At 28.3% G+C, this 72,089-nt stretch overlaps 1 protein-coding gene across 2 annotated transcripts; it reads right to left on the bottom strand.

Annotated features, from left to right (window-relative positions):
- Nucleotides 1-21,660: 21,660 nt before the first annotated feature.
- On the bottom strand, nt 21,661-67,520 carry LOC129963393 (uncharacterized). 2 transcript variants are annotated; one of them, XM_056077734.1, is made up of 3 exons: nt 67,317-67,520; nt 28,364-29,307; nt 21,661-26,129 (listed from the first exon to the last, which is right to left on the bottom strand). In XM_056077734.1, the coding sequence occupies exons 2-3, from the start codon at nt 29,165-29,167 to the stop codon at nt 25,995-25,997; spliced, it is 939 nt and encodes a 312-aa protein (XP_055933709.1). In that variant the 5' UTR covers nt 29,168-29,307; nt 67,317-67,520; the 3' UTR covers nt 21,661-25,994. The 2 variants fall into 2 exon arrangements, with proteins under 2 accessions (XP_055933709.1, XP_055933710.1); XM_056077735.1 differs by lacking the exon at nt 67,317-67,520 and adding an exon at nt 58,809-58,903.
- Between the last annotated feature and the right edge of the window lie 4,569 nt (nt 67,521-72,089).

The raw sequence follows: 72,089 nt of genomic DNA, 5'->3' as shown, positions 1-72,089 counted from the left end.
CAAAGATTCAAACTCAAAAATTATCAAGCATAAAAATTCTTATTAATCATCATTTAACTTTTGGGAAGGGCAAATGAAATTTAGTCCGCGACAATCTGATATTTTCCTGGACAATAAATGAATGGAAATGGAATATTAGTAAAAGCTCCCTGAATGATATTTTTAAAATCTAAAGAAAAATCTACATATTGCACAAATGTAATAAAAATATTTCATTCAAATATTCATATTACTTCGAATATTTAAAATATTTTGAGTTTTAGTAAAATGTTCCAGTCGCATATTGTCATTTTTGTATGCTATTCATCCAAATATTTCGAATAATTAGGTAAAAAAAAATCTTGTATTTTAGATAAAAATCGAATGGTAAAATTTTATATAGGAAAAAAAAGTATATTTTCGCGATAATACTTAACTTGTTACAAAAGTCCATTTAATAACTACGCATAGTAACCAAAACCATTGCTCAAAATTATGATCATTTTCTAAGAGAGGCGCGCTTAAATTATTTTCACCAGTTTCTAATCAATCCCTTGATGCGAAATATCCATTGCGAAACAAAAATTCAAGTTTTTATTGCATGGCAATTCGACCAGGTTTTCTGAAGAATTATGAAAAAATGCATAAATCTGAAATTCTTAGCATAATTTTGAACATTCTGTGTGCGATGTTTTAGGCTATGTATAAAAGTAAGCAACATAGAATATTGCTACTGATTCTTTTGCATCTAACTGGCTGATTGGAATTTTTGTCACTTGTGAAATAGATCTGTCATTAAAAGCCTTATAAACATGCAAGGAATATCTTAACTACATTTGGCATAATATGCGATGTTTTCGAACCAATTGAAAGTAGCAAAACTAAAATTTGGGTCTCTTACCAATCTAGGATTCAGTTTAACAATTTAAAATTAGGCCAATTAGTCGTCTTGAATAAAACTAATACTTCAAATCCTTAATATTTAATCTGAATATCTTATTCAGAAAAATTAATAATTTTTTGAATAATACACTAATCAGTAATTTACACTTCCAATAACTTTCAGAAATAAAAGGCTTGTTTTTTCTGAGAATAAATATTTCTAGAAAAAGATTCATTATTTCCTAACCAAGATGCAATTAATATTAAAGAATTTTCGCATAATAGTTGTTTTCGTGCTAATGGCAAATAAAATTATAAATACGAATATTTAAATTTATCATAATTTTAATTACAAATTATTTTTAAAAAGATATGTACATATTTCAAACTATGCAACATTATCTACAATACATTCAGAGGAGAGATTAATGATATTATACAAGTAAAAATGGAATATTCATTATATATGTACAGTAGCACAATAGATAGAAATTAGCAAGAAAATAAAAAGGAGTAGGAACGAAGTTTTTAAAATAATTTTATATCTATCATAGTTCTTAATTATTAATGGAAATCTAGGAAATATTTCAAATATTGATATAAATTTTATATTAAACTATTATAAGACATGAACGCAAAGAACACAGGTAATTATAAAATATTAACAAAATATTTTTTAATAATTCTAATATTTATCTATGCTTTATAATTGCAGCCACAAATATGTATTCAAATACTTGAAATATTATTAAGTTCAGTAAATGTATGTTTTCAATAAATTATTTCAGTATTTAAAAATAGGTACATCAAAAACTCAGTCCAAGTAAGAATGCGATTATTAACGGAATTCAAGTAAATAATTAACTTCAGGTATGGTTTACAATCCGCATATCAAAAAGTTATAATAGAAAATAGAGAATAAATTTCTTTTTCCCGAGAATTAATGAATTATTACAATCTAATGCAAAATGATTATTTAACATAGACTTTTATAAGCATCTAATTTTATTCGAAATATAAATGCAATTAAAATATTTTTGCAGGTAAAATTTCATTTCATTGTAAAAAAAATTAAAGAATTCTGATGGGATTTTGTATGATGGTAGTATACCTTTAAGATATTCATTAAGTAAAATTCTAAAGCGCAATATCCAGCCACTTTGAGAAATTAACCCTCAACATACTGGCAATTTGAAGTCCGAATGGTGCAATCGGGAGAGCATCCGTTCCGTGTTTGTGAGACTAGGTTTCTATCCTGGACTGTTTTTTTTTTTTTTTTCATTACCTTCCATAAATATTTCACAATTTGCAAAAAAAAATATGCTTTTATTTTTTAATGCATATAAAATGCTCATAATCTTAAATCTTGGATCTTAATTTTTAATAAGAAAAAAAATTCTATGTTTTTTAATAGAAAAATTATTTAAATTGAATTAATAACCTACTGATATTTCACTTTAATATAGTACTAATTTCATTATTAATTATTTTAATTTAATATATATATTTATTTAATTTTTTGCAAATATAAACTATTCCTAATTCTTGAGTTATAATTTAATTTTTAAAAGAAAAATAAAGATAAATTTAAATGCATTTTTGTAAAATGTTCAAAATTATTTAAATTACCAATTTATCAATAATTTAAATCAATATGTCATTTACTTCTGTACATAAATATTAATGTTTTTCTCTCAATACTCAAATTATAGTTTAATTCTTAAAAGGAAAATAATTATAAATATAAACGCAATTTTGTGTGAAATAAAATTACTCATTTTTACTAGAAATTTGCTATTTTCAATAACATAAAACAATTAAAATGGTATTTATCGCAGAATCGTTAGCAACAAAATATATTTTAACATTCTACACAATTGATAATTAATGATTGTTCACAAGAGCAAAATTAAACAGATCTATAGGAAAATAGGTTTCGTTTACATTAAAAAAAATGTCTTTCGTCAGAAAGTTAAGCAATATACTATGTTACTAAAAATTTTGAACCATCCGCCTTTGCATTTAAAAACTTAACACCTGCTTTCCGTTCTTTTTGATTTTAATATTGGGGAGACGTTTAATACGCTATTTAATTAATTATCAGCTGCTCTAATTTTCATAATGAATATAGTTTCGTTGAATTAGTACAAATAAGTTAACTTTATTAAAATAAAAAAAATTTAAAACTTCTCATATTTTTATACTATAATAATTATTTAAATTATTTATCATCTTTATAATTATATTTATATTTTAACGTTCAAAAATATAATTATAATTAAAATTCCAGTGCCATATGAATGAACATAATTTTGCATTAAAAAATTAGTAACATATTAAATTGAAAATCAATGATACCAATTAAGGATTTTTTCCAACGTCAAACAACATTTTTCCAACTTCATCAATGCAAAAGCGCATTGATGAAGTATTTTAAAATATACTGCCTACATAAATTCCAACTTGATTTTAGTGATAATCGACCCCAGCTAGATAGAAATACTTGGCATTTTGATTAGATCAAGTATCTAATGGCATTTTGATTAGATCAAGTATCTAATGGCATTTAGATTAGATCAAGAATTTAATAAGATACGGTCAAATATCCTTGAAGCATGACTTACTTAATAATCTAAAGTCTAAACCATTCAGAAATATGACATTGTATAATTTTGCATATTGAATTATAGACAGAATTCTGTTTTAAAACACAGAAATATTTTAATTCCTCTCTCTTTAAAAATTAATCTTCAATCCAAAGAAAAAAAAAATGAAAAAAGAAACATTCACTTCGGGTCTTAAACTTTTATCTATCAATTCAATGGTTTGTCAGATTGGAATAAATACCTTTTATAATAGGCCTTATTATCAAAATTCTGAGATAAAAATAACAATAATTTCCAATTATATCACAACTTGAGGAAATCATTTGGGATCAAGTAAAGATAGTTTTCTCTAAAAAGTTATGGGACCTCTAATATGGTCAAGGGAGCAATAAGTTCCACGAACCATAGATTGTATAATAATGGTCAAAGAAGTAGCATCATACAGAATGTATAGTAATACATAATACATAGTAGTCATCATACAGAATGCATAGTAATCAAAGGTGCAATACAATATAGTTTTAACTGCTATAACTCATTTTTGGTTTGAATGGAAAAATTAGAATCCACATAAAATAAAATTAGTTTAATTTTCATATACTCACACTAATAAAATTTCTTAATATTAAAAAAAAATTATAAAACAACATTAACTATCCAATAATTACTCTTCAATGATGAAATCAGTAAATACATTTATACAGTTCAAATAGTATTTTTTCTAAAAGAAGCTTAACTAAGCTATCGGTAGATTGTAATAAATATACAAACTTCCAAATTTTTTTCATCGCACACAGTGAAATGGTTCAAGATGCTGTCAAAGGAACAACACTCAAATCTCAACTTTTCTAATAATGATGCAAAATAATAATCTAAATCGGGGTTAAATATGTTTACTGACTAGATCTTTTCAGCAAGGTGCGGTTATTACAAGATGAAAATTCAAGTGATAATTACTTTGGACAGTTCATAATGTATTGAATTCAATATATAACGATATAAAGTATTAATAAAATTATATACATATATATAAATTAGTGGCTTCCTTATTTGTGAAATCTTAAATGCATTTCCTTCTTTCAACAAGTTTTTAATATAAGCTTCATTTTATTTTTATTTCTAAAAAATTAATTAATTTTTGAAAAAAAAATCTATAAAACTTCAAATATATTTAATTTTGCCATCTCATCTTTAAAATTTGTCAGAAATCTTGATTTCACGACAGAATGATTTTAAGCATGAATGTCTTAAGTCGAAGTCAAACAACAGTTCTTACAACATAATTCAAAAGTTTTATATAGAGTATGTACTTACATTTAGCCTGGCTGGTAGGGCGTTCGATTCGCTTCCCTTGGGTTGTGAGTTTCAAAGACCGCCCGAAGATTAATCCATGCACATGGCGGCTGCTTCACGTACATATGTGATCGTAGCCACAAAGTCCTCCGAGACATTACCATTGGGGGTACTAGATCAGAGGAATCGTTATCTGATTCTGTTCTAAATTACGATCCGTGAATGAAATGTATGAATGAAGTCCGCCCCGGGAAAGGAGCTATGACGTATGAGTAACTAAAATGTAATCCTGGCCCAAGATGACACTCTAGAAACAAGAGACGATAAACTTCGGCTTAAAATCGGGCTAAGCTATGACGATACCACTAGCAACACCAACACTTATGTAATCCAAAAGAAATTCTTCTTATACTATAGCAAATGATAACAGGAATGAAACAAAACAAATCAGTTCACTACTATTCCGTAACGTTATTTCAATGCTTTGAAATATCAGAATAAAATTTAGAATCGGATACAAATTAACGCAACGCTAACAACAGTATAAAATCTGCAGACGACAAATTTCAAATGCGAGAACCTTCTGTAGTCTCGTCATCTTTTGCAATGGCAGATGGGTTTTTTTCCCCTAGCCATTTTCAAATCCTTTGAGTGTGAAAACAAACCTTGCGAAATGGTAAACGATGTCAAGCGGGAATTTTCCCGTCAGAATTTGTATACTTCATGTAGAAAGTCAGCTGCCTTTTTGTTTTGGAAATGGGCACGGCAAGATACTGAAGACGAAACATTCTGTAGTCCCTCATTAGTCCACAGTCCAGAGTTAATATCTCTGCGTTTTGTTTATTCAGAGTTTCGAACGCTTATGTTATTTGAAGGTTGATTCTTTATGACTACACATCTCATTACTTTTTGAAAATCAAATGAAGACAGGGTAAACTTTTAAAAAAATATTATGAGCTGAGGAGAAAGAAGTTGCTATCGAAGATCATCTCCAAGGGCAATGTATTTTTTGCACACGCGTTTACATTCGAAATCAGAGTTTTCCAAATTTTCATCCAAACTTAAGAACCGTAAAAAAATGTAAATTTCATCAATTCATTTATTTCTTAATGCCATTAAAATGATACGGATGCATTGCTAAAAAGGACAGTCTGTTTTCAATAATAGTATGACTAGAAACTATTTTTAAACTTAAGAATTTATTTAATGCACTTTAATTACACAAATGAAACCAATTAAAATAATTATTGTCAAAGGGATAACATTCAATCATTCACATTTTTAGAATCAATTGTCTAACTTAGAAGTTTTCTACATCTCATAAGATCATGTACTGCAATAATAAAAAGTACAAATGTGTTTAAATTCAAAGTAAATATAATTCATTTGGCAACAAAAATACATACATATATTTAAGTTTTATTCATTTAATCCTAGTAGAAAGTTGGGCCATTTGTCTTTAAAATTATATTCGAATCTAGGCATATCAAAAGCCGAGTATCATGCAGTGAATTGATTTGAAACATCAATACGGTTTCAACATTTGAAGCAAACCATAAATTTAAAATTTATTCGACCATAAAATCTGAAAAATGCATTAAAGACTGCTACATGCTAGTAGCACATGAAAGAAGAAATTTTCTACTACTACATGAAAGAAGAAATATTCTACTACTACATGAAAGAAGAAATATTCTAGGTATACAGAAGAATATTTCACAGAAGTACAAACTTGTACTATTTGAACAAGTTTTTTCATGTGAAAATAGTTCAAGAAATATTCAAATAAATTAAAAAATAAGTTCTCATTAAAAATTTTATTGCAAAATTGGAAGAAAAAAACTATTAAACAAATCATTCATACATATTAAACTTTTACACGACCATATTTATGAAATTTTTAAAGATTTTCTGATGAAATTAAGAAAAAAATATACTCACACTTGATGAATTCTATAAGCTTCAAAATTTTATTAATTTTAATGATTATTTTGCATATTAGCGAGAAGCAATCAAATGCTTTACTTATCCATATATTTTCCAACATAAATTTCTTAGAAAATCAATTTATTTTTTGTCAAATTTTGGTAAAGTAGAACACTGAATAACGATTTTCAGAATTTTCAAGATCACTTTTTCATACTAGAAACAGAAATGATGAAGAGAACATTTTAAAGCAACCATGATTTTGGCACATTTTTATTATTCAAAAACATTGAAACAAGCCAAAAATAAATTTTGTGCGGACGATACGAACCAAATGTTGTTTTGCTTCAAATAACTATTGTTTTTTTTTAGATCTGTTTTCTGCAAAAATACAAGTCAGTGCTTATTATAAGCAAAGAACTTCAAATAGTTATAAGTATTACACACTGGCATCTATACAGTGCAAAATGATATGAAAATATCTTCAGGCTATTTTTTATCTGTTACTTAGATGATACGAAAATAAGGGGAAAAGAACCTCAAGGAAAAAGATCATGAGAGATACACATTAGCTAGTATTCTATCTGAAGACTGCGTGCCGTAAAAGTCATGAAGTTCAGAATGCAATGACTGATGCAATCAAATTAGGCGAAGTTTATCTAAAGCATTAGCATGGTATGAAGTTTTAGTTAGAAGTTGACATTTTTAAAATATTTTTTACACTATCTAACGTAATTAAAAACGTATTATATTTACATAACCTGAAATAGAAATTATTCATTTATTGTTATTTGAATAAAAAATCATTTACTATTAAAAAAAAAAAGAATTTTTACTTCGAATTCAATTGAATATCTTGAATGAAATATGTATTGTTTATCACGGAATGATCAAGGAAAAAAAATCGTTATCAATAGGAAATCACAAGTCGAAAGGAATACACAATTCAAAGGTATCGTCTGAATCTCCCAGTTTTCAAAGCCGAGACATTACCACCAAGCCACCTTGGTTCACCAGTGCTACCAGAATACAAGGTTTTTATACCAAAACTCATAGTTATTCTTTCACTCCTTAAGTGTTTATGCCACAAATGGAAAGCTTCCTTAACTTCTTTGTGCTTACCTTTCAGCATGATGTTTCTTACTTTTATTCTACTTTCAGTAGCATGTGCAACAAACCTTTCATTTTTTGCTCGATTTTTTTTTCCAGTCCTCCATTGTACTTTTCCTAACACCTAATGACCACAGCGGCCTGATGGTTAAGTCTCAGCTTCGGAAATCGAAAAGATTAGACATAAAATTATTTTTTGAATTTTCAATATCTTTAACTTATTACACAAAAAAAAAAAATCACAAAAAAAAGAGGAAGAAATACCACACTATAAATTATTCTCAAATAAATAAAATATTTGAAAAAAAATTACTTGAAATCTAAATGTAAAACGTCTCTTTTTTTTATCTGAGAAATACTCTTACTAACTATATCATCTTTTCCTAAAAGTTTCATTTTAATCAGTGAATAAATAGATACCATTGATTTTTTAATTTATATCATCAATGTCAAATGCTGCATAGGGTATTATTAAGTGGTTCTGAGCATGGCTGTTTCCTGTTATGATGCTCCTTCCTTATACAGATAGCAAATGAATATTGAGTTTTCTATAAAGCAATTTCAGAAATCTACTAAACATCGGAGCACATACAAATTATTTCAATTGTTTAATCGTTCTTTTAAATGCAGTCGATATCGAATTAACAAAGAAGGATTTCGGTTCTAAATAAGAACATTCCTGATATACTTGATATATAGACTTTTACAGAGTTCGGTAAGCAAACGCTTCTGATCATTGATTTGTTAAATTAGGATTCCCTTGTGAGATTATACTTGAGATTGATTCTGTGACATAATCAAATAAGGGACTTGCACCTGATTCACACTGCACACAGGCAATCTCTCAAAATCCTTTCAAGATCAAGGATCATAATTCGAGATCAAAGATCAAACTTAAAATCATTTGATTCTGGATTCTAAAACTCACAAAAATCATAACTGAATCAATATCTCTTTAATTAATAATTAATATTAATTAATTAATTTACTGTAAACTGTTGTAGAAATTAAATATTTTATTCATGATTTCAAATCTTGCTAAATATTTAAACATCGGCATGAACGTTTAGCAAGAAGATAAATTTATCTAATCATTAAAATCATTTTACAAAATAAAAATTCGAGAAAGGACAAGCAACTTTTCTATTATATTCACTGTCATGTTTGTATCTATTAATCTAATGTTTGTATCTAAGGTCTGGTGCACGTGAAATCCGCCGGTGCCAAACGTCCTCCCACGAATGTGATTTGGAAGATTGGAGAGTGAGATACCAGCTCAGATGTCGTCCTCGTTATCTGACCGTGGTTTAAAATTATGAGGCTCTTTCCAAGATAGTCCTAGTATTACTTTAAAGCGGGACGTTTATATAACCAAACCAAGAAAATAAGTGAGAATGGTCTTTCTCTAACGGTAGTTAATACTACCTACACAACTGAAATTTCAGGCATGATGTCGATAATGTGCTCTTTTAAAAGTTAAAAAATAGAAAATATTGGAATTGAATATTGTTAATTACTCTTCGCGTCAAAACTGATTAAGGCTGTAGTGGAATATTTTTTTTTTAGTTTTATATCCTTCACTCTCTTGATAAAGGTAACCACAAAAATTAAATTTTTTACCATTACTGGAATAAGCCCATTTTTCTTAAACTCTTATATTTGAAGAGAGACAAAATATTTCAGCTCATTTCAGATTAAGTTCAAATGTAATTTAAATTAAGTTTAAAATGTAATTTCAAGAAAAATATATGGAAAACAGATTTCTTGGGGAAAAAAAAAAACTTTAATAAAAAAATTTATTTTCAGGCACTTAAGTCCGAAACTTTTTGAAAACAGTTTCCAAAATTCTTAAAATAAATTTAGATTACACAACATAACAGTTTCAATCATATAAAATTTATAATACTTTTTATTAGTTTGAAGTAATTTAAAAATAATATTTGAAAAATGTATAATTTTTCATTTAGTGAATCAAAATTTAACACTCTTTTCAATGAAAAATACTTTCTTTTTCAATAAAAAAATGAATTACTATAAAGTATCTTTTGTAGAATATTTAGATACGCTTTTTGCATATTATTTGTTTCATATCCAAGAATCCTAAATCTATTTAACAGGTGCATCAAATTAGCCTTTAACAAATGCAGTATTGCTCGCCGGTATTTAATTGTATCTTTAAAATACTATGATGACGATTCAAAGTTTAAAAATATGAATCTCATCCGAAAGAAAATCGTTGATTAAGTCAATAAAAATGAATTTCATAAAAATGTTTTACTAATCCTATATGTAATTTCAAATCTATTGCATAAATGTTAAAATTTCATTGGTTTTGAATTTTATTTAATACTAGCCACCTTTGGCGACCAGCCGGTTCGCCAATCTTAAAGTTCGTTAAAATTTTAAAAATTAAATATTTTATGCAATTCCTACTTTAATAGTTTCTTCATCAAAATATTTTAAAACTTCAAATTTTGATAGTCATAAAATTCACACATAATATTATAAAAGCCTTCAGTTATAACGTAATATGTATCTCTCTAATTTTCTGTTAGCACCCGTAGAATTTATGCTTTAAATTAAAGTGGAAAGAATTAATCTTCAATTAATATAATAATATTTTTTACTGAAACAAAGCATTTTTTTTATAATCTGATTACTGAAAATAGAGTCACACAGCGTTTAAACTTTATGGGCACTAAAGAATATCTTTTTTAATTTATGTAATATCTCAAGAGTTTGTCAACAAAATTTTCTTAGATTCATTATGAGCAGATCGATTCATTAACAATGTTTAAATTTAAATGCATCAAACACTAAGAAAATAAAACGAATCGTTTAAAATAAACGGTTGAAAACAGGTTTTAAAAAAACTACTTGAAAAACGATGTACTTAAAACTATAAGCATATACAAAAAATATATAACTAACATAAGTACAATTTACTTACAAAAGCATGCAACTAACCCAAAAATAATTTAAATCATCCATTGATAACGGTTGTCATGGCAACAATCAGAACAGAATGCGCATGCGTGAATTTTCTTCGCCAGTTACGTAACGCAAATACGTGATTTTTTCTACGCCAGTTAGGGTAACGCTATGCGGATTAGAAATTTTTAATTTCCTTTATTCTGTTTTATTTTAATTCAAAAGTCAGAGTACTTCAGAATGAATTCAAGTACTTCAGAATGAATCTGAAAGATCGATTCATTAACAATGTTTAATTTTAAATTCATCAAACATTAAGAAAATAAACAGAATCGATTGAAATAATCCGCCGAAAAATTTTAACCCTAGCCTTATTACTGTTGGGAGAAAAAAACCCAAACAAACTGAAGCCTTTCTCATTTGGCGGTGGGAAAAATGGAAGATATTTTTGGCGGAAAAGTTGGCGGTGGGGAAAATGAAAGATTTTTTTGGCGGGAAAGTTAGTTTTTAATTAATAATTAAAATTCTAATTAAAAATTCGAAAAAAGGAACACCAGGTGCACATTTCCAACCTCCAAGGTATACATGTACCAAATTTGGTAGCTGTAGGTCAAACGGTCTGGCCTGTAGAGCGCCAACACACACACACACACACACACACACACACACACACACACACACACACACACACACACACACACACACATTGAGCTTTATTATAAGTATAGAATACGTGACTTAAAAGAATTTTTTTCTACTGAAGCCGTTGATTTCGGAATAAAGTAATAAAAATAATCACAAGTAGGAGAGAATTAGTAAAAGGAAATTTTCCTTTGATAATTAATATCTCTTCATTGTTATTCTAAAATTGACATAACTAGTCTGCAATTTTGCATATAAATATATGATGCATAACAGAAAATATGTGATTTAGAAAATAATTAGCAATCCGATGTCCTTAAAAATTTGTTTAATATTTAAAACTAGATAGACTTAACTATTTCATGTTTTCAAAAAAATCATATAATAAGATTATTCTGTAAGCAACGTTTTCACTGCTAATCTTTCATATTCCAACACTTTTTGTCAACAATTAAAAAAAAAAAGAAGAAAAACCTCACAATCTTATATAATTCAAATTATTTTTTAATTTTAAAACGTTTTAAAATTTCCTTAACAAAAGCTACATTTTGGATTTATTTAAACATTAAAATATTAAAAATATAATATGAGAGTTATAAAATCCTTTCAATGTACTATATCTTGATGAGAAAAATTTCTATGTACTTAAATCTTCCCCCAATTTAAAAATTATAAATTAGTTAAGATAATTATCTAAAAGCAATTAAAATCTAAATCATCATGGCGAGGGAAAACACACATAATATTTAACACCAAATTAAAGCAAAAATAAATAAATAAAATCAGTAGCAAAAAAATAGTCTACTCTAGAGAATCTCTTTGATGAAATTTCAATTCAGCACAAAGCTGACATCAAGTTCTTACTAAAAATGATTCAAAAACACAGTCGATAATAATGACATAAATTATATGCTATGATTCGAATTAGATACAGCAAAGCTGTTTCAACTCAAGTGATTACTTTCCGACGCCCTTATTGCAACTCTAGCGATGCCCCCTCCCCCCGCTCATTTTCAGATCGTTTGCATTTCGAAAACAGACATCTGGAATAATCTAAAATAACAAATGAGAATCTCCCAAAATTCATAAGCTAAAGCAATGTAAACATTTTTTATTCATCTCGCAGATGTTTTTTTTTTTTTTTAATAGAACTGTAGATTTTCTTTCGTGAGGCCAATACAATAGTGGAAATACTTAAATTTTTAAACTAAAGCCACAACATTTCAAAGAAAGTTGCATAATAATGATTATAAATAATGAATACTTTGGTTCAAAAATTCAATTTTTTCTATCACCTTTTAATAAATTATAATATATTGCAGCAAAATAAAAAAGCAGATGTTTAAAGCAATCGAAGGCTGAAGTTTAAAATCACGAGTCGATTTCTCAGCAACAATTCCAATGACTTTCCTAAACCATACATTATTTCCAGTTTTATTTTCTTCTTTGTTGTTCATGACATATTGTTGTTTTTGTACATTTCTTCAAAGAGTTTTTTGTGTCCATGTCTTCGGAAGAATTTTAAAAGAAACTTATGTTTTGAAAATTCATTTAATTTTGGCAATTCGCCTCACTCAAATTAATCTTTTTTTCTAAAATTCAAATTTTATTTTTTTTTAATTTGAGAAATTATTTTAGGTAATAATAATATTTTAGGTAATAATATTTCAACCAAATTTTTAAGAATTGTTTTTGAACTTAAAAGGCAACTTTTCCGCACTAATGCCAAATTAAAATCTAAAAAAAAAAAAAAAAAAAAAAAAAAAATCATTTTTTTTTCTACCCTATTGTACAGCATTGTGCGATATTGTATTATAATTTTCAATATTATGCAATATTATACAAAATATGTGTGCTACTAGGAGAAATGTTAAATTTAATTTACTTTTAAAAGAAATGCTCTTTCATAAACATTTACGTTTAATGAATCCTTTTGATATTTGTATAAACCTTTCAGAACCAAATTTCATTAAAGAAATATTAATGCAAAACTCAAATTTTTAAATTTTTTTTGAAAAAATTAAGATATTAAGAAATATTAAATAAGATGCTATTGGTTTTAAAGTTGTTAATTATAAGATCCTAAATAATTATTATATTTGAGATTATCTAATTATTATACTTACTGATTATGAAAACTTTAAATGTTTCTAAATTGTTTGTTATTAATTATTGACAACGCTTTCACAACGGGAACTTCATATGGATCTAGTAAAATCCAGACAATAAAAGTTTTTGTCTGTAGCCACCAGATGGCAGGTAGATGACTCAAAAAAAAGAGTAAAGTGATGCTAAAGAGTTGTTTAAGTCCAACAACGTGCGCAGGCTTGGTCTAGTGGTTACTTCGTAATGGTCTCGAACACCTCAACCACGGACGCTGTCTTGTGTTTTTGTCCTTCTGGTACATTTACGTTCTGAAATCGAAAGATTTCACTTTCACTTGTTTGTTTTTTTTAATTCAATAATCAAGAAAGCATTTTTCTTTTCAATCAGTTCTACTTTGTTATCGAGGGGGTAAGTACGCCGATACCTAGGTTGCGAGTTCGTATTTCATCACTTATTTGTCGCAAGCAAAATGCTAGGCTATTTTATTCGGGAATTTTTCGTATTTTATTTATGGAAATAACTTCTGATGGATGGGCGAAAATGAATGTGTCAGCGTTTTATGGATTAAATTGTTCTTGCTTAGCACTGATAAATATTTCTGAAATATATTCGTGTTCATTTCTTTCAGTCACGATTTCTCAAATGTTTTTCTTAGAAACTTTGCCAAACATGAAATTTCTTCATAAATTGAAACAAATTCTAATAAAATTTTATGCTGCAATGCTGAAACTTGTCTTTTACAGGGAATCAGTTTGATTTAAATTAGAAATTATTTCACAATCTGAAATGTGAGTTGCATCTTATTTAAAAAAATGATCACCAGATGGCAGAATATGACATCGCCTTCACAGTTGGGGAACGATTTTGAAATTTTTTTTAGCGTCTCCTTAGAGTCACAGGCATAGTCTAGTAATTTTTTATCGTAAATTTTTGCTAAATGTTTTCGGTATGCCTTGATTATGAATGCTGTCATGCGTTTGCGTAGAAATGACAGGTCACGTAAGGACATTAAATTTATCAGAATGATTATTTGAGGTGGGTTTAAAGTATGCAAATTTCAATTTTTCAAAATTAAAGATAAAGATAGACTCGAGAGATATTGTTCTGAGAATCGTCAGATTGATTGTTCAATTCAACGATGTTCTTTGATAAATAATTTTTTAAAAAAGTGAGTTGTTAAAAAGTTAAAGTTTCGTAAATTAAAAAATGTCTTTTGTGGTAATTCCTGAAATTAAGTGTTAGTGATTTTATAAACTATTTTTTTTGTACCCCTGTGTTTATAAATAAATTTCATGTGAAACAAACAAATGAGTTGTTGAATTTTAAATCTGAAAGAAAAAGTAACTCATAAATGGATATTCAGTTTAAATACTAAATATACTATGAAGTGTCTGTATAATTTCGAACAAAAAATTCTCACATATCTTATCTCTTTCAATTTTACTTTTTATATTAAAAATAACCCAGTTTTTCATTATTATTCTTTTGTCAGTTTTTTTATAAAGATATGTATTCTATGATATGTGTAGACAAATAGTAGATTATTTGAAGCAGAGATGAAACGCCCTAAATAATTTTTAAAAATCTTTAATGAATTTATAACAGAAAATATTATTTGCATGTACATTTCATCCCTGTCTTTCTGTGAAGAAGATAACTCAAATTTGAATTTCTAGGTCTAATAATAGTAGATTAATAATGTTTACAGCTTGTTTCATCTAATTTATCCTCGTCAACATTGGCGAATTAAAAATATTCATAATTCCGGTATGTTTTCAAGTTTATTCTTTATCAACAGATGGCGCTACCAACAAACACTATACAATTGCAATTGGAGTGAAAATTAATTAAGTGCGTACTCCGTTTTTGAAAACAGTCCTGTTTTTTCAACTTCAAATTAGTAACCTAGGTCATTTTTTTTAAATAAAATACTACTGGTAGCTGTAGAAAAATAATAAAATAAAATATCCTACTAAGTAATTACATTCACGAAGTTGAAATATCTATGCATTTCCAGTCTTGAGATATTTTACCCCATCTCGAACATTTCTTTCAAAATATTATTTTTATTTTAAATAAATTAGAATTTTAAAACGATTTTAAAGAAAGCTTTTTTAGCAACCTTTTAATAAGTTTAGTGAGAGTCTGCTGCTTTCATACTACGAGATTCACAATTTTCTTGGAAATTTTAAAGATATATCAGATGTACCATAACTAATAAATTTTGTTTTGTTTTTTCACTTTTTCTAATACGAAATATAGAAAATTCGAACGGCAAATTTTGACGACTCTCCAAGTTTTAAATCTTTTTGAATTTAAAAAAAAAAACATTCTACATATTCTGCATTATGTTTTTGTTCTGTCAATGAACAACTCATTGTGAATAGATACCTAAGAAGAAAAAACGCTTTGAACTAGACGGGTGAAATTTGGTATATGAATTGTTGAAGAAATTTCTACATTTTTCGTAAATTTTGTTCGAAATATATTGTGATTACTTGTTTACGGCCTTCATGTCATACTAGGCCAGACCTCATTGTTGGATGTTTGGAGTGTTCCGACTATTTTTGTCCATCTGTACTGTCTGTCTGTAAACTAAGCTTGATAACTACAAAACACAAAGAACAAGATAGATAAAACAGATTATGTACACAGATTCAGAATCTAAAATACAGATTTTTATCGACTTTTTACCGAATCCATCAAACGGTTGACCGTCTGCTCCGCCTGCACTTTCGCATGCATGTAAACGCAATAACTCATAAATAGAACGATTAAATTGATGAATTTCAGTATGTGATCTTATGACAACAACTGTAGTTCCTTGTCAAATTTTTGTTGCAATAAATTAGAAAAAAAGCATCCAAAATGCTTAGCTCCACGATAGATGCAATAAAAATATTTCGCCCCAAAGATCTATATTTCATAATTAATATTCGCCATTACCATACAAGATATTCCCGCGCTAACCTAAGATCCACAATTTTATGCGGGGAGAGAGGAATCAGATCTTTATTGGAGAATATGCGTGAAAGTTTCGGAAAGACCAATCACACTGGTTTTTGTTGTCGTAGAAACTTATAAACAGAATCATTATACGTAATTGCTATCTCCGTAGATGGATAAAAAAATAAATCAAAGTAAATGTTTAAAAAACAGTTTTCTTTAGAATTATTTAGCTTTGCATCTTTCTCCTGCAATTAATCTGCAAATTAATTTTTTTATATTACTGTAACTTCGTCCCCACTTTTTTGTCAGAGTACTGTCAATTACTGTTCACTTACTTTTTCCGAGTTTTATTTATTGAACGCCTACTATGAATGTTTTTCGATTATGGCAATCGATTATGCCACATATCGATTACCATTATAACTATGATCGTTTAATGTTTTGCATAATAAAACTCTATATTCTAAACGAAAGTTGATATATTTGATATGCTATTGTCATAAAATGCATACAAAGGCAGGATACATCATCTGACAGTCATGCAACCAAGCATGCTATTAACTTCAATTTCTCTGGCAGCCGATTTTGGTATCACTTTTATGCTTGTATTTTCGGTAATATAAATTTACCTCACTTCCAACCTACTCTCAAGGTCAGGGGAACCCTATTTCGAATCCTCCACACGAGTGTTCAGGCATGGGCAATCACTTTATAAGGTTTCCACCTGAAGAATAGCGACAGACACCCGGAAACACGCTCCGTAAGCCTTGTGAGAAAACATGCATCCGTTCTTTCAATCCCCCTTCCCCCTCTTTTTAACACGCAGATTTTGCCCTAAGTCAGAGAAATAAACTCATCCTATGGGAAACAATGATACAGAAATCGAAAGAGACACCGCGCTCTCCCCATCAATGAACTTTTGTTTTCGCACCGTCACCTCTGTGCACGAGAACATCAAAAATACAATGACTCGCAAAAGAGGATTAAAAATAAAATGGAAGAAATAAAATCCTCTCCCCTCTCCTCACTTTCTTTTCCAGGTTATTTTTGCCATAAATCATTCGAAATAGTTGGCATGACAACAGAAAAAAATAGTGTTCTCATGAAATGTCGAATATTAACGATATTGAAAGTACTGGGAGATATAACATTCATTCTTTTTCTCATGTGACTCACCAAAATCGAATTACAAAAAAAAGAAAAAAAAGAAAGAAAGTTTGTATTTTGTTTTGTTTTACAACTGCAGTAGTTCTATATTCTGAAACTTATCTGCTTTTTATAAATAAATTGATTTAATAAACGTTTATTTAATAAAAGATGTTACAAACTGGGAAAAATATCGTCTGCACAATGAAGGTACAAACGCTGTTGAAATCAAAAAAGGAGTGGATTAAAATTTGATTCATTTGACAGTTTTTTTTTTTTTTTTTTTTTTTCCTTTTCCAAAATCGTTGTCTAAAAAAAAAAAAAAAAAATACAAATTTTTAAATGTGTTGTAGAATTACATACAAAATTCGATAATTTACATTTTTATGAATTATATGTTTTGAATTTTCCCCAAAAATATAATAAAAGAAATTAAAAAAAGTATGAATATTTTTGTTTCTATTGAAGCATATTAATAAAGTTCCATTTCTGTTATTTTATTAAGTTTTATCACAAAAGAAAAGAGGAAAGGCGATTTGAATTCCCCTAACAGAAAGAAATTTCTGTTACTAATGTTTTTTGATTTATTTAATGAATTATTTTATTTTGCATTTTAAAAAATATCATTCGTCCGATTTTTTCAGATATAAATAAATTTCTTTTGCGCATAATAAGAGATCCCGAAAAGCAGAAGTAACATAATCTACTTTATAAAAAGAGGAATGTTTTTAAAATCTAGATTACTTAATTAATTAAATAATTATTTATTTGTATTAAGTCTTCGTTATATTTCTGTTACTAGAAAGTTTTATTACTGTTAAGAAATATATAAAAGTTAATAATGTCTCGTAAAATAAAAATGTTTAACAGATGTTTTGAAGTATTTCTTTAATGTATTACCAAATTAGTGAGAGGAAAATAAATTGCAATTTATTTGCATATTGTTTATTAATAACAAAAACTATGGGTGGAGGACTATTTTTCTTCATACATATATACTTCATGCATAAATACATATTGTTATTTATTATTAATTGCTATTACATTTTTTTCAGAACACTTAAAAAATATATGAATAAAAAAAAGAATAGTATTATTATATAGAAAATAAATGGAATATTAATTTATTTAATAATAATTATGAGTATATGTTTCTACTTAATTCATATAAATTTTGCTTAACTAAATTGAAATACATAATTTGTACAATTTTTTATAAGAGAAAAATAATTCCTTTTAATTTTATTAATAAAATCCCATTCTTACTTTTAGAAGAATTTATGTTTTTTGTAATGTTTAGATTCGCTTATTTACATATGAATTAGATAAAATTAAATTCAGACAATTTACTGTTCGAGCAATTTAAAGAACAAAATGCAGGAAGTAACTAAATTCAAATTCTGTAATTATAATCATGAACATATGCCTTCAAACATTTTTAAAATTTCAACTGCAATTCATGCATATAAAATTTATTTATGTGTATTCTTTCAGAAATTTGCAAATAATACTTCTTGTAATGATTGATAAAGAAATGAATGAAAATTGAAAAATTTCATTTACTGGATTAAAATGTATTATACAGAAGTCGTCGCCCTTCGAAAAAATAAAAATTATTTTCGATGGACTTAGAAAGACAGGAATTGAACAGAAAAGGCGGGAAAAGTTTTCGCTCGATTATAATACTTTCACGCGTTTCTTCCACGGTTAAATCGACGTCAGTCTCTAACCCCGGTCATTATTAACTGTATCGTACTCTGCGCCCCCCCCCCTCTCCAGTGCATCTGTCCTCACATCTGTTAGGGGTGAAAGCAACAAGCGGAAATGAGGCTCGCATTTCCGACATTTGGACAAGAAGCCTCCCCTAGAGTCTAAGTACTAAAAAAAAAGTTATTCATTTTACCAGAAGTTAAAGCTCCTTTTATGAACGATTAACTCTCACCTTTTTAATATTTAAAACGTTTTTATACAAGATTGATACACCTGGGATTAAATTACTCTCCTATATATTATTTTTACGGTAACTATTACTTTTGTATAAAATATAATATACAACATCCTTTAGCCGTCTGAATCGTTTTATATTTACAATGAGAATATTAATTAAACCAAACGATTGTTAAAAACCGCTAAAAATTAATTTTTAATTCCGTTTAAAACTAATTTTTTTCAATAAGTTATTAATATTTCTAATATAATACTTAAAATTTTGCTCAAAAATAATGAAATATCAGAAAGGATTTATCGAATGTTAATACAATATAATAAATAGTTCAATTTTCTTAAAAAAAAAACAAAAAAAAAAAACAGTGAAAATGAACCATATCACTAGTTGTTCCTCATATAATAGTTAATCGCTTACTTTAAGTTTTTTTTTTTTTTTTTTTTTTCTAGAATTCTGTCGGTGTATTCTGACACGTATTATTTTCAAACCAAGCTGTGTTGCCAAAAAAATATTTTTTAAATAATAGCATCAAAAAAGGCAGAATAGTTCAAAATATCATTATTGCCACGCATTATCAATAAATTTCGTAATTAACAATCGTCTGCATATTATATATTAAATTTGAAAATAATTTTATTATATAATAAAAATTGAAGAAAAATTTATACATAAGTTATATGGCTATAACAAAAAAAGGTAAAATTTTAAATTTAAGGAAATAAAAAAAATAATGCTGGTGAAATTATTTCATCCAAGCAGAAACCGGAAAATTGTTTATTTTCTGCTTAATTAAATATATTAATTAACCTTTATTCTTTGGAAAGTTGAACGCATTCTTTTTTTCTGTTTGAAATAAGAATGCTACGTTTGGTTTGATTCTGTCCCATTGTTAGAAGATATAGAACAAACATAGCAACATCTACTTTTATTTATATCAAAATTACGTTGAAATTTTCAATTTCCCTAGAAAAGCTGATGAATTGAATTATATGTTATTTTCGTTTTACTCGGCAAAATGATGCATACTTGAAGCATTAAGCACTTTTTAAATTTATTCTGAGCAATTTAGAATTTATTACTTTTATTTGAATTTAGAAAAAAAAACCAAATATAATTTTTTATCAATTTCAATTCAATTAAATTGAAAATTAATATTTATCTGTTACACACCAGTTTATGTTTAATTTAAAAGAAAATTCAGTATAATCATAATAATTTGTAATTTATATCAATTTTAATTTATTTAAACTGAAAATTTATTCTTAAATATTTATCCTTTATACTCTACAGTCTATTTATCCTTTATACTCTACAGTCATGTACATTGCTAATCTTTTCAAAATATTAACCAATATTTTTTAAAAAAAATTGTAACCGTATCAGAAATTTTGAAAAATTATAAATGCAGTGTAAAATGTAAATTACACAATATGCCATGACGAAAGAAAACAAACAAGTCAATTAAAAATTTTAGTCTCCTACTTGATAAATAAATAAATTTGTGGAAAATACCAAAATTACTGAATTATAAAATATTAATTTTAATATTAACAATTTATCAATTACTTATTTTTTACAACGTTTAATTTATTATTAGAATATTTGTTAACAGAAAACGCCTACTTCAGCCATAATAAATAAATAAAAACAAATAAATTTTTACAAAGTTTAAAAAAAATGATTAACATAAATCATTAACTTTTTAAAAATGGGTTGAACATTAAATTTTTCATTAGATTTATTGTTTATTAAAAAGTTTATATAATTATATTTTTAATAAATAAAATTTTATTAAAAGATAGGCTTCAATATGCTCTGCCAAGGACCGCAAAAATTCTTAATCCGCAAATGGTTATGACATGTCTACTAAATCATAAAGTGAAAATTTTAGTCACAGTTTAAAGAAATGGGCAACGATTTGAACTAATGGAGTACTGCCGATAATCTTAAGACGACATAATTATGACTTAATAAACAGTAAACTTTGATATTTTTGAATGTGACGATCCACTTTATAATACAAAAAAATAGGCCATTTATTTTTCTGTTACTTTTTATATTATTTTATTTGCGATCAAAGTTATCAACAACAGTTTTGATTTGGTAGTTTATTGTGTTTGTGAAAACAATGAAAGAAGAGAAAAATTCAATACTGTACAAGTTTATTTATTATCAAGTATATTTACATCATATAGGATAGCTTCAAAAAATAAACAATATAAAGATTCAATCCCAAGAAGCTTAATTTAGCATTTTGCATAACAGCTATTCGTAATTCTAATATAGCACACATTCCCTCTAAGGAGGATTTTATATAAATATCACATTCCTCTTTATAGCTATTTCTATTTCATCAATATCATATTAGTATAGAACAGTATACATCATTTGGAGGCGTAATACTTAAGTTCAGGTAGTAGTGTATTTCCCATAGATAAATTAAATTATTTCTTAAAAATTGGAGAAAGAATTCAGAAATACGATGAATGTATACAACTGCAAATACAAAAAAGATTTTGATGCAGTTTCATTTTTTTTTTTCTTAACTATGAAGCACACTGGGCTTCTGTAAACAAAACTACACCATATATAACTTGTTTTTGTCAATTGTCTTAGAAACTACACTACATTCTCCTTTAATTATAAGAAAAGTTTCTCAAAAGTAGGTATGCTCAACATGAATGCTGAGAACAAAATGAAAACAATACTTAGGATAAAATTGTACATAATCCGATTCGATATTGTCTGACACAAGAAAGGTTTTATACTGGCAGCTCTCAAAAATATCATCCCATACAGACAGAGAAAAATTCAGAAATATTCAACTATCACTAGTACATTAAGTAAGTATAAGGAAATTTTTTTAAAGAAATTATTGTAACTAAAAGAGTATGTTCCTGTTCTAAAAATTTGGCAGCTAGTATTTATATTTCTTCAATCAATCAAAAGACTTGAAAATGGAACATTTTAATATAGAAAGCGATTAAAGGGGAAGGGTAATGTTGTTTTATTCAAGCTTCAAAATGAAAACAACACTTAGGATAAAATTGTACATAATCCAATTCGATATTGTCTGACACATGAAAGGTTTTATACTGGCAGCTCTCAAAAATATCATCCCATACAGACAGAGAAAAATTCAGAAATATTCAACTATCACTAGTACATTAAGTAAGTATAAGGAAATTTTTTTAAAGAAATTATTGTAACTAAAAGAGTATGTTCCTGTTCTAAAAATTTGGCAGCTAGTATTTATATTTCTTCAATCAATCAAAAGACTTGAAAATGGAACATTTTAATATAGAAAGCGATTAAAGGGGAGGGGTAATGTTGTTTTATTCAAGCTTCAAAATGAAAACAACACTTAGGATAAAATTGTACATAATCCGATTCTATATTGTCTGACACAAGAAAGGTTTTATACTGGCAGCTCTCAAAAATATCATCCCATACAGACAGAGAAAAATTCAGAAATATTTAACTATCACTAGTACATTAAGTAAGTATAAGGAAATTTTTTTAAAGAAATTATTGTAACTAAAAGAGTATGTTCCTGTTCTAATAATCTGGCAGCTAGTATTTATATTTCTTCAATCAATCAAAAGACTTGCAAATGGAACATTTTAATATAGAAAGCGATTAAAGGGGAGGGGTAATGTTGTTTAATTCAAGCAACTGCCATCATTCAAGGTAACATTTTTTCATAAAATATAAATCAACATGCATGATCAATATTTTGATTTATCAGGTAACACCATCTGTTGCTACTTCCAATATTTATCGTATCATTATTCAGATCGAAATTAAAAAAACTCAGTTAACTAGAGTATGTTGTTCTGTAACACAAGGATCAGACCCCCCCCCCCGACCAGGAACGTGTTCTGAAAGATGTGTTTGTCCAGAATATAAAAACAAAATCGTGATTTATTTTAAACTTTCTTTCAGGTAACTGGTTTTTATAAGCATTTATCATTTTTATTTAGGTTACGGAAGTCACGGCAAAAAAAGCAATCTGAAACAGCGAGGTCGATTTCCCCCCCCCCTTTCGAAATTCTAGCAATCAATACTGATTCGTATCACTTTTGTTTATGCTGGAAACTGATCTACAATCAATAAAGTGATTTATTTATACACATTATTCACTGTTTTTAAGAGATTGTTCAATATCATTAGTTTCATATCATTTAGAGAAACTAAAGAAAAAATTTTATTTTAAGAGAATGATCCATTACATTACAAGAAATAATTCTGGAAGACATACATCAATCAAATTATCGACAAGAAAATATTTTTTTCTTCAAGTTAGATCAGCACAAACTATCTGTTCATTATACCTTTCTAAACTATCAAAACATGAAATTTCATTTCATATAATTAAAACATTTTTAGTTAAAAAAATATAATTCAAAGAAAGCAGAGCATTGAATTGGATATGTAGTTCTTGTCTCCATCTTTGAAATAATTACATAAAATTATGCAAATGATGTTGTTTCATATAGAAATTTACAGAAAAGTTTTTTGTTTTTTTGTTTATACTGAAGATGATAAAGATTACTAACAATTTACTTACTTATTCAGAGTTATATAAAAAAAGAAAACGAAAAGCTGTTCTAATTTTTTTTTTCTGTTTAATTTTATTTGACAATTACAATATTTTTTTAATTCTGCCAGTTTGAAAATCAAACTCGCTACTGACAATTAAGCACAGGCACGTAATAAATTATCTTAAGCTATTTAATCAGAAAATAGAAGAAAATAATAATCCAATTCATGAAATAGAGAGATCTATCGTGGATAAATTCTATAATTTCGAAACACGTAAGAATCGACATAATAATCAAAATTCATACATCTCAACCTTTAGATGTTTTAGTCAACATTTTTCAATCATTATGAAATCACTGCAAGTTGAATTGTCAACATTTTTACTGCTTTGAAAGACAAAGAGAAAAAAATTGTAAAGACCCCCCCCCCCAAAAAAAAACTGACTTACATTATACATTTATGAAATTAAGCAGAATTTCACAAAATGAACATTTTTACAGCAGAATCAGCTTAAAGTATAAATCGTTTGGAATATTTTGCAACAACAGATCTAAATAGATTTCTACTGCAAAATGATTTACAAGTATAAATCGTTTGGAATTTTTTGCAACTACAGATCTAAATAGATTTCTACTGCAAAATGATTTAAAAATATAAATCGCTTGGAATTTTTTGCAAAAGAATTCTAAATAGATTTCTACTGCAAAATGATTTTAAAATATAAATCGCTTGGAATTTTTTGCAAAAGAATTCTAAATAGATTTCTACTGCAGAATCATTTAAAAGTATAAATCGTTTGGCTATTTTTTGCAACACAATACTAAATAGATAGCAATAATCATAAATATTTAGCTACCAATCAGAGATGAGGAAAGGGGGGGGGGAAGGGGATTGCCACAAAGCAGGATCATACACAATGAGGGTGTCAGCAAAATTTGAAACAAAAATGATACACTGTTTTGCATATAGAGTATTTAGTTCAAAAGCTACAAGTACAACAGGAAAGTGCTAATTAACCCTTAGAGGAAAATGTCGTTAGAATGATCAGTATTTAAAAACTTCCTCTTCCTTTCTTCCTTTAAATATCAACAGAAGTAACAAATGTGAATTATGAGTTTTAGCACCAGATGTTGCGATACATGAGTGGATCGACTATGAAGGAATTGTCCTACTTTTATGCTACTAAGACGATTTTTTTAAAATGTTCTTTTGTTCTGAAATATTCATCATGATGGTATTTTGCTTTTTATCACCGTAAGCAAATGTTTCACATTATTTCATTCATTTTGTAGAGCATAAACTTGTGAATTTCAGAACGTCCATTCAGCATGAAATCCCAGAATACAGTATTCTTCAGGACTTACACATAGACATAATTTCTAATTCGTGATTAATGCTTATTTCACTTTTAAATAATGTGATATCATTTTTTTCAGTCAAATGAATACAACTGCCAGAATAAAGTAAAGCGTGAATACATGAAGTTGATTATACTGTTGTTTAATAAGTAATAAATGTTCAAAATTTTTTTTAATGGATGATCTTCAACAGCTCATGCATTTTCAGATGATTTTGTTCAAACACTCAGAATACTATAATTAAATCGGAGACATTTCATGATTTAAGAAATGATAAAGATGAGATTCACAACAATATGACTTTCCCACTACATTAAATCTACTTTTTTTAAGAGTGGAAAGTATTCAGCTACACTAACAAGATAATTTATGACTTATTTCAATGGAATTTTAGTAAATGGACAAATAGTAAAAGAAAATCCATTCTACTGGCACAAGATGACACAATAATCTTTATGCAGCCATCTTCTTTTTTTTTTTAGTGGAATTTGTATATCCACTGACTGATGCGAGTCTACGGGATTTCTTTCTTCTGTCCATGCAAAATAAATGTCTCTTGAATACAACATTGCACGTTTAAGAGCTGACTCTCTCACCAGATGGCACTAAAGTTGCCATAGAGAATAGTTTTTTCTTGTCATCTAATGCAACGCTAGTTACATGTTCGAAGCAACATGGAGTCGAAATTTCACTTTTTCTCGGCTGCTTCACCTGCAATACAAGGATAAAAAATAAGCTTAATATTATATGCATAAACATAATTTTTAAATGATATTCCATAATAATAAAAATATGAGGAATATACGTGAAAATTAAGACAACAATTTCAAGCATAGAATATACTAGCATGAAAAAAATCTCTAAAGATGCATTCATGGCTTGTATGATAAAAAAAATAACATTGCTTAGTTTTACAGAAAAACATAAAATATTAACAGCACACATGTAGCAGATCACTATAAAATAAATGCAACAGAACAAGGCGCTCAAAGAGATCTCAACCTTTTTCTCTTCATTTGATTTCTTCTGCCGATTATTCGTTTGAGTTCAATTCAACTAGCTTACCACTAACAAACTGATTTCAGTTCTATTTATCGGTCTTTCATAGTAGAAGGGAATTGTACGTTCTAGAAGGTTATTATATCTTCGCTCCTAATCGATAATATCTTTAAAATTCCAGCAGTTCCAGGAATTTTCCGATTTTGTCGCCAAAGGCGCTAAACACGTCAACAATCACCAAATGGTTACCAATGCCGTGGATTAGTGAAGGAATATAAAATTTAGAGGAAAAATTATTCCTGTCAGCTTGGTAATACACTTAAGAATACTTTTTAAGCAATCAAAATGCGAACGGTGAGGTAATTATGATAAACATTTCTACTGTTCTTTACTTATAAAACAAATCATACAAAAATTTACCAGATCAAATTTCAAATTGGGAAAAATGCAGTATAAATTAATGAAAATCAACGAAATAGTGGTTATACTCATTGACATTATAAAACTCATTTACATTAAAATTTATGAAAACATTTTGAATGAAAATCGCTCAACTTATTTGAATATTGTTGCAAATATTACAACTTCCATCATAGCAAGAGAACTTGTAATTACTATTATACTAGTATTGTCGAAAGCGATGATAAACACGCTGCCAGAAATCAAACATTTCTACAAATCTCAGTGTTTTAAAACGAGACACAGCAACAGCTTAAGATAGTTTACAGATAATAATTTAATGCACTTGAAGCATTAACTGCTGCTTCTATTAAATAAATCCATTCATTACAAAAAAAAAAAAAATTACTGATGTTAAACACGCGAACTAGCTTGATGAAAATTCTTTTTATCGCTTTTATACTATTTTACAGCACTATTCTATTAAAAAAAAAAAAAGAAGTAATTTAGATCGAAATTTCATAAAAATAATTATAAAAATACCATGGGAAATTGTAAACCTCACTATGAAAGTAAGACTTTTAAAGAATCCTTTTACTAAGTGAAGAAGGAATTTCTCAAAATAGCTATAATTTTAAACGAACTCCAGGTACCTGCAAACGTCAATTTTCTATTTAAAGTGCAACTAATTTCGAAAAATATCAGAGGATAATTGTTAGAATCCCCATCTTCTCCAGAACGAGTTTTTGTAAACCGAACTACAGTCGTTTTCCATAAAGAGTTTTTATAGTCTTTCGTAAAAGACGTTTAAAGTTCGATATATATATATATATATATATATATATATATATATATATATATATATATATATATATATATATATATATATATATATATATATATATATATATATATATATATATATATATATATATATATATATATATATATATAACGGCACTTCAAAAAGTTCTTAAGTTCATTGACACTGCTTCAATATTATATTACTAAACGAGAATCACTTAGAGCATTTGTTCAAAGGAAAAAAAAAATTGTTTTCTTTTTGGCTGTTTATTTAACAAGTTTCTTTTTAAATTTAATAATAAAACTTTCCAATTTTAAAACTTGCAACAATCGAAGTTTCCAGACAGGAAGTAAAAATCGCAACCTCACTAAAGTACAGGGGTATTAAACTTCTTATTTATTGAAAGCAGCAAATAATGTATTTATAGAAAAAAGTAAAACATTTTTATCTATAAATTTATCTTTGGTAGAATTATTCGTAGACCATTCTGCTTTTTTATTTTAAAATTTTTTATTTTAAAATTTATTTTTTAGAAGAAAACGATAAGTTTACACAAGAACGGTATACTATTTTTTATTCAATAGAAAGAAAAAAATTAAACGAACAAATTGATTTAAATTATAATAAATCAGATGGTTATTTTATATTCTTTCATTCTTCACAACTGTATCAGTACCGTTATATTTCAAAACCATTCAAATATAAAAACATAATATTCAAACACAACACAAATAAATTTTACCTTTTCTTTCTTTTTCAGAGGTTTCAAACCTTTCTTCTTTTGCTTTGGTACAGAAAGACAGATGTTAAGTGGATCTGACGTCAATTGTTCGATTTCTTTCAGGAATTTCTCAGCTGCCTCCGCGGAATCGAAGCTCAGTCCAGCCATTTTTCTGTGATCACTAGATAAGTACATAGTGTGGAAGGTACTACTTTCCTCCGCTTTATAGTTCGAAAGATTGTCTATAACATCCTTCCACAAAACAAAACCAGATCCCTTCTCAGCCAGCACAATCTGGAGCATTCTTTTGTTCCTGGCGCGTGTCTCACCTTTGTCCAGAAGAATCACTGGAATGCCAGTTCGTGCTAATTCCCATTCGTTCTTCTTCTCGTTGCCATCCGGCGTAGAGAAATATAAATTAGCCAAACAACGGCACACAGAAACGTATGTCTTATGGCTTCTGAAGAACACTTCCACCTGCAGTATGTCCTGCTCGGTAAGTTCGCCATTTTCGAAAACGCTATTGTTCTCGTCGTAATCTCCGTTGAGGTCATCAGATGGCCCATTACTGTCATCGAAAGAAACTTTCGCGATAGAATCTCCGGAATCCGATGAAATCTGCAGATTATCCATCTGAGTGTTGAGACACCGCAGAGAATCGTATTTTTCCATGATCACCTTAACGGCGTGTTTCTCATTGTTCGAGTTCTTCCTCACTATCTCTGGATCGCAATATATCTGCTCGGGTTTCTCTTGGCAAGTTTTCACATTGCCGTTCTGGAAAGATTGGTATATGGTGTTGGTTTTGGATTGGTAGAGTTCCATTGCCACAAGTGATGAAATATTTTAATCAAGGCTCACACGGAAAGATGCTCAGTTAAAGAAATGTCGATTTTCATTTATTCTATGAAAGAAGCGTTGATTCTAGATGAGGTTTTCCAGATTTCTTTCAAATACATCATTATCTGTAAATAAAAAAAAATGAGTTATTTTTATGATAAATCGATAATCGGGATATAAAATATCACTTTTAAGCAATTGTTTTGGTTTCATCAAATAAAAAAATTATGGAAGCATTATTTACATATTAGCATACAATTATATCTAAAGGTATATCTGTACCATGTATAAATATTGATCTGATTAAAAATATTTACTTTTTTACTTTCTCGCAGACGTAGTACAGAGAGAGAATAATTCGTTTCAGACCTCCATAGTTCGAAAAACATACGTTTGGAAAATGTCCGTCTGTCTGTCTGTGACACAGATAACTCAAAAACGCTTTGAGCTATACTGTTGAAACTTGGTAAACGGTCTTTATACCAAATTTGTTGATTTCTGTCAAATTTTGAGCAAAATCTGTTCAAAGGAAGCCTGTCTCTTCGGCAGTTCGGATACAAGTTAATACGGTAACTACAAAACGGAGAGAGCTAGATGGATAAAATTTGGTACACAGATCTAATATCTATAGTGCAGGCACTATAGTGCTATCAAATTCAACTGCGGGCTGACTGACTGCCGATTTGCACTTTCAGAAATAAGTAAACACCATAATTCAAAAACACATTGACTTAAATCCTTCAAATTTGGTATGGGAATTTATGACTATAAGTGCAGTTTTGAATCAAATTTTTGCTTCAATCGATTGAGAAAACAGAGTCTAAAACACAAATTTGATTTTTGGATACTATTAATGCATACCAAGGTTTAATCGCCAAAAATATCGCCAAGGAACATAGGAAAAATGCTAAATTTAAGCCAAAACTTAATATTTCGCAACTATTATACGCCAATGCAATGTAAGGCGCTCTCTAGCATGAAAAGTACGCGAGAAAGTATTGCAAAGACCACTCCTGCTGGCTAATCTTTATTTCTATGCAGGCAATATTTAATTTGCGATTTTGAAAAAGAAAGTTTTATAACTTGTTAATAAAAAAAAGCTACCGATTTTAACTAAAATAATTAAGAAATTTCCTTTTAATTCTCTAAAAACACTTTTCTAAACAAATGAACCACATGAATATCACAGCATCATATTGTCAATCGTTTCAACTTAGTAATACTATTCTGACTCTCGTCCGAAAATGATAATATTTCCATTATAATGATAATCTAGGTAAATGTATTTTTTATGCTTGAAATCATCATCATACAGTTTCTAATTTTTCCAATAAAAAAACACATGCAAAAAATTTCGTACTACAAATTTTGTTGTGTCCCTCTTTCCGGAAAAAGTAATATTTTCGTTACAACATCGGAAGAAAGTACGTTTTTTCAATCTGCGGCCATCGCCATAGAGATTTGAGGAACAAACAATCTATAAATGAGGTCAAATATGTTTTTCAATACATGTCACATTAATGAGGTTGAAATGTCATAATAAAAATAGAAATTTATGAAATATCCTGAAACAATTTATGCCCCTACATTTTGTTATTTGCTGCTTACATCCTATTAAATTCAAGTCTTAATAAACTGTTATTAAATTCATACCTTAATCATCGGATATTAGAATATTAATGATATTAGAATACTAGATAAGATTATAAAATATTTATTTTTATTTTCTCCTATATACCTTGATTAATATGTTTTATTTGTGAATATTCCCTACCATACTCCCTGGATAGAAAATCCGAAGACTGAGCTGAGAGGAAAAACAAGCAAAAGAAATTCTATTCAAAATAAAATTTCTTTAAAATTTTGTATTCTTCAAAAAAGTTTTTTAATGCAAAGCAAGATGTAAAAAATTGCATTTTTATTTTATTTTTAGTCTGGAAATATAATACAAGCAAATAATCAAAATTAACAATCAATAATAATAATAATAATAATTAATGCAAAATTAAGAATTAATCAATAATAATACAAATGAAAAAGAAAGGATTTTTCTATAAAAATATTTTAAGCTATTTCAACCAAATTAAGAACTTTTCAATTTTAAGTCGGGAAGATTAAATTTCTGGCCCATAGTAGAAAGGTTGAAAGGGCTACAGAGGATGCCGAGATATTTCTAAAATCTCTGAAACTGTTGCCATTTTACATTTCCTGAAATCTACATAGTTTTGTTATTTCTAAGAGTGTAGTAATGGAGGAAATTTCTAAAAGCAGCCAGTAAATAATAAAAAACGCCATTTTTTAAAGATATTAAATCAATAGTCTTGTAAATAAAAAATATATATTACTTATTAAATCATTATTATATGTGCAGACTTTTTATTGTAAATAAAACGCATACAAAGGTATTTTTGTATTGATTTGTGATTCTTCTTTCTTTCTTTTCTTTATTTATTTTGCCATTTTTCGATAATTTACAAAATTTCTGTACTCCCGGTGGCAGCCTCATCCAATTCTAAGAATAATCGGGGGTTTACTGTATACCCAATTCTATCTATCAAGAACTAAGTTTCTAATCATCTACAGTTATTTGAGAAGAAATAAACTCAAGGAACACTTATAAATTAATTATATCAAAAGACTGCTCCTTTTTATTTAAAACAAATTGAAAGACTTGGAAAGCACGTTTTAATCAAGCTGCAAAGAAGACGATAGCAAATCACGCATAAAAATTTATCACTTTCATAAGTGCTCCAGAAAACGATGAACCCGACTTGTTCGAAGACACCTAAAGTCATCCACCTTTCAAAAAAATATATACATCATAAATAGATCTACTAGGAAAAAAAAAAATTTCGTTTTCATTTCCTCATCTCTTACACAAATCCAACCATCCCTTCATTAATCACCCCCTTTTGTGTAACTTTCAAAACTCAGCCACAAGTTAATCTCCATGCTTACAAAAACAAAATATCCCATCTATCTTCTTCAAGCTCTTCCATTTGAAAGAAGATGAGCAAGCACCGAATGGAATTAGGCTCTTGACGAGTGCGAAAAAAAAGCAAGCGAAATCCGGTTTTTCTGTGGATATCCACAATTCAATGACTGTGAAATCTGAATTTCGCAATCCATGTATCCACCCTGAAATTTAAATACAGGATATTCCAGTCTGCAGCCATGACCATTGTTACCCTTCTGAGGATAAATTTCTTTCAGCCATATGGCAACCACGCCTTCCCATGGAGTGCGGGTGGAAGAGGTTGATTTTCAATTTATAAGCATTTTATCAGACGCCATTTTTGTTTTTATGAAGTCCTTTGCACTTTGGGAACCTTGGTGGAGGGTGGGAGTTTGTCTACCGGCTCTTACCACAGTACTCAGAAATCTTTCTCGAAGGTTAACTGATTTTGAAATGGAAGACGATTTCGGTTAATGATCAGGCCTTCTGTACAGGCCTTGTAAAATAAAAATGCTAAAGCTCATTAGACGTTATGATCAGGGTTTTGACACAAAAATGAGTAACGCCAGAATTACAAACAGCATTTAGTTATTTTTAATCCATGTGGGTTATAAATTAGTAGAAAACATTTCGAATGACATTTTGACAGCAGTTAGCTTCATTCCCACTTCTATCCAGGTGGTGAAAGTGTCATGCCTTTTATTGCTTTGAAATATGCAGATCATAGTTCAAAGATTTCTTCAAATATCAAGTTTATGGGTAAGATCCCAAGTGTATCTGGTATCAAGTGTCTAGCAAAATTAAACTGGTGAACCAGCTTCGTTATCGTGACAGCTAGACAGCGGTGGGTATCAAAATCATTACAAATAAAAATCGTCAAAAAAGGATGCCACATTTTGCAGATGGCTTCATGAAATTTGATAAAGCAAGGGTCCTATATTACGGAAGAAGGGAAAATAACATTTTCAAGTAGGGACGAATTTCTGACTAGCCAGAGGCTTAGGATCACTGCAACAAGCATTGTTGTTAACCTAGTTACTAAACAAGTAAATCTGTAAAAAATTAAGAGATTAATTGGATTATAAAAGCTTAGGATTTCAATCCGTGTTTAGGTAGAATTATTAAACTCATTATTAAAAATTTTATTCAGTTGTTACTTAAAATATTACTAAGTTCTTATTTCTTATGTATTAGAATATTCATATAATATAAATTATACCATTCCCAGTATAATTATATTATGTATTTATATATACATTATAATTTAACTGGTATACATATATTTATAGTAACATTTTTATATAATACATTTTACTGATTATGTTATATTCCACTTAGTAAATCTTGTAGATTAATTATTTTTAATGCTCTATTTGAAGCTTGTTATTTCCTTATAATCTATCATAACAATTAAATGATTTTATTTGTAAGTAAATAATTAGTTAATTATTACAGTTGATTTTTTTAAAGAATTTTATATTTTTTGCCATTATTACTATAACATATGTATAAAAAATGCATAAAAATATTTATATTTTCACAATTATTAAAATAAAATATTAAACTAAAATTATTAACATGCAGAATAAGTTAAAAAACCGTATTGAAATGTGACTTATTTTGGCTAAATATATATTAAAAAATAAGATCTCATACTCTGATTCTATCCACCTAAGTTTGCAAAATGCTAAAATCCGCCGCTGCTTTTTCGTGAAATACATGTTTTCAAGTTGCCAAAGTTACATTCGTATCCTTCACTATTTCATTTATAATGTATGAATAGTGAAAAAAGGGGGAAAAAAGAAAGGTCATAAAAGTCAAAAGTCATAGTCATCAAATAGAAGGAAAAGTCAAGATCAGATAATGAATAATTTAGCATACATTTCATTTTCACAATAGTTTCCCCGGTAGGATTTCCGATTAGTCAGCTGCATGGGTCACTGGACTGGAGGAAAGGTAACGGAAGCACGTCAGTTAAAAAATGTTATAAACCAAGTTTTTAAGCAAATAAATTTGAAAAAAATACATCTGTTTTATTATAAATTATTAGGATACAATATGTGTGAAATACTGAGTTGTTAAAAGTATTGTTTTAAGTGTAAGTAATTATTTTTATAATATATTGGATTATTAATTATTTATTGTCTGTTTATATAATATTCGACTAGACAAATAATAATTTCCAAGATAATAATTTATTATGTTATATTTTTTTTTGATATGGCATAAAAAAAGATGAGATAATAATTTAGTCTAAAAATCAGATAAGAATTTTTAATAATAATTTTGATAAATAATAATTAAATAATAAGATAATAATTGACAATTTTTAATGCCATAGATAGATAATAATGTTAGATAATAATTGATAATTTTTAATACCATAAATAGATAATGTTAGAAATTATTTTTTAATAGATAGATAATAATTTTTGTTAGATAATTTTTAATGCCATATATTTTCTGACTACATATTCTTTATAATCTTGGGTTATAATAATATGTTTATATTTTTAAGTAAGGTTATCATTAATAAATAATTATGATTAATTTTTCAGGGATTTTATTATTTTAGTTATTTTTCTCGAAAACATTTATTTCTAAAAATAAATCTAAAAAAATTTATAAATTAATATCTTTCACAAAACTATTAAAATAAAAATAATAATAATTAAGATAACTAAGTTTAAAAATGAATTAAAATATGAAGCTAAATTGATTATTTATTAAAAGAGAGGCCTTCGTCACTGATCCATCTGAAAACTAATCTTTGATTTCTTATAACCCAAAATATTATCAATTTGATATTATAATTAATTATTATATGGATCATTATTGAAATCATCGAAAAAATATAAGTATAAAAGTAAATAAAATGTTTAAAAAGCAGCACTTTTTGATGAAGGGAGAAAATGCCGGGAAAAGACATTCATCTTTCCTGCATTCCACATTTGTAAAAACAGTTCCAACAATCATATCATTTTTCTTTAAGTCCGATTAAATTTTAACGCAGTTCAAGTTTAAAGTACTGAAAGTCATTACCCCACAACGATCTGATCCTTTAATAAGAAGGCCTGAACTTGGTCTGATTATGTTTTTCTTTATTATGGAATTTTTATCAAATACAAATCTTGTCAAACGTAGATGACACTATAGAGTATATCTTTCACAATGCCAGAATTGTTTATACATTCGTCATGGGAAAACACTGGATAAATGCACAAACCAGAACGAAAACACATAACACACCAAGTTCACATCCATATCATAAAGTAATGAATTGTTTTTGATTTTCCACATCTGACAAATATTCACAAAGTCAGTAATCTTATCATTTATAGAGAAAGCATTGTACATTAGATTAATGTTTATGATTTAGAAGAACACGACGTCTCAAATCTTAACAAAATAGTTCATAAATCTTAACAAAAGTTAGAAAATGCGCAATAAAATAACTTTAAATGAAGTTTTTGCCTACATAAAATATTTCTGAACTAATTTAATTTGAATTTAGCTTGAAATTTAAAAAGCATTCGAAGTTAGCATGAAAAATCATAAAAATTTAATATATATTACATAAGGTTAGAATCTTTTTTTTTATACATTTTATTAATTTTAAAAAGCTAAGAATCCAAATATATTGAAGTCTGCGTTAACGTCCTTAGCAATAACAATACTCTTGAGCTAATTTTTTTTAAAAAAAAAAAAAGAACAAATGATTTATAGTTAATTATTTTTAAAATCCACTTAAATATTTTTTGAATTCTAATTATCAGAGAAATTTTTGGAGCTGAAAAAGTAAATAAAAGATAAATTTTAAAATACGACATATTTATGACTATTATTTTTAGATGATGTTAAGAAAACTATTATTATAGTTGTTTATAATAAAAAAATTAGGAAATAAAAAAAAATTATACAGTGCCCATTTTACACTCTGCGCAGTGATTCTATCAGCACCAAATAATTAATTTTAAATATTCTCATAATTGTTAATTTAATTTAGAACATTTCTTATTCGGAGAAAGGAAGTTCCTTAGAAAAAATATTAAACTATAGAATTAATATTCCTTAATTTCAATAAAACAATTAAGTTCAAATTCATAAATTCTTCTTACAGTTCTTACATATATTAATTTTGGAATGCAATGATTAATTAATTTTTTTTATTATTCTTTAATGTATTTATTTATGTTTATTTATTTATTTCAATATCGTTTTCAAAGCTAAAAAATAAATTGATTGCACATTTCCATTTTTCAAACCAAGCGTATAAAGTATTAATTCTTAAAACAGTTTCTTTAATCATCGACATATAAATAAATGCTTGTAGATTGAGTTTAAATGTATACCTTCGTTAAGGATGTAAATTTAACTAAACCAAACTAACATGTATATTATGTACAGATTTACATTGTTTGTACCAAAAAATAAAACGAAAAATAGAGTGTGAGATTGATTTTAATTACTAAAACGAAAACAACGAAACAATTAATTTCAGAATATTTCACAGTAACAGTGCCAAATCATGCGAAACACTGCATTTAATCATGCAAATATCAGTTGTATTCATTGTCTGGAAGTAGAAGTATTTATTCGCTTGAAATAAGAGTGTCAATAATCCAAAAGTGCAATTGAACAGACGAGTAGTGTTCACAACCGAAAAAGCCAGTAAACAGTTGTCCTTCACCCACTTGTTAACCATTCCCACTTCAACAATCGATTCTTCGGAAAAATTTACACACAAAGGCAATTTCCTACTCCCGATCAAGTTCTAAGACTGTCTAAATTCTGTTCCAAGAATAAGAAACAAAGTGATTCGAACGTTCTTTCTTGTAACTGGTCTAACCGTTATTTAGTTTTTTTTTTCTTCCCTCATCCGAGTTGAAATTGTCACCTTCAATAGGAAATAATGATAGTTTTTTTCGTGTAATGACACGCTTTTATGCTTCGTTCAGGTTAAATTCAATAATATTTAGAAAAACGAGAAGTTGATTTATGGCATACACGGATGAATGATTAATTCTTAAAAGGAACAATACAACAAGTTGGTGAATTTCACCTTACTGCACAATAATGCAGAGAAAAATAAAATAAAAATAGTTTTATTATTAAACTCTAGAATAAAAATTATTTTTTCAACAGTTCCATGTTTTTTGCAGGTTAATATAAGAAATGCCACCCACTGTGGCCTCTATATAATGATAATAATTATAAAGAATAAAGGTATAATTACTAAAGCGAAAGATAGCAAATAAAAACCGTCTTTTTAAGTTGTGTTTTTTAATTATAATATCAATCACAAGTAGGAAAATTTGTTTTTACTCAATAAAATTTTTCTTTAAATAATATGATTCTTCACTTAGTGACATCCCACTGAATTTTCACTACACACTGAACACACATTATGCAACATTACACTGAATTCTTACTATCCGGACAAGGCAATACCATATTAAATTTTCACTGCACACTGAACATACATACACACACACCAAGCAAAAACACACTAAGTCTTCATTACACACACTAGGCAACACTAAACTGAATTTACACCAACAACACAATGAATTTTCTAAATCAAAAACGAACATTTCTGATTTTATTTTCAAATCTGATATGAATATGACACGAATATTCGAATAAGATGCGAAAAATTCAGAAACAAAGCAAAAATGCTGCGAAAAATTGAGTATTTGAATTTTAAGATTTTTCTTTTGCATCTTTAGATTTGAAAGCATTTCTTTCTGGAAAACCTGAAATACAGCCTTTAAAACAGTGAGTTATAAAATCATAAACATATTTCAATGAATTTTCGATGCAGAAATTAATTATCCACGTTTTTAGGAAATGGTTTAAGGCACTATTTCAAGCTCATGTGATACACATCAATTGCGCCATACTGATTAAATTTTCAAATCTGTGCATCCTGTAAGTGAAAATATATCCGTCACCATACCCAAAGTAAAAAAAAAAAAAAAAAAAAAAAAAAACAGCAAAGATGGATGATAAATGCTATGCATAGCTACTTTGTCATAGAAATGATCCTAATTACACACTTTTTAGAAATTTGCTGAAACCTCTAACTGATACATTTATAGAAAAATAAATGACAATACCAGTTGGGATTCCACTTTTTTAATATGAACAATTTAATCATAATTGGATACAAGAGCACTATAGAGATTTTATTTCATTGTGAAACTAATCGAAGCATTCACATTTCTTGCATACGAAATATACAAAAAGCAATTATTTAAAACGTCAAAAAAGACGAAATTAAGATTTTGACTATTTTCAAGTTTCCAAACTGCCAGATCAAGAAGGGGGAGGGAAAAAAAAATTCTGTTAATACGTCTGGCAGTTTCCCATTCAATGAATGAGGTGACTCAAATAATAAAAAAAAAACTTTGAGCTAGATGAATGAAATTTGATACGTGATAAAAAGAATTCAGGCGTCATCTCTACTTCACCGTTGCCGAGAAAATGATCCTACATGGAGCATCAGCTTGGGCCTATCCTCTCTCATCCCGACAACAAAGAATCCTAATCTCAATACAGAGAAAATTTCTCCTGAGTATTTCTGGAGCATTCCGAACAACATCCACGGCAGCACTGCAAGTTATAGAAGGAATTCTTCCACTTCACATCAAAGCGCAAGCAGAAGCAACCTATGTAAGAGTAAGTCGTCTTCAATTACCTAGCCATTTTCAGAATATAACATTCCATCCTGAGAACTTCGAGATGAAATGCTCTCACACAAAAATCTTTCCCTCAAACTTTCTTCTTGAGGACATAATTTCCCTCAAACAAGAATTCCAACCTACAAACAAGACGGATATTTTTACAGATGGGTCGAAAATCGAGGGGAAAACCGGCTTCGCCTACTGCGTATTTCAAAACGAAAAAATTACTCATCAATGGCTCGGCAAACTGAACGAAAATAACTCTGTCTTTCAGGCAGAGCTGCTGGCCATTAAGGAAGCATGTAAATGGGCTAGCAAATACGATCATAACGCTAAAATATGGAGTGATAGCGAGTCCAGCTTAAAAGCGATCAGTTCATTCTCCACCTCAAGCCCAATTGTTCAGGAAATTCAAGCCATTCTGCTCCCCCAACCTTCTATTAAGTTAGGATGGGTTAAAGCACATGTAGGCCACAACGGAAACGAGGTTGCAGATTCCCTAGCCAAACAGGCCATTTCTGCAGGTACGCCCGTTCAATACCCAGCTCCTAGAAGCCATCTGAAAAGTATTGTAAATGAATTGAGCCTACAGCGATGGCAAGAAGAATGGGATAATGGCTCAACTGGCAGAAACATCCATCAAATCATCTCGAAAGTGTCCTTTAACCCATCATCTTGGAATAGGCTTGACATTATCTTTGCAACTGGCCATGGCAATTTCCCTTCATATTTCAAGAGATTCCATATTAAAGGATCTGATCAATGTGGCTGCGGCGAAGTAGGCGATCCCCTTCATTATGCCACTAGTTGCCCTCTCACCACATCTTTTCATCTCAAAAAACCCATCCACGACCTAGAAAATATCTGGTGGACCAACGTAATGAGAAACAAGATGTCCAAGGTTAAAATTAGAAATCTTGTGCGGTTCCTACAAGAGAACGAGGAATTGATTTCTCCAGACCCAAGCCCAGTATAAATTTTCGTTTCATTTCTCAATACTCCCCACTCACTCATACTCCCCACCGAACACCTCCCTCATCATTATAATATTGTATATAGTTACTTTTTATGTGTATTGATGATATTTTATGTCTTTTTATGTGTATATTGATATTTTATGTCTTTTTTTTTGTGTATATTGATTTTTTGTCTTTTTATGTGTATTTCTTTTATCTTAATAAATACTCCCACGTATATCTTTTCAACCGACAGGGAATCCTAGAGATTCCAAGTTCGGGGATATTCTGTGGCGAAAGAAAGAAAGCACCAATTTTGTGGATGTCTATTGAATTTTGAACGGAATTCTCTCACAGAAAATCTAACTGAACACAATAAATGCAAAAGATAAAGAGTTAGATTATTTACAGATTTAGTACACAGATTTAGCATGTCAAGCGAAGTATCCTATAAAATTTTGAAAGAAATCCATTAAGAGGTTGATTATCTATCGGTTTGTATTTTCACATGCATGTACATGGAATGGATTAGATAAATGAAATTGATATACAGTCTTAGTATTTTAATTGTAGATTCTTATCAAAATTTAAGACAATTTAGTCAAAGGATAAACGGTCTGTCGGTCCATATTTATATGCATGTACTTTCGTTGCAATAATTCTAAAAGTCAATGACTTAGTAAATAAGTGAAACTTGGTATGCGATCTTGGGATTAAAAGTATAGTACTGCTTTAAATTTTATCTTGAAACCATAAAAAAAGCATGAAATTGCATATTCAGTTTTCTTCACCAAACAAAGAAGCAAAAAATTCTCATGTGCGGAATTTTAAAATAGTACTTCGTGGTTTTCACGGTCTTGCTCAAGGAACAAAATTTTACTCCCAGGGGAAGCAGAGATGGTAGCTTCATTAAACCCCGTTCCCATGGTCCATGTAAGTTCGGCGCATTTTGTCCTCTTTCTCCTCATTTGTGGTTTTCCGGGGCTCTTTGATGTGTTTATTTTACCGACAATTTGCGGGGAGCTCCTGATCAACGTCCACAGGCGAGTGGTCCTACAATGAGACAGATGGCAGATTGACGACTTTATCCATAAAGGCAACGAGCCATGGGAACGGGGCTTTAGAGAATCTATGAGAAAGTTTTCGGGAAACCACTTCTGCTGATTTTCAAACTGATAGAAATTATTAAAAACCAGGATTGCTAGATAGAATTCGAATTATAACTCAAGAGAAAAAAAAATGCTTTATACTTATACGCATTTCATCTGAGTTTAATCTTTGGGAAAAGAACGCAAAACCACATTCGTTTGGACTACATATCAAGTGAAAAAAAGCAGCAGTATACCATACCATACGACAGTAAATCGAATAAAATATGAAAAAAAAAAAAAAAAAAAAAAAAAAAATCTTAAATTTGTGGATTCATTCGTAGCAAGCAAGTAAATGAGGACACAGACATTTTTGCTGTTGCATTAAAAGAAGTTTTCTTCCAACTACTTTTCAAATCAGCTTTGAAAAGAAGTTAAATCCCCTTTTCCACGCCATACTGACCACTGACAAAAGCACTGAAGCCTGAACTGTCATTTTGTTTCAGAATTTTTAGAGCACACCCTGACAGGGTTAAATCTTCCTTGTAACGAGTCGAGGGCTGGACAAGCACTCAAGCGGTATTAAGAAAATGACAAAAAAGCAAAAAAAAAAAAAAAAAAAAATCATATTAATTTATACATATAAGAATGGGAAAAAAATCTTATTTTTTTATCGATGGAAAGGAATGGGATATAGATAGTTATTAACAGTGTAATCTTTTTTGAAAAAAAATCGACTGCCATTCGATAGATTAATTTTTTTTATTAAAAAAAGAACAAATGTTAATACAGATATCAACAATAAAAAAATCCCCCAAAGAATAATCACTGGAATGTATTATATGATGGTGATTCAGTTGTTATAGATAATTCAACACAATTTAAATTTGTAAACATTTTACGATTTGATTCCCATCAGAAGAAGAAGAAGAAGAAGAAAAGGAAAAAAAAAAAAAAATCCTATTTTAGGTGGGGGTTTTTTCCCCCCTTTCGACTTTTTAAGTGGAATGTTCGATGTTTTTCTTTTTTTCTTGTTAACTTTTTAATTGTAACATAAAGATATGGCCATTTCAGCTATTTTTAACCTCCAATTAACCGCTTATTAGACCTCTTCCCTCCTAATATCTACATTGTTCCAGGCTTCGGATTTTGTTAGGTATTTTCAAGGCAAATTAATTTTTATACTTTTATCTAGTTTAGATTGCACTCGAATTCATTCAAATAAAAATCAAGTATAATTTAAATTTTAGAATAATATCCTAGCAGGATTCTTGGATAAATACATTTTGCATTACGTTATTTAAGAATTCTAAGAATATTGAATATCGTTATAAGAAATTCTAAGAATATAATTCCTCTACATTGCTTTATTATTTAATTTTTGTTGATCTGATGATGAAATATTATCTGGATTTTATTAAAACGCTTTCGTAAATTTTTTCAATATTTATCCAAAGCCATTATATACCATTAGATTCCGAAAGGAATTTTTGTACACGTGTCGATTTAGGATAGGGAAATCTAGGTATCTTTTAAAAGAATTTGTTTAGATCGACAACATAAAACTGTCTTATACAGAAATTAAATTAAAATTTATAAAGATATCTTGTTTTGGAAGTTGGCGACAGAAAATAAGAGTTCCGAAGCCCGCAATGACAAAGGATCCTTACGGTGTTTACTTCTTATTATGTACAGTCGACCACCCCGCCATCATTGAACGTAGTAGTATCTACAGGATTTGTTGTGGCCGACTGCTATCTTTGGTATTGTCCGTCCACAGCACTGACCGATTCACTAAATTGACATCTTCTTCGAAGCAATTGGCCCTTAGCCTCAAATTGTAATTGTGAGGACCCTTACAAGGTTTACTGTAAGGATCCTTACAATTGAAATGGTTCGGTATACTTTAAATATATAAAAGAAGTTTAAATATATGAAAGAAGTTTAAATATATGAAAGAAGTTTAAATATATGAAAGAAGTTTAAATATATGAAAGAAGTTTAAATATATGAAAGAAGTTTATATACATGGCAGTTTGTATAAACTTTGAGCTTAAATATATACAGTTTAAATATGTGACTGAAAGGACGACAACGTGAAAAAAAGCATATTTTATATATTTCAAGGTAATAAATCTAATGTAACCGGAAGTTTTTTTCACAGCTATTTTCTAGTATTACCTACCATTTAGTTCAAAAAATGAAGAAATATTATCAACCACGCATGCTAGTTCACAAGGCCACTATTTACAAAATAATCGCCACAGAATCCTTTTCTCGGGACATACATTTAACATTGGAAAAGCAGCAATATACTGTTCGCGTTTCAACAGCGTATTTGGAAATGACAATTGAGTCATATTTTATGCGTATTTCAAGGAAACAAACAGTCTTCTGATGTCATGCCTTATTGAGTGAAAATCTGTACCTAAAACGAGCGGAAGTCGCTACGTGCTCCTAATGCCGAGCGATTACGTCAGCGCTACGCGCAGTGACTGGACGAATCTGAAGACTGACATCACAGGTAATGAGTTTTTTGTAGAATTTTACCTTGCCTTTATAGGCATTGTATAATAAAAATGAAGTATACGCTGTTTCATTCTTGAGAAGACATTACTTGGTGATTTCACTACTGCAATTAAGAAAATAGGACTATAATTTCACAAAATGGAATTTGTGTAATTTTTTTTAATCTCAATTTCGTGCATTTTGACAGTTTAGGCTTCACAGTCTCCGCAAAACTATATCGTATTATTTCTAATAAAGGGTTATTCTTTCAATAAAAGCTATCGACTTTGAGAAAGGCACAAACAGGTGTGCACAGAATTTTATTTTACAAGTGCTTCGTTCGCACAGGAAATTGAATATGCAATTTGGACGTTCGCTTCTTCGATCCATTGATACCAAAAACTAACAAAGAACTATATGTTCGTACAAACATCACATACTAAATTACATTTATAAAAGTTATAGCACTTTTGAAATCCTAGCGAATTAAGAAAAATTAGTGAAATATGACATACCCACAGCAACTACTTCATGTGTATTGAGAGCCGCTATTCCATTTCAGAAGCTTTTTCAGAAATACTTAAAAAGACTTCCCAAAATGTAATTTGTCCCGCGACAATCGTTTCATCGATTTCATTTTTCATCACGAAAAAAAGTGTCCTTGGCTGCATAGCAGCGGACTTCCAGACAAAACAAATCCGGCCGCATGCGCGCATTTTAAACTGTTCAATCTTTCAGCACTAAAATGTTGCAATGACAGCACTATTTTCAATTAATTAATTTTCAGACTTTTAAGCAATGTTTAACGATGATAATTTTTACCACATATTTAACAGGCAGATTCTAAGCAATAAGAATGTAAATGATATGCATTTTTTTTATATTTGTTTTAGAATATTTACCTACGAATATAAATCAGATGACAGATATAAATTAATTTAATAAAGAAAAGTACTAACTGACTTTTATTTACTACTTTCAGCGTTCTTTGGTAATTCTCAATATTCTTGTTCCGAATACATTTATACCTGAACTTTTTTTTTCCTCTTTTTTTATAAAGCTAGTTTTCTGCAACCTTCAAATTTCTAAATTGCGCTTGATTTACTAGCGGGATTTTCACCGGTGCACAGCCGTCAAAAGCACACAACTTACATCAACTATTTTAATAGTTTCATCAGTTTCAAATGCTGCAAATTAAGCAAGTTTCTAGTAACAGCTCTATTCATTATAATTCTTTTTTTTTTCTTCAAATAAATAAATAAAAATCCATTCAATATCAGTATTTTTATTGTTTAAATATTTTTATTAGTTTACATTATCTTAAATTGGTTTAATTCTAGCGAAATTTACACAATGCTTTTTCAACACACTTACATTCAAAACAATTTAAAAAGTTAACGCATTCTTAACAGCATCGAAAATTTTAATCATAACCAAATCATAGCTAATACATTAATTCATTTTTTAAAATTCAAATATCATGTCTTTAATAACAAATATAATTCATCAGTTGTCAATGGACTGGAAAATGCAACCTGATTTTTTTTACCTTTAAGTGACACTCAAATTTATTAATTACTAATTATGAAATGATCCTCTTATTTTCAAAACATGTCGGGACGCGACAACTAGCTGGCTGTTTTTAATTAGCCTGATTTTTTAAGCAGACTTCTCTGTCAAAAATTTATAAGTCACTAATTAACAGCTAAATGCAGTCATCTAATAGCATTGCGAATGACTTTTCAACTCAGGCATGTTTTAAAAACACAACAATCATTTAAATCAAAATCGAAACAAAGTCATGCTTTTAAATTCCACCAGACTATTTTGATCCCTTCTAAATTACAACCACTCAGTTTTACCTTTTCGTCCATGCTAATGAAACAACAAGAAGCACACTGTCTGGTTTGTAGCCCGCACACGGAGTCATCAGTCAACGCAGATTGGGGAAAATTTTGTTATTGCTGTCAATCTGAAACCAAATGGCGGCATTTGTTTTGAAACGAAACTCCGCGGTAGACTTCGAGGAAATGCCATCCACAGGGGAAAGATCGATTGATAGGATCGACCCTGACAGAGAAATGTGTTGGAAAAAGACTAGTAGGCTAAATGGCAATGAAAAACAAAATTCTCCAATTACAGAAAAAACCTCAAACCGGCGGATATGATTTGACTTGATTTATGCAGCTGAAACGAATGCCTGAGAAAGAAAAATTGCCATCAGCAAAATTTAGTTCGCCAATAATGATAAGGAAAATCAAAGACGCAAATCGAGAATTCATAATGGAAAAAAAAAATAATAATAATTGAAGATCTTTAAATAACTTCACAGGAAAGTATAAAGTTTATAAACGGGTAAGGGAATGGCTTTATTAGTGCTTTACAAAGTGCTTTCGTAAAATTTGCTGGCAAAAGATAATTAACAAAAAATTTTAAATTTGAACTGAACAATGGACTATCAAAAAATAAATTCATGTCAAGGTTTGTTGTTTAAGATCGAATTATTATTATTATTGCTATTTATGCATAAAATCCCGAATTATTTTTTTATCACTAATTGTATAAAAATCCAAATACGTTAACAAAAAAAAAATCTTTACTTGCAATACTATAAATAATATAGTCCGTATAATAGTGTAGAAAGATGGAGACACCATTTCCAGTTTGACTACGGTAAACAGAACAAAGTTGAGAAATATTATTCAAAATGTCAACAAAAGTACTAAAAAAGTATTTTTGCCCAAAAATTTTCAAAACTTATTTAAATTAATATATTATGATATTAATATACATATTTTAGATATCCTGAAATAGCATAAGATATGTTAAGTATTTTTTAAAAAAAATATATTTAATATTTACACATATACTTTATCCATATATGTTAAGTATTTTTTAAAAAAATATATTTAATATTTACACATATACTTATTTCCATTTTGTAACCAGTAGAGCTTATTAAATCTATCTACGAAAGATACCGTTAAAAATTGTTAAAAAAAAATTAAAAAGATATTTATTCTATGCAATACATAATCTACATTAACAGCAAAATTTCAACATTTCATATCCATATATATATATATATATATATATAGCAATATTAAAAAATTATTTTTCTAATTATTTCAACTGAATGTTATAAGAAACTTTTAAAAAATAAAATGGCGATCTATAATTCTTAAAAAAGCTTTAATTTCAAGCCCAGATATCAAATATAATATAAGAAATACTATAAGAAAATAATATAAGAGTCTCAAATATATTATAAGAATTCGTGAATCATAAATTTTCGAGAATAAATGAGTTATGAAATTTATTAAAAGAATATCTAGACTTATAAAGATTGTTAAAATAAATACTTCTTATCAAAAACACAATTCAATTTTCAATTAGTCGTAAAACAGATTCGTCAAGATCAATGACTCAAAAGCAGATCTGTACTCTTATAAATTTAAATACCATCTTCAGTTTGACTTTCCCACAGACAGTGTATATTATGAAGATGAAACCAACCACACAAAAATCCATACTGGACACAATGAGATGGCCAGATAAATGATATGAAAATACAAATAAATAAAAGTTTTTAAACAATGGTCGGTTTTTTCGCAGCTGTCACATAAAGATAACTTAATTACATCTCCAGCGGCTTAATTTGAATTTTAAGTGCAGTGAAATGAGGCATGCGATTTTTCATCTCCCATACAGTGTTCTTTCATCTCAGCCATTGGAATGAATGAGTCATGGACATTCACCTTTTTCAGTGAATGTTCCAATCGGTTCCAAAAAGAATGATCGTAATTAAATAAATATTTTAATCGTTTTTGATAATAATTAGTTATTGCAAATGTCTGTGCCAACATGAATGGAATATATATATATATTTTTTATCACAAACAAAATAATTTTGTCCTTAATAGAATTTTTACTTTTTATACAAAAATAATGCTGGATTAATAATATATTTGTTGAAAATTACGACATTCATATTCTGATGAATGCCCACGTTTTTTATTTAATATGCCCACAGCTCTCTTTATTGTACAGTAAAACTAAACAAAATGATATAATAATTATTTAGCTTTGTTTGAAATGCTAGTTATTATTGGCACTGAACCAAAATAATTTATACATTCTTATTTATTACATTTATAATCCTTATAATATTCTTATTTCTGTTAAAATTAATTTCACCAGATGGTTCTATTTTACACACAGATCTATGTAAAATATAAAAAAAATGTGAAAAAAGCCATAAAAATAAAAGAATGAAATTTAATGAAAATCTAGTTTTTATTGATTATGGCTAATTTAATTTTAATTAAATGAATCATTTAAGGAGAAACAACTGATATCATTTATAATTTTCATGACTAATGTGCTACCAAGGAAGACAGTTTCATTAGTACTGTTTTAAATTACTTAGCTAGTCAATAAAACATATTCTAAATTAATAAAACTCTCATTTTAAAACATTTATTTTGATCTATCAACGAAGTATATTATGTGCTAGTAATGCGAACTTTAAATAGCATTATCATTTATTTGACAAAAAATTTTACGTGACATTACTAAGTAAACATTATAATGAGTTTAATATTACAATTGATTTTTTAGTTATCCTCAGAAAATTTTATATTTAATAATTCGAAAAGAATGTAACTTTTTCTTTTCCCTGAGAACTAATTTCAGCACTTTTTCAATCAGCAGTAATCGTTAAATCAATATCCAAGTGGAAAAAAAAATTATTAAATTAAGGCTTAGATTTTTAATAAGATATAATAAAATTTTAAATATAAGTAAAACAAAGAAGGAAACAGTACCATGTAACTCGAATTCTGGAAATTGAATTGAGACAGTCAATGAAACATATACATACAAAAAATAAAAAAGTTTATGTTGCTTTGTTGGACTGAATTAAAATTGCCCCACACGTTTAAGCAGGTATATCCATTTCACTACCATTAAGAATCTGCTCTTACTTCATTTGCATTACGCCATAAAAGAAAAATTTACAAAAAAGAAGTCATTGCATTACGTCAGACGATTTCTTTCGGAACATTCATCATCAAAATTGTAGTGTATTTCCGTTGCGGCTAATTAAATTTTAGTTCTCCTTGCAAGAATCCAATAAACAAAGACAAGAAGGAATACACAATTTTTAATGAACTTTTACCATTCAAAAAATTTAAATACTTTGAATTATGAAGTCAGATGAATAGAAATTACGTAAGTATAAATATGCATTTTATTTAATATTAAATAAATATAATATTAAACTTCGATATTTTATAATGTTCATGCGTTCGTCATTTTAAATGATTCTGGAAAATATTGGTAAAATATAGAGCAAATAATTGCATCAGCTTTCAACAAATTATTATAATGATTAAATCTGTAGTGCATTCTAACATTTTAAATTCAAAGACGATTTGAATTCTAAGGAATAATGAAATATATTTTGAAGTAATTTCTAATTAAATTAATCCAAAATAGAAATAATATATTTTAATTAAAATTTTAACCTAATTTCAAGAATCTTCTAATTGTAAATTTCGCTGAATAATGTTTGGTTTTGAACAACATTTCTTTTAAGTCCGGAATTTTTAGAATTTTTAAAGCTGAAACAGTCATTGTATACAGTTTTTTGTTTGGTTTGAATATCAACAATTCAAGTTTCGAAGTTAATATTGTTCGAAATTATACACAAACGATTAAAAAAATCTAATTAACATAGAAAGAAAAGGGGGGGGATAACCTTTCAACACATGCAAGGGAAAAAAAATTTATAAAAATTTCGAATCCAAATTAAAGCAACACTTGAGCTTATATGAATTTTCGAACGTTCTTCCGCGCTAATAAGCACTATTATCATCGTCAATCACTTAAATTTCAAATTTGCAATAAGATATTAATAATAATAATAATCAATTATTTCAACAATTAACAATAATAATCAATATTATAATAAATAATAATCAATTATTAAATTTATTATTATTAATAATAATAATCAATTATTTTCGTTTTTCAAACAGAAGAAAAATAGAATCAATAAATCTAAAAATAAACATCAGAAAAATCAGTACAATAACAACTTAAGTTTAATTAATCTACAAAAAGTTAACATTTATACAGGTACTTTAAAATTTTGATTTCTTCCGGAATACCACTTTTAAATTTCTTAACTATTTTGAAAATTATTTCGACAATAAAATAATTAAAACACTAATTAAAAGTTTTTTAATTGTTGATAGATATGTAACTAACTTTTTTTCCCCAGCAATGCAATAACAAAGATGCTTAAGATATAGAAATAGAGAGAAGTAGTAAATTTTTTTATGCATGATGTATTTTAAGAAAACGTAACAAGATGCAAATTAAGCAAAAGTAAACATAATATATTAAAAAGCAATATATATGAATAAACTACAAGTATAAGCATTTCACTTCTTTGTAGAAGCAAATGCATATTTTTAATTTCCCGAAGCATTACCGGAAACTCCAAAAATTAATCAATTTCGGATTAGTAACACCTCAAGCATAGCCTAATAAAATATAGAATAATAAATCTTAACAATTATCAAAGAAATTCAAGCTGATTGTTCAAGAACTTATATAATTTGATCGTAAAACAATTTTTACACAGCAATAAATCACCTATATAAGACGTTAACAAAATCACAACTCTAACGACCAAAAAATAAAAAATAAATAAATACAAATAATAAGGCTAATACTTTTCCAACAATTTTAAGTACGAAGTGAAACGTGCAACCTCTATTAAACTGTTTGAAAGGAGAAGTTTTATAGGACACAGGGTCATGCCTTTCGAATACCACTTGGAGAGTTTCTGTTCGGTATTATCCGGCGGAACAATAGAGAGCCAAAAGCAGCCGACAATGGTCTCCCCACCGGAAACGCAAATAAAAACGTTTGAGTGGCAATCATAGAGTTAGGCCAAGTTCCTTGCTAAACCATTCCATAAAACCAGAGTTCTTTACGTTATGCACAGATAATAATGACTGTACATGTATCTTGTTTTCGATCACAGAAATAATGATTCGATGGAAGAAAAAAGAATTCAATTGAAGTTCATGTTCAGTAGGATATTATGGCGAAACGAATTGAAAAATCCGCGTCAAATGTTCGTGTTTGTATCTATTTCAGAATAGAGAATTTTTCTTTGCTATGTATTCTAATATTATTCTTATGTAGAATATTCTGGACTAATTCCTCAGCTAATAAAATATTTTTTTATTTTACTTTTCTTATGAAGATAAGAGAAATTATTGGAATGTAGTATGTAAGGTTTTTCTGTGCATTTAAGTATATTTCTTTTAGCGAATCTATTTTTACTTTCTAGTGTTCTAAGTACTATATAAAATATAATGAGCTTCGAAAAACTAAAACTCAAAACTTTGAAAAATCTTCAAGTTTTAAATAAATAAGGAAAAAAAAACTTTTATAGGAAAAAAAAAACCCTTTATAGAACTATATTTGTTTTGTGAGCGGAAGAACCGAAAAATAGACAGAATTCGATGAGTGAAATTTGGTACGAAGTCAGAATCAAAGTTGCAAAGCAGCATTATATTTGCGACAAAATCCAATTTTATTATAATTATTATTAATTTTCTGTATAAGCGTACATCAGGTTTACTATTTATAAATAAAAGTTTTGATTCCATTTCCGCAATAAAATTTTTTTGGGCTGATCTATGCATTTAAACAGAAAATTAAAACAAATAAATGTAGCAATCATTTAAAATAACTGAAAAGGAAATTAACTTAAAATTGTCTGCCAAATATAATTTGTTACTTCAATCAAGCAATTCTTTCCTAATAATTTTGTTTATTAAAGAACCATATACAGTCTATCAGAGTAAAAAAAAAGAAGAAAAAAACTCTTAGAATCTCACTTTGTACATCAAAGAATTAGTATAAGAAGCCAACAGAAGAAAATTTAATTACCTTTAGATCCACAAAAGCAATATCGTTTATTTACATAAATCCTGGCGACTGAATTCAAAGGATTTAATTAAAAGTAGCCAATTTACGCGCCAAGGCGGTAATAGGCGCTTTCTGTAGTTTTCAAAAGAGTTTTTTTTAAACCAAATTAAAAGTTCCATAATTTATTTTTCACGCCTGAACAATGTTAAAAAGAAATTTATAATGAACCAAGAAGAATGCGCACACAAAAAGGATATACAGAACGGTTAAGTCGTTGGATTAATGATCGCTAGTAAGAACGAACTTTTTCTAGAGTTTTATAGATATATAGAGTTCTATAGATATTCTGGAGATGACTGAATACATACGATATGTCTTTGAACATTTGCTAAACACCGTTTAAAATCACACGCTTCTCTTCTTCTTCTTTTTTTTTTATAAATTGCATATAATGAAGTTTAGAGAATTCGCTGCGCTTCACGCAACATTGCTTACTAGTAAAGATAATGGAATTAATAGATAGGCAACAAAAAACATTTAATTAATAAAAACTATTCTATTATAAGGCAACACCTGCTAAATCTTTTTAAACCTACTCGTTATACCTCCAAAATAAGTTAGGATATAATAATGTAGCGAATTTTAAGACACGAAAGTCACTTAGACTTTAGTTTCAAAAAAACACGAAGAAATTCTAATCGCCATTTTCTGTTTGTTTCTACGTTTTTTTTTCTTCGTTTTTTTTAATAACTTTTTATTGTGTTTTTCCTATTGTTTTTACTTAATTTAGTTGTTTTTATCTTTATTTCAAAAACATTTTTTCAGTTAAATATTTCTGAATCTTGTATAATCAATGTTTATTAGTGTGTAATTTTAAGGCCTCTTAATTCGGTTTAATACACTGTATTCTTTTAAAAGTTTATACAAAGTACAATGCAACTGTTACATTAAAAAAGATTAACCATTTCTTTATTATAACTAAAATTTATTGCAATAATTATTTTAAAATTATTAAAAAATTATTACTATTACGTGCATTTATTAAATATAAATATTGTTCATCTACTAATTATGCGCTAATTATTAAAACTATTAAGAATAATTTTTTCCCCTCCATTTGACAGAAAGTAATATTTTAACGAATTTAAAATCTATCACTTTTCTTATTCAATCTTAAATACATTTTTTTTTTCATTTAAATTTTTAGAGAAATCGGATTTTTAACGTGGTTCAAAAATGGCGCTTTTGGGTCAGCATGTTAACATGCATGCAAAAGCACAGGTCGATATGCGGTCAACCATTGCTGGCAAATTTGATTCAAAATTTGATTTGTACTTTAGATAATAAAATTGTAGACCACATCTCAAACACCTAGTTTCCGTTTGTAATTATCATATTCACTTTTCTTTCAACAAACAGAAATACAAAATTCCTGTGAGTAGATTTTACTCAAAATTTGCTAAAAATCTACAAACCACATAACAAATTTCATCCATTTAATTCAAAGTGATTTTGATTGTGTTCGCAGACAGGCGTAATTCCAAAAATGTATTTTCTGATTTCTAGATTTGAAACAAATATATATATATATATATTTGTATCATTATAAAAGTTTCTTTTTGCTTGCTTCATATATAAGAAAGTAGAAATCCTCCCATGCATGTCGTGAATGCTTTTTAAATGATAATTACATTTAATCAGGTAAATAAATAAACCAAATCCAATCTCTATTCAAAGCATTATTTAACTGCATGTAATATAATGAATAATAAATAAGCTTTAATAATAATAAATAATAAAGCTTTGTTAATTGCACAGAATTTCCTCATTTAGTCATACGACCGCATTATTCACAGAGTTAAAAGCTTGACATGAATTAATAGTTGTCAAATCAAAAGCATAGATTTAAATAATTGGCCTTGAGCTCCACAAACACTTGCGGTTTATCCCATTGATATTTAAACTACTTGATGTCATAGATTCTATGCCTTTGAATAACGGACACAATCAAAGATGTCTAATTAATTCCCCACAAATACTTTCTCAGTGACAACTTTTATGGTTTCTTGAACGATTTTGGCGATGATTGCCAAGGTCACATGATTAATTGCGGTTTTTTTTTAACTGGCAAGAGATAAGTAAACATCATCCGTCATTTTCAAAAGCGACACATAAAAGTTTTGATTCATAAACATGATACTAGGAAAACATACGTCACTTATATATTTATTTACACTTCAGAAAAATTGAGGAAGTGGTCGAAAAAGTAGGATGGATATAGTATAGTGCTTGATCAACGTCACGTTTTAAAGGCATAAGTTGTTTTGGAGCGTACTTCGAAATTTTGAGACATGGCCGAATGATAAGGATGACAACAAAACCAGCAATCCTATCTCCAATTTTCTGTAGCAAATTAGTGAATCATTAGATCCCAACGGATTTAAGCCAGTCAGCATACAAGACGGATTTATGATCAAAGCAAGCTAAAAACCCATCATATTAAGAAAACAAAATAACGAGCCAGTTTTTGTTATTGATATTCAATGAAATAAAACTGTATATTTAAAAAGAAAGTGATTTTATTTTATCGTACCCATTCTACTAAGATAAGATGCAGATAAATACAATTTAAATCATATCACTGAATATTGACATCATATTAGTCAAGTTTTATTTCCTACGTATTATCAAAATATTATACTGAAAATATTAAAGGAATATGCCTTTCCCAAATATTAAAAGCATAGTTAATTTCCTTTGAAATGGCAAATAGCTGCCAAAATTTACTAATATCTTAAATATAGTTAGTTATTTATAAAAGAAGAATCAAGAGATACAGTTAAGGAGTTAATCATCAAAAACAACAGAATAAAAATCAGATAAGTAAAAGCGAACTATCTTTTGTTGTTCAAAAGATGTAATAATACTAATAAATATAAAATATGCGCTTCTTTCTCATTACTCTAAAAAATATATTCCAAATTTCAATCCTTGATATTGAAAAAAGTCTTTATTCGATAGTCTGTCTTTCATCAACAAATCAGTCTTTATTTGATTTTATTAAGCTTTTAGATGTGTTAAAATTGCATGGAAGATAATTTAATATTGGAGAAATAGCAGCATTTAAACAGTTGTTCCCAAACAGGTTCCATTTAGCTCAATCGGTGAATCCAGACTTTTTCATAAAATAGTCAATAATTCTTTAACGCATTAAATAAAAATACATAATACATGTCTCAAATGACATAAAATTTTTTGAAGAATTTAATAAATGTAATAATTAGATGGAATGGGTGTATAATATATCCAAATATATAATATATCCAAATTTTCTCTAACCATGGAATGAATCTGGGCAGAAATACCCACAATTCCTTTTCCACGATGATTTTCGGAGAACAATTTTAATTTTTTCAGGGCAACTGATGAAAACCCAATTTCACGTGAACAAGAAGTAGAAAATGGAATAGAAATTCTTATAACTTCAGTATTTAAGAAAATTTTATAATATCACGCATTGTCTCTATGAAGAAGTCGTGGTTCACCAGGGGGCCCGGGGCGTACATTTTATGAACATAAAGAGCAGATTGAGACATTTTGCGTCTCTTGACAGTGTATTTTATGAAGTCTCTTTTTTTATAAACTGCTCAATTTAGCTTCACATTTAAATAACTTAAATGTTAAGTTAGCAACTTAACCAATATGTTAATAATCTATTGCTGAGGTTGAAAAAAAATAACAATAAGGTAAAAATGACTAGGAGAAAAAAATAAATTCTACCGAAGAGATAATATAATCTTTTGCCACGCTCTGAATCAAAGATGTGATAACACTACTTGAAAAAAATCAGACAATTAAAAAAAAATCGGAAAAAAAAGCTTCTATTTATAATTCAGCCGCAACATCGGCACTTATCATTGCGTTTTTACCGTTAGACAATATCTGACATCAGGAACCGACAGACAAAAAAGAAAAACAATAAGGTGAACGATCTCAAACATCAACCCTATTATTTCACACGGATCTCAAAAAACATCAGACGTTTTTAACAGAATTTTCCTTTAAATGCCTTCAATACGTCAGAAAACAGCCAGTTTAAGTCCTGATCATCCTTTCAATGATGGATGAGCAACATTCAGCAATCGTCTGTACCGAAATTAACCGAGATCTTCACAAGAAATTCCCAAAGACCCTGCAGGCAGATTAAACAAGTAATGAGAAGCTGCGAGACATGGAAAAAAAGAAAATGAAAAGCTGTTGCCTCCCGAAAGGACGGAAGAATCGCAGAGAAGGTGGTTAATCAAGCAAGACCTTTTAAAGAAGATGCTTGTTGAATTATTGGAGCTTGTCGCACGTTTCCTTGACGAAAAGGAAAAGTTACTGACCAAGGATAGTGACGTACAAAGGCACGTGTTCAGAGTTTCTTGCCATTCCTGGCCTTGTGACATGGCCAAAAAGAATGACTGGGTAAATGAGTAACACCCTGTCGATAAAATGAGTAACAAGAAACGCAAGGGCGATTCTTCATAGAATAGGAGACAATTTTATAAGTAAGATCTCTAGCGAAGATAGCCACAGTGGTGAGACTTGCGGATTTCATCATGCGTAGAAAAATAGTCTCTGAGATACTGAAATTGATCTTATCGATAAGTAACAGCATATCGAAGAAAAATCGACTCTACATAGATTAGTAACGAGCTTTCCATTTTTATTCTTATTAATATTCTAACATTTGAATACCCTAATTATCAAACTTAAAAATAACAATTGATCTGGTACTTCAAAGTGGCAAAATTATTAAATGTGAAGAAATACGAGTTCATAACCTTCTACACGTTGATAAGCGTGGTCCTATTTGATCTAGTTGTAACAAGTGTATTCTTACCATTTATGAATTACAGATTTTACAAAACGAATAATGAGGATGGTAGAATAAATAACATGATAACTTATCATATTTGCTTCTTATCCTACTTTAAAATAACGGTTTAAACATTTGATAAATACTGATCTAGCATTATCCAAGTTATAAAATTGTTGCATAAGAAGGAACTGCGAACTCATAAACTTGCACACACTGATTAATACGGTTCCCATTAGAACTAGTTGTAACAAGCATTTTCTTGCTATTTATTACCAACAGAGTTTATAAAAAGAGTGATAAAGGAGTTAAAATGAAACAAAATGATAGCTTACCAGATATGCAAATGCAAGGAACTAAAAAATTTATTATGAATTATGTTAAAGAAAGCAGTGAGAATAGAAATTTCAATGAGTAGTAATTAAAGCCTACATTACTATATTTATTACTAAGTGCTTTTAAACAGGATTTCATTAAAACAAATACATTTATACCAAGATGTATATTAAACCAACTGTATAATATACAGTTTCATATTAAGAGCTATAAGTTAAATTGAATAAATGACGGAATCAGGTAGGAACTGAGTAATTTCAGAAGAAACAAAGAAATAAAAGTATAGAAATAAGATTAAAAAAAATACAACAAATAACAATTTGCATGTACAATTCTCTGATTTACTGTAAATAAATTTGTCAATAAACTTAATATTAAAAATATAACCATACATTTTAAGGGTTATATGCTAACATTACTAGTATTTAGGTCTTACTACACTTGCAAACAATATTTCATACCAGGTGTCATAAAATAAACAGAATAAAGTATAAAATCGAAAAGTAATTAAATAAGTTTACAAGAGATAAAAAGGCAAATCCACGGAAATTTAATCAATAAGGTCAGCTGTAACCGCAGATACAAAATAAATAAATAAACGAATAAAAATCTGCACGTGGAATTCTTGGGATTATTGGTCGTAATGCTATCAATAAAAATCGTAAGTTCTCGGTATTACTGTTAATAACCTTACCGGTATAAAGGCCCTACTATGTTTGCAAACAATATTTCAGTTTCATCAAACTATTATAATGAAGTACCAAGAGTCATGAATTAAATAGAATGAACGAAGTTATCAGGAAGGAACTGAGTAATCTTACAAATAAAAAATGAAAAAAAAAAAAAAAGACGTGGAAATTTTGGAAATAAGATCAATAATAACTGTAAATGCAAAGTGTAACGATCCGCAAAAACAATTCTTAGGTTTACTGGTAATAAATAACATTCCACTAAGGATAAAATCATAAATTTTGAGTACATCAAATATACGTCGATCGGCGATTTGAAAAATACAAATAATTATATGGCTGATGGACCTTCAAGAAACTGAGCAACTGTAAACGAAATGTATAGCCAAAGATAAGCAAACTTTATTAAAGAAATCGTTACTATAAAGTAGACAAAAGTTGGGGTCATAATGCATTTACACAATCAATACGAAATCAGGCCTAAAATAAAATAAAATAAAAATCACTTCAAATAAAAATCAGGCTGATTATCAAAGAAGGATAAAATTCAAATTATATCTTTTTTAAAAAAATAAACATAGAATCTCATTCCTATGGCAACACTTATAGATTCGTAATAAAATATTTCTATTTTTAATATTCCAGAATAAATAATTCCGTTTGGCAATATTTATATTCTTATCAACGTGTATAATCGTAACTTTTCTTCGACTATACAAACTTTAACATAAGAATACAAACAAATAATTCATTCTTAGAGTACAATCTTATGTTAGAATTTTCTTCATGGACTTTCTAACAATTTGATTGTTAAAACTGGTGATGGAAATGAATAAGAATAATGATAGAAATAGAATGAGACGGCATTTTTTTTTTTTTTCATTTTAAAATTACTATAACTGTCATTCTTATAATGCTAAAAAAAAAAAGACAATAATTGCAATTTTCAAAAAAAAAAAAAAGTATCAAATCAAACAAAATATTTTAATGATGAAGAAAAATGCAATGATTTACTCATATTTATTTACTCAAATTTAACAAGCTTCTTTCAAAATTTAAATCACTTGCACATTTTATTAGAATTGAAAGTTGTTTTAAATGTTTGCAAAAATAAAATCCCTTAGAATTTATAAACCATCGGCAATAAGTAATATTTACAATTAGTTCGTTATTTTGAATCTGGAGCATTAAGTGAGCATTTTGTAAATGCAACAATTACTTAGTTTGCTTTCAATCTTAACACGGCGAGATAATAAGAACAATTACATTTCATAATTAATTCTGCCACGTGGCATTACTTCAAGAATATCAAACAATTTAATGTTAAATAGCAGAATATCACCAAATGGGGGAAAGTACTATGAGTGAAAGTAAACAGTGAAATATTAACTACTAAACATTAAAACACTAATAAAATTATTTTTAAATATAAAAGATGAAAAAATTCAATGCATACACCTTTCATTTAATATTATAACTTTACAACAGCTTAATCAAAATTTGTGCATTTCATAATATAATAATACGAATAAATTCGAGTTTTAAAGAATATAAAACCAAATAGGAGTATTGGATGTAAAAATGTCTACTTACAGTATCGTTAGTAAAGTAACAATCGTTTGAACGTAGTTAACTTCGAACCGAATGCTATAAAAATGACTTCACTAAATCGAGTGACTTTGCTTGCTACCTTGAATTTCCAGAGTATCAATCGTTCACACATACGTGCTTATCTATTTGCTTTAGGACAAATACTAAAAATATCTATTTTCTAGAAATCGCGTCGAAAACTTTGCCTTTCACAAAACAGCTATAAATGCTTCCTATGTCCTAAGCATATCTTCAGGTACAGGTCATCGTAGATAAGTCTTGCAAGTCGTAACTTTCCTTTCTCAAACAGATAAGGTACTTGTGTTGTTCAAACACGATTGAAAGTGCTTCGTCTGTCACGTTTATTGCGTTTTTATTTACTTTTGAGAGAATCCCCTTCGGACACGTCGCCAGACCGGTACAGTTCTTGCTAGAGAAAAGGTCGCCAGCAGCAGGGGGTCTTTTAATTACTCGCAAGACCCGGTTTTAGAACCTGTGCTGAACTGACTTTAAAAGAAAATGCTTGATAAAATTCTTATACTCAAATACTGATATACACACATAGTGAGGAGGGGGGGGGGGGATATGGTCATACTGATACTTGTTTCGAATGTCCGTGAAAAATGCTCTTTTGTTAGATTAGAAAATAATATAATTTTGCTTTAAATTATATTGAAATCAACAAAAGATTTTTGAATTGAAAGTGAGAAATTATAAAATAGCATTTATTAAAAAGAGCTTATAAACTGGAAGAATTCGAATTTTAAAAAAGTGTATAGTTTAAAAAAAAGAAATACCTAAAGTAATTATTCATGCTTAAAAAAATCGTTTTTTTTTTTTTTTTTTTAATAAAGAGTTTATACTTTTTTTTTACTAACGATTCCAATTAAATTGTAAAAATACTCAAAAACCCAATTTATACAATAATAATAATCGATCGTATGTATATATTTGAAAGAAAAAAAAACCCGGATAATTAATTAATAACGAATACAAAGAGATTAAGTTAAATATAATTATTTATTATATTTTCCGAATTATGTTTACTTGTAAATAAGCTGAAATTAACAAGTTGATTACTCATGAAATAAAATGAAAATATTTACAATATTCATAGATATTACTATTGGTAACTTAAGAATGCTCTAAAGAACAACAAAAAATATAGAAAAAATATTCTTTTTATTAGCTTTCATTAAGCAAGAGAAGCTTAAAATTTGAAAGTTAAAGAAATAATAATAATAATATGATCTTAGCGAATTGCAGTTTTTTTTTCTTTGTTTTTTTCCCCGATTGGATAATGTTTTAATAACCAATCTTTTTATTTAGTTTCACTTTTTATAAAGGAACCTGATGCCATGATTTTTGTCTAGCATATTTTGAATAAAAATTTGTCCAACCTAATTTGGTCTATCTCTTTTTCTTTTGGCTTTCATAATGCATATATTATGAATTTATCATATCTTAATAGCGACAAAATAAAAAGTTCAAAAAGAGATAGATTATTAAGTTATTCATACAGTCAATCAAGATGAGAAAAAACTTTAAAAGACAACATAAAATTAAAAAAAAAAAAGTTTAGACAAATCCGAATCATATATATATATTTTTATAATCATTTCAGAACAAGGAATGCGTAAATAAAAAGTAATCATACTTTAAATTTACATTTTTCAACTATAATTCTGGATGAAAAAAAAATCTTAAAATTTCATATTCTACTGAATAAATTTTTGCGGTATTTCTACATAAACCGACCTTGTTTTCCAAGGTTTATTTACCACAAAGAATAATCCTATCCATATTCTACAATTTTCAACAAAATGAAAAGGCTGAAATTTATAACAATTGAAGCAAGAACACTATACTCTGTTTCACGCTAACTTGGCAGTAGTGTATATTCTAGGCAAGCCGAATCGCAGTCGTTGTCAGGGGAACTGGGTTACTTTAAAGTACAAAGTTACTAGAAATGCAGATCGCTGACGAAATTTTATCTCGCAAATTTTTCGCCAAATAGTAAATATTTATTTACTTTATTATATTATCACTTTATCGGATAATTAATTGTTTCCTTATTTTCATTATTTTTTCAATATTATTGATACATTATTTTAATAAATCATTAATGTTATTTCATTTCGTTTCTCAAAAGAAAACCCTAAATCTTTCAATATTCTGTAAAGCGTAGTTCGGCTAATGTTTTTCGAAAAGATATTTGTATCATCCTTCACATCTTTTAAAACTTTATCTAATGTTGGGATCTCATTTCTACTAAAAAATGCATGGATTTTTCGTCAAATACAGGATAATGTAAAATTATCATATTTTACAAGACCTGAATGTTTACCTACTGAGCCAGGTCGCTTCTTTCCAGGGATACTTAAAGGACTGGATGCCTTTATTTCTTTTTTCAAAAGGAAAACTGTTCATTGCGAAACACCTGTAAGGTGCGAAACTTATCGACGATTTCATTGATAGAATCTTGAGGGTTTTCTCGGAGTCGAGAATAAACATTTAATATGTTTCTGCATGCTGCACTTTTTGTTGGTTTTACTCGTCTTGAAGGTGTGCACAGCGTAGTCGGTGATAACACTTTCTCTTTTTCAGACATTTTAGAAGTGAATAAAATGACGAATCGAATAAATATTCAACAATGAAAACTAATAATTACTAATGTGATTAACAGTATCAAAAATATCAGCTGGTAAAAAAGCGAGAATAAGAAAGTAGGAAAGATGATAACGGTTGCGAACTGAATGAAACTGAGTTGGCGGAGACGTAAAAGAAAAGCGCGCCAAATATTTGACCTTGAAGACCGGTTCTAGCCAAAGTGGAATCTTAGTTTTATTCGTTCGCTTTATTTACAAAATACTTAACAGATAAGCACTTCTAACTTGAGAATAATTTTAAATACATACTGATAAAAAAAAGGATTTATGTAATTTATGATATTATTTGATAAATTTCCGCGCATTTTAAGTATTTTAAAGTCGGAATTGATGGGGAACTCTTTCCCAACGCGGAGCGTCACATTTTCTGCCTTTTACAATACTGCCAAGTTAGGGTGAAACAGAGTATAGAGGCAACTGTGTCTCAAAATAATTTCCTTCTCTGATTTTTGGACACAGACACCAGTTACTATTGTGTCTGATAAATTGAGGAAGCCATCATCCCTATGGTTCACCTTCAGTGTTTTGAAGGAAAGGAACATTTCTTTTACAATTGTAAGATGAAACCAATAGAATGGTGAACACGGTTTGACATTTCACGAATTAGTTACGAACAAACAGAAATAAATACAGGGTGTGGTGCACGACATTGTTTGGCATTATTTCGATCGAATTTGTTCTTTACATAGGGGGAATTTTATTTTAAAGAATAAATTTGTTCTTTCAATGAAAATAGTTTTTAGTAATAAGTAACCGATTTCCATCTAGGAAGCTGCCTAGGGGCTGTTGAAGAGAGGCAAACAAGTTAGTCGATTGAAATAATATTATTCTTTTCGCTTCTCAATCAATAAATTTATATTAAAAAAAGGTAAAATATTAGGATAGTATTATACTTTATAAAATCTAATTGGTCATGTTCTTCTGTGTGTCATTACGTGTAACGAATCGTCTGTTACAATAATATTTTGTATAAAAATGAAAGACCACGTAATCATGAGTCATAATAAATAAATATATACACTTTTAAAAACGTTCTAAAATAAAGAAAAATAATTTATATGTTTAATGTATATAATTTAATTTCAAATGTGTCGAAATATGAAACTAAACTGACCAATTTACTAAAAGATGGATCTCATATAATGTGCACTATCTAGAACCACACAACGCTAAATCCATCATACCAATAAAATCTTATATTGTGTGAATTTATGTTATGATTTTAAGCACAGCTCTAAACACGTATTCAGCAAGAATAATAAAAACTGCAATAATAAATTATATTTCATATTAAATAATATGAGATATATTTTATTATTGCAGTTATCTTTACAACATTTACCGCACAATAATCGAAAATTATAAGCGACAATTATTTCTGCTATAGGCATCCACATTATTTTCGTTTTGGAGTAGGCAAAAAGCGAACCCACATGAAAAATATTTATTGGCAACTAATGCATCACCGCCTTCGATAAAACATTAAAATGGAAAAGGGTTACCGTTTTCAATATTCCCCAAAACATACATTATTAATTCTGAACTCTGATACAAAAATTTTGAGTCTTGGCAGGGGAAAATGAAAACTAGTTTAATGTAATTCCGAGCAGCTAGTTCCCAGAAAACTGACTAATAAACTACGAACTTGCTGTGGGCTCTTTCCTACTACTGTCTGTTTTCAGACACGAACACTCTCCTCGCTTTTACGCATGTGTCAATCAAGTTTTGATTTCATTGAAATATGAGTTATATGACAAAATGCAGAAGGAAATGTTTTCTTTATGAGAAATAAAAAAAAAAGCATAAGGCTATTTTGAGTTTTAAAAAAATATTTTAATATTCCCACGAAAATAAACATACCCCCCCCCCCAAAAAAAAGAATGAAAACATTTTCCTAGAAATAACTCTTTTCTTGCTCATTGTGGAGTTTAACAGTCCAAAAGTGATAGGCAAAGGTATTTTCAACTACATTGGTCTTATTTTCAATTGATCGATGATAATCAAACATTGATTTTAAGGAAGGCAACAATACTATCAAGAAATAAATTAAAAACAAACAAAAACACATTAATACTCAACTTTTTAAACATAGTTTGAAAAATGTTTTGTCTCTTATCAAGGTAGATTCAGAACTAAACATTTTATTAAATTTCTTAATTTTAATCGCACGTGGCAGCTTTACACGAGCTCAGATATATGGAAGTTCTACTCCTTTAAAGTTTCAAAGTAGAATAAAAGATTTTCTACGAATTATCTTTTTAAAAAAATGTCGCACTTCTCATACAGCAAAAATATTTGCATTCGCAATAAACTGACTGATAAGGAGAAAGTGATAAATTATAAAGAGACAAGTCAGAGAGTTAAGAAAGATAAAATTGCAAGACAAGCTCTTAGTTTTAGATAACGATATTTTACAATGATGGTAAATCTTATCAGTTTGATCTCTCGCAATTATAGTCCTCGTTCCACGGATTTTGTTATCTTTCTATTGCAATCACAAGTATAAACAATAATTCAAATGGCATTTAGAATTATTATTTCATGAATAAAGTCTCATTTAAAAAAGTCAAACCGCATGATATTCAATCTATACAGAATTAGTTATTTTCCCTAATTTAATTTTTGGAAAACAAACACGTACAAACATGACATAAACATGAATATTGCTTGATTTTCAAAGTGGAACAGTAATTCTAAAAATTAAATCATTTTCTAATTCGTGATAAACAGGATAACAATGAGCGAGTGATAAAACGCAAGATGATAAGAGAAAATATATCGAACCGGATGTAGTGTTTTAGAATATAAACAAAAATATAGTTTCACTTGTTTTTCAACTGTTTTATCTAAAGATTGTAGCGTATCTCCGAAAGTTAAATCATTCTGAAACATGATAAATTATTCTAGAAGTCGATTCAATATCAACAATAAATCATTAAATAATCGGAAAGAAAAGAAAAGAAAAAAGAAATGCTTATTTATGTGAAATAGAAATGTACAAGAACACATTCATATTCTGTTTTTTAACGATTCTAAAATATATATAAGAAAAAACATTATTTTATTTATTAAATATATGACTTAGAACAGCAATTTATTCTTACTATTACATTTCATTTGATTAATAACAGACTTTTTGAAATATAATTGATCTTTTCAATTTTGAGTATAAAATCAATTAAATTCATGTGCATAGACTATACATAAATAATGTAAATTAGAAAAACAGGGATATATATATTTATTTATTTATAATTTTCTTATTTCACTTCTTATCTTTAATAAACACATAATTCTGAATATCAAATTATTCCAAAAAGTAACAATTGACACCAGAGCACCCAAATCATGCCAAATACAGAAATATATAAAAACAAAAATAATCCATATATTCCATTAAATAAGGTATTTGAAATTGTAGAATGTTGCCTATTCTTCATCTATTTATTCTTCTCTTTTTCTTCACAAAAATTCCGACACGGTTTGAAAAAAAAAGAAGATTCATATCTTATAGCAGTATTTCAAATGTTTATTGAAAACTAAAATAGCAACTGTTATCAACGCCTTTAATGAGCATTTCGTTCCTAATCAATTTCATCAAGAGGGGGGGGGGAATCGATTGCACTACTCATTTGTAAACGAATATGTTTACAAGTTCCTTTCGTCATTTGAGGTCTGCCGATATCCGCGAAAGGCAAAAGATAAATGTTTCGAACACGTTAATTTTTTCCTTGAGATAAGCAGAATTATCTCATAAAATTCATTCGCACTCTTCAAGGCAAGAATTCACTAATACATTTATATGAAATGCGTAAAGATAGCCGTAATCACGTTCATTGATTCATATCTACAAAGCTACGAGACAGTTTATATTTTAGCTTTTGTTTATTGCTTTTGACTTACAATTAAATTCTGAAATAACTATCTATCAACTGTAACTTACAGATAATTCTACAGCCGAATAAAAATAATATGCGATAAACACGATGTTACTTAGAAAATTATTTTATCTTTAAAATATGTTTAAAATAAGTAGAAAATAACAAGCGCCACAGAATTTAGCGTTCATATATTCTATTTAGCATTCATATCTTTTATACAGGAAAAACACATCTTCCACCGATTAAAAAAATATTATAAAAAAATGTATTATAATTTGGTATATGTTTGTTTCGATATTTATAAAAAACATTTATGACTTTTTATTTAATACAACCGTTTATATCAGCAAATCTCAATATGAATATCTTTCGTAGTTCAAAGAATCTTAAGGCAGCATTGCAATCGTCTTCCGGAATTGTCCAATACTGCAATCACTCTAGACACAGGATCTGTGATCTCGTATTAATATCTTCAACTGGCGTTGCAAACACTGTTCTTTATGTAATCCGAAAATTGACATTGAAAAATAACGGCCAATTTGAATTCATGGAACCAAAGAATACATTGAACTTTTTCCTTCGTTGATTCCATTTTGATAACAATCGAATGTAAAATTACAATTTCTGAAGTACTCGACTGCTTGACAGAAAAAAAAAAAAAAAAAAACACTGCTACTCCACAGCGTTATATTCAATGTGAACATCCTTTAGTGAAATTTTTTGGCAATCAGTGAAAATCGTTATGATTATTTAGTACTGATATAGATAAGTGATGAGGTAAGTCATCGAATTTGATAGAAAGAGCATTGCATTCAAAATTTATTATAAATAAAAAAAATGACAAAATTGTTCATAACTTTTATATGCTAAATGCGATTTTACATGAATTAATGCAGAATTAAAATATTAAAACATTCTTTTTTAAATTTAAAATAGTTAACGTATTAAGCAAGAACAATGACTTTTTAACTACCAAATGAATAAAAATCAAAATTTATCAATATACCACATGTAAATAGCACGTTATCAACCGGAAATTCACTAAATAATTTGTTTTTACCATCTCAAAAAGATTTAAATTCAAAATCATCCTTTTTGGATTTTTAATTTCTAGCGAACAATTTTTAAATAAGACTGCAGATGTTTTATCAACTATTTAAAATACATTGAAAAATTTAAATTTTCAAACAGAATTTCTTAACCAAGAAGAATATAATCCTTTTAAAATTTAATTTTTATACATTATATATAAATTATTCATAAAGTTTCCATTTGGAAAATTAAATAATAAATCAAGTTCACTTGATTCGCGTATAACTTATACACGGAAAGCATAATATTAACCTAGCATATATTTCTTATAAAAATTTATATGAGTTTCTACGCAGTTTTAATAAAATCATCTTGAAAATAATAGTCACCTGATGTAATATACTATTATAATTAATTTCCGGTGAAAACAATAACTTTGAAATACTTCTATGATAAACATAAACATATGATAAACTTCAATCATAAACCACTTATTTACTTTAGCAAGTCTTACCTTAATGTTAAAGGCAGATTTGCAGTTCTCTTAAATAGTACTGATTGTCTCAAATTTTAAATAAAATTAAGGAATAAATTTTATAACTTAACAATAAATGCCATAAAAGATTGCGTTTCAATATCAACAGGGTAAACAATAAACATAAATATACTTTTCGTGCTAATAAAACATGTAAAAAAAATTGCGATTTTATTTCATTGATATTAATATGAATGTCTTCTTATAAAAGTGGCTGCTTTTTAGTAATTAACTATTAAATCCATTGAAAAGTTTTTAATAACAAATTTAAACAAATTACATTACATTTAAGCAAATTACACGAAACACTCGTCATAAAATCATGGACGGTTAATTTGAATGCCATCTCTTTTTCAAATTCAAAGAATATAGATATTTTTACCCATTTACTTACCTATAAAAAAAAACAAGCAATCCACACGGATACCAGTTAATGTATCATCCAGTGCGAAAATGAAAATATTAATCCTTGAGACTCAAGTCCGCCGAGTCAATTATAATCCACAGATCACTCACATAAAATCACACTAACCACAAATCACGTACAAAACAGCGCGCGAAATACGGAACTCACGCAAAACCACCTCTTGCTTCAGCGTCGTTTTCGCGTTTGAAGCGGAACAGGGTTGCTGGCGTTAAGTGGGCAAACTATTTGGCGTCCAGAAATTGGAACGGAAGTCGCCGTTTACATCGCCAAGGGCCTCACTTACTCAGCAGGAAAACAAACCATGAATCACGAACACTTGTGCAAAGAAACGATTGCAGTGATAAGTTCAATGTGCAAGTTTTATTATCGGAAAAAAGAATAAACAGTTCCGGATTGATTTTTACAGGAAGATATGATTGATTGTTCAAGGATATAAAAAAGAAATCAATATTTTACCAGGTGTGCCTTCCAAGTTTGAACTAATAATAAACATTTGTATAATTATGTATTTTGAGAGAAAAAGAACTATTTTCCGTCGACTGAAATCCAAATTAGTAAAGATTCAGAGAGCGCGCGCAGAAGGAATTTTAAAAAATTCTGAAACTTGCAATCTACGAAGACAAAGAGGTTGATTCATTTTTTACTTATATGTTTGCAGAGTCTAACAGCGAAAACAACTTTGAAATTAAAATTTTGGACTAATCGTTACATTTCCAGACCTCTTTGAATTCAAATACAAACTTTTTCGAATTATTTATGTAATGATATCTCTAAATCTAAATTAAATCCTAATTAATTTCCTAATTTTTATCTTAATTTAGCCCATATTAACTTCATTCTAAAATGTTCTCTTATTTCCTCATCCAATTCCACCTTTATTTATTTAATTAATGCTACAGGAACTCCGTAAAAATGCTTAAATCAGCGGCTTTCACGCTTCGAGTGAGGGGATAAAAATCTGTCGATCTAAACAAATTCTTTTAAAAGATACCTATAATTCCCTTACCTAAATTGGCACGTGTAGAGAAATCCCTATCAGAATCTCAACGTATATAATGACTGAGAAACATTTCTGTCTCTCTTTACGCTCTTTTCGGTCTTGTGTCGTGCTGCAGATTGACGTACCTCGTCGCTTCTTGCTTTTACATAAATTATGCCTCCCGGGATGGAATAAAAGCAAAATTTAAAAATTCAAAGTGTCTTCTCTCTCTTCGGCCACGAAACAGCTCAAAAACATATATGTTTACATTATATGTATATCTGTGAATACAATAGCTCAAAAAGTTAGTTGAACAGATATGACTCAACGGACGCAGGAATTAGAACGGATGTGATATGGTCTCTTGACATCTAATCGATAAATTTCTATCCAATTTGGGAAGAAATCCTTTCAGAGGAAATATGCCTATTTGTTTGAGAGGAGTTGAACATGGTAATTATAAAACTTAAATAGCTAGATAAATAAAACTTGGTAAACAGTTGTAGTATTTAAATTGTAGATTTGTATCACATTTTGAACCAAGTCTGATAATGGGTTAACCGTCTATTGCTCGGAACTTTTATTTGTGTATAAATGCAATAACGCAGAAACACGATGACATAGATTAATAATGTTTGGTATGTAATTTTGTTGCTAAAATTATAGTTAATATTAAATTTTAGTTTTTTAACAAAAGGTGCCCTAAAAGCATATTTGGTTTATTTACTATAGTAAGAAGCACAATTTTTCTTAATTTCAGAATTTTGAAAATAAAAATCTGAGAATTCCTGATATTTACGGCCTTTGCCAAGGTTCACAATTTTATGAAGGTGTGAGAAGAACAACACCTTTATTAGAAAATATGCGAAAAAATTTCGGGGTCACAGAATGTGTCGCCAAAATACCTAAATCCGCCACTGGAAAATATAACAGAATACAGAGAGAACAATGTCGCTATTGAAGTGACATAGGAAAAAAAATTATAAAAAAGATTTCCCCCCTTTATAAATGTTTAGAATTGTGTAAAAACATTCAACTGTCTTTTAATTTTCGAAATTTTAAGAGCAAATTTCTCTTAAAAAGAAACAATAGCTTATTTACAGGAAAAAAGTATACGGCATGAATTTTTTTTGTTAATATTATACAACAAAGAACCACTGTAAACAATTTCTGTCCGATTAGAAGTTGTATAGTGTTTCATAAAAATAACAAAGGATAAGAAAATAACTTCAAGTAAGTTAAATCCAATTAAAAATAAATATTAAGTTTAAATTGCGAAAAAAAAGAATGAAATGAAATTAAAAAAAATGAAGAAAATAATGAATCCAGCCTGAAAACTTTAAGAATCACCTTCAAGCAGGGATTCAAACTAGGATAATTATTGCTTTAATTTTATGGTTTGTAGTTTCAGACAAGTTTATTTAAATTAAATGGTTTTTTAGAAATACATTAATTAAAATAGCAATCACTGTAGAAATGCGAATCTTATTTTAAAACGGAACTATCTTCAATTTCATTTAATCGAAAAAAAAAAAAAAGGTTTTAAAATTTCAATGTGCATGAAGTTGTCTATTTCAGTAAATTGTTTGATTGAAGCTTCTTTATTTATAACAATAACAGCGATGTGATGATACTCATGTGCTATTTACATTTTTGTTTATTTTCATTTATTATTTCACAAAATTTATGAATTTTACAGAACAGTCAAACAAGTCAACAAAGAATTCTATATTTATCTTTATATGAAATAGAAAATAGAAATAATAATAATAATAATATATATATATATATATATATATATATATATATATATATATATATATATATATATATATATATATATATATATATATATATATATATATATAATTAACTCTACATATAATTATAATATTTTAGATTACCATTCGTCATTCAAATACAGAATTCTATGATTACTTTTAGATTACTTAATATATAATTAGTTATTATATGTCTATAATTACTTTTATACAAAATTATGATACTTTAGATTATCATTCAGTATTCAAATGTAGAATATTGCAATTACCTTTGTACAGAATTATGATACTTTACATTACCTTTTATTATTCAAATGCAGAATTCTGTAACCATCTTACGATTATTTTACATTATTCAAAATTCATAACTTTATATATTTCCTCAAAGTGAAGTCATTTCAGTGAACTCGGTATTTAAAAATATGTTGACTATATTTTGTTTGTTGTATGCTTAAATACTTTTAAATGTATTTATACAATTTCATTGAATAAAATATTTAAAAACCAACAGAAAACTTCAAAATTTTGTTTTGTTTATTTCTTTTATGTGGTATATTTTATGTTTTAATTCATCTTATAATGAAAAGGGGAAAATGGTATTTCTTGAAAAACCAAAAAGATATTCCTAAAAGGAAAAATCTTTCTTTTAGGAGAAAAAAAAAAGACAAAGAAAACGAAAGATATTTCTTTCAGATGCAAGCAAATTTAGTACTGATTCACGATTTTGGAATAAAAGTCAAATATGAAAATTCATGCTTGCGATTTATTGTATGTTTTCAGCTATCACACTCATATATGCACGACTAGACATACCGACAGATAATCAACTTAAAAAATAGATTCAGTTTAAAATTAGTAGCACATCTACGATTATAGTGAAACAATACCATATTCTAAATGAAGAAACGTGATTAATCCATCGCAAATTCGATAATAGGTAAACAACTCTATTTGCTAATTTCATCGACCTAACTGTTCTGTTGCTGAGTTATAATGTGCATGCACACACAGACGGCTTGACAGGAAGACTTCCTAACAAAACTAGAAAATAATTGGGACAAAATAAGAAAACAAAAACTTTATTTTCAAAGCATCGATTTCTCCGCCTCATGCCCATTAAAATAACAGCCGATATATCGTTATCATATCTAAATGTTGACAAAAGATAATTAGAGAAACCCCAGACAAAACTGCCGGTATTCATTAGGCAAAAATTTCTTATCGAGAATTGCGATGAAATATATTGCGATGAATTACAAAGTTTCTTTATTTATTATTGCATTTTGTTTTATTTTATTTTTGATTTTCTTTTAAAAATCTGATATAGCGTTCTTTGCACCAAAGATAGAATTAACGTATATTTGCCGAATTTTACCTAGCATTTATATAAATAAATAAATGAAAAGATAGCATAAAATGTTTCATTTCAATTAAAAGTTCCAGGTTCGATGCAGGGTCGCGGTGGCCTGGTGGTGAAGTCTCGGCTTGTGAGCCGGAGGGATTCAGGTTCGAGAACCGAATCCACCGAAGAACCGTTGTGTAAGAGGATCTATTGCACGTTAACTCTGTCAGGGACAAACGTCTTCCCGCTGATGTGGTGTGGTGATGAGGGTGCCAGCTCAGGTGTCGTCGTCGTCATCCGACCGCGGTTCAAAATTACGTGGTCCATCACACATTAGTCCTAGTGCTGCTTTACTAAGGGAATTTAATTCTAAGGGGGATTTAATCTAAGGGAATTTAACAAACTAATCCAGGTTCAAGGTTTTCTTTTTATCATTTTAATCAACGACTCTGTGAAGCCTGAAATAAATAATAAATAATAGCTATTGAACAATGATGAAATCTCTAATATTCCAGGATTATGTCAAATAATTCAGATTTTACAATCCAAATTCTGTAATACATGGAAAAAGTTACATATTTAAAGTAAGAATTTATTTCGTACAGATATGTTCGTAAGAATTCGATAAAAGCGTTTCA

The sequence above is a fragment of the Argiope bruennichi genome, chromosome 3 (assembly GCF_947563725.1).
Source record: "Argiope bruennichi chromosome 3, qqArgBrue1.1, whole genome shotgun sequence".
Lineage (NCBI taxonomy): Eukaryota > Metazoa > Arthropoda > Arachnida > Araneae > Araneidae > Argiope > Argiope bruennichi.
Note: the sequence above shows the minus strand (reverse complement) of the source record. Positions and strands in the feature narration are given on the sequence as shown.

Bases quoted from the DNA above. Each gene is read 5' to 3' on its own strand.
- LOC129963393 (XM_056077734.1), bottom strand. From the start codon at position 29,167: ATGGAACTCTACCAATCCAAAACCAACACCATATACCAATCTTTCCAG. The intron at 26,130-28,363 runs GTAAAATTTATT...CTTGTATTGCAG, and splicing joins CTCTGAAAAAGAAAGAAAAG to GTGAAGCAGCCGAGAAAAAG.